At 60.6% G+C, this 60948-nt stretch overlaps 2 protein-coding genes across 3 annotated transcripts; both read right to left on the bottom strand.

Moving 5' to 3' along the window:
* Positions 1-6855: 6855 nt before the first annotated feature.
* Positions 6856-27232, bottom strand: TERT (telomerase reverse transcriptase; the record flags this gene model as incomplete). The annotated part of the gene is made up of 16 exons (XM_079702930.1): positions 6856-6959; positions 7458-7595; positions 8376-8500; positions 9095-9156; positions 9808-9934; positions 11386-11574; positions 13253-13324; positions 13741-13854; positions 14631-14716; positions 15221-15316; positions 18074-18232; positions 18850-19029; positions 19886-20066; positions 21484-21679; positions 25546-26908; positions 27014-27232. 16 exons carry the CDS (start codon positions 27230-27232, stop codon positions 6856-6858), a joined length of 3411 nt encoding a protein of 1136 aa, XP_079559056.1.
* Positions 27233-36306: 9074 nt separating this feature from the next.
* CLPTM1L (CLPTM1 like) lies at positions 36307-49090 on the bottom strand (the record flags this gene model as incomplete). Of its 2 annotated transcripts, none has more annotated exons than XM_079703246.1 (17): positions 36307-36805; positions 37310-37425; positions 38128-38172; positions 38254-38309; positions 38790-38824; positions 39313-39395; positions 40189-40239; positions 41207-41272; positions 42150-42253; positions 43142-43226; positions 43718-43812; positions 44022-44139; positions 44426-44504; positions 45614-45762; positions 47245-47434; positions 48441-48541; positions 48929-49090. In XM_079703246.1, 17 exons carry the CDS (start codon positions 49088-49090, stop codon positions 36721-36723), a joined length of 1620 nt encoding a protein of 539 aa, XP_079559372.1. In that variant the 3' UTR covers positions 36307-36720. The 2 variants fall into 2 exon arrangements, with proteins under 2 accessions (XP_079559372.1, XP_079559373.1); XM_079703247.1 differs by having other exon boundaries at positions 45614-45759.
* Positions 49091-60948: the final 11858 nt, after the last annotated feature.

Here is a 60948-nt window from a genome sequence, read left to right as displayed (position 1 = left end):
TCCCTACCCCTCACAGAGCCGGAGTTCCCTGCCCCCAAGGCTGAATCCACAGGTCCTGCCGTTCCCTGGGCCAGGCTGACCTGCCCCTCTGGCCTTCCCCACACATTGACCTGGGGGTTGAGTCCTCATCAAGACCCCAGAAGTTTGCCTGGTCCGGGGGCCACTCAGGAAGATGCGGGGCAAAGGTCAGAGTGGAGGTGGGGCACCCCCATGGGCCACATCTTTGTGGCAGGACAAAGGCTCCTGGTCGGGCGGCTGGGGGATCTGAGCCCGTGGCAGATCTGAGTGTCTCTGTGGCAGGTTCTGTGACGACATAGCGTGGATGACCGGGCGGCGGCCCGGCCTCTACTGGCAGGTGACCTGGAAGGCTGTCAGCCCCCTGCTGCTGTTGACCAGCTTTGTGGCCTATGTTGCCCTCCTGGCCAGCTCACCCCTGGGCTACAAGGCCTGGAACCCCCAACACGTAGGTCTTTGGGTGGGGGGCCAGGAGCACTAGGGTCATCTCAGACCTGGCCCGGCCCTTCCCTGGTGCCTTTCGGGGCCCAGGGGACCTCACAGTGGACATTCGTGCCCTAAGGGCCACGTGGGCTGCTTTTGCTCTGAGACCCCAGATCCCCAGATCCCCGATGTCCCCTGGGGCAACGGTGCCGATTCCAGCAGCCCCGGTGACCTTGGGCAAGGGCCTCAGTCAGTGGCAGAAGGACAGGAGCAGTTTCCAGACTCCGGCGACTTCACGGGTCCCTGAAGCCCCTCCCACAGGGACGTGGCTTCAAGCCACACTTCCCCAGTGCCGTGGGGACGGGCTCTGCAAACGCCCAGCCGGGTCCCAGACTAGAAACCGCCACTGAGCCAGTCCGAGCGTGGGCGCGTGGCCCCGACTCGAGCCAGCTCTTGGCCCCAGGCTGTGCTCTGAGCCGCATGGGTCCCGCCAAACTGCCGGCTGTTTGGTGGCTCAGAGCTGCCCCTGACCTGGAGTGTTGAAGCAGCTGCTTCCAAATTCTCCCCAGAAAGGAGCTGCCCCAGAGGACCAGGCAGGCACAGGAGGAATGGTGCCATCTTTCTCAAAGAGCTTCTCGTGACTGTGGTCCTATTAGATTCGCCACAGAGCCTCAGCTCGGGTGGCGGTGCTGCCCCCCTTATGGAGGGAGCATAGAGTCTGACGATGCCCAGCGGATCAGGCCAAGGCAGCCCCGAGGCCCCGCGGCCCCTCGGGGTGTGCGGAGTGGCTCTCTCCAGAACCCAACGCCCCAGATCCCAGGCCTGTCTCTCAGAGCCAAAACCCTACGAGGGGTTCAGCCAAGCCCTGGAGCTTCAGCTGCCTGAGTCCCCACTGGCCCGGGGAGCGGCCCCTGGCCGTGTGCCTTTTCCATCCACCCACCCTGGGTGCTTCGTCTCGGGAAGAGATGGGGTGAAGCTGCCCCACACAACTCATGGCCCCTGTGGTTGAGCGTCCGCCTTGCTCCGTCCGGGAGTGGAGGTGGGGGGGACCTGTCCCCTGCCCAATGCCCACCTCGAGGCCTTGTGTCCTGCAGCTCAGTTCCCCTCGGGGCAGGAGAAGCCCCGCCCAGGCTGGGTGTGGGCCACCTGCGTGCTCCTGTCCTTCCGGCCTGAACTGAGGGTCCTGGTGGTCGCGCTGGCCCCGATGCTCACCCGGCGCAGACAGAAGCGGCAGGACAGGCATCCGAAGCTGCAGGGCGGGGGGAGGCCGGCCGAGGGTGGGGCGGGGGGCGGGGAGGGCCCTGTCTGTGCCAGAGTGCGACCACGCCAGCACACACTCGCCTGACTCGAGGCCCATGGTCATCTTTCCCGACACCGTCGCGCCCTCCAGACCAGCTCACGGCACAGCCCAGGTCCGACATCGCAGTCCACGCACTTCCCCAGATGGGGGGCAGCCCACTGTCTGCCTCCTGGGCCCTGCGGTGGGTGGCCAGGCACTGTCCCCGGCAATTCCATGGGCAAACAACGGGGGTGCCGACAGCCAGGCCAGCGGTAGGGGGGCATCTGGGAAGGCCCAGCCACACCCCACAGCCGAGGGGTCTCGTGCCACGCGAGTTTGGGAACCTGCAGGCAGGGCCGGTCTCCAAGGAAAAGCAGACTGCGTTCTCTGCCACGAGGCCCCGCCCCATAGAAGCCCCCCCTTTTTTTTTTTTCCGGTACACGGGCCTCTCCCTGTTGTGGCCTCTCCCGTTGCGGAGCACAGGCTCCGGACACGCAGGCTCGGCGGCCATGGCTCACGGGCCTAGCCGCTCCGCGGCATGTGGGATCTTCCCGGACCGGGGCACGAACCCGTGTTCCCTGCGTCGGCAGGCGGACTCTCAACCACTGCGCCACCAGGGAAGCCCAGAAGCCCCTTTCTTTACCTAGAGCCCTGGGGTCATGGGGAGGGTCTGGTGTGGCTGCACGTGATGGGGAATCTCGGGGGTGTGGGTCCGTCTTGACTGATGCTCGGGCTGCCCAATGCAGAGAATCGTCACAGAAGCATGGCCCATCCCGCTCTCAAAGGCCAGGGAGCTGTGGCGAGAAGGCCAGCGGGGAGGCCGGCTCTTCCCAGGCTTGGCTCAGAAGCACTGCCTTTTATTCTTCTGAGACTTTCTCAGTCAAATGTGTCAGGAATGAGCAAAAAGGCCGATTATCACGCGGGTTTCGACTGTCTCCAGGGGAAGGCCCTCCTCCCTCACGCCCAGCCCTTCCTTCAGCCAAGACCCACCCATTCTTGAGCCCACTCACCTCCACCCGCCCTCCTCTGCTCTGGCCCTCCTCCGACAGCCAGAGGTCAGCTCTAAGGCGCTGGGCACTGGATACACGGGCTTGCTTCCACCCCCAGCCCCACGGCCTCACTCAAGGAGACCATGTGTGTCCTTGGTGTCATGCTGGGAACACTTCCCGCTAAGCTCCAGTCCCAGGCTGGGCAAACGCTGTCCATGGTGCTGAACCAACCCCAGCTGACAAGGACCAGGTGAGGACCAGGCATGCGTGAGGGGGCCCTCGGCAGCCCAGACCCCAGGAAACAGAAGCACGTGTGCTACCGCCCACCTAAGAGGAGCTGAGTATTAAAGCGGGGTTAACCCCAGAGTGCCCCCAAAGTGAGTCCTAAGCCGCACGGGGAGCCCGGGGCCCGCATGTTGCCCACTCCGTGCCACACTCTATGACTCGTGGCCCCTTCCCCCATCAAAAAGCCAACACAGCCGTGAGTCTTCTTCAGCCTCCCTCCTCCACGTTCAGGGGCCCTGGGCTTCCAGTGGGTCCACCCAGGGGATCCGGGATCACGTCCCGCCTTCAGGTTAGCTGATTAGTTACAAACTCCACCTGCACCTGTAATGCCCCTTTGCCACGTCCGGTGATGTGCATCCTGGGGTTAGGATGTGGCGTCTTTGGGGGTCATTATTCTCCCACTGGCGCCTGGGGGACTCTGAGCTGCCAGGTGTGGGAAGCGCTCTGCTCACAGGTGAGTGTCCCACGGCTGGGCGCCAGCACACACCAGGGCTGTGGCGGTGGGGGGAGCGGAGCCGTGGGGCCGAGGGCCCCCCGGGCCTCGTCTGTGCCCTGCTTTCACTCCTGCCCCTCGTGCCTTGCTCACCTTGGCTTCTCTGGCTGCGCACACATCTGGGGGCACGTGAGTCAGAGGCTCCTTCACCTGCAGTTCAGACCTAGGGAAGCCCAAGAAACTAGATGTTTTTTCTTTGCTTCTCAGAATTTTATTATTTTCATGTTTCACCCTGAGGAGACTTGGTAGTCTGCATGGTGATTTTAAAAAATAGATAAATCAGAGTGAGGTCTTACTCACTTGAGCCTGACCAGAGCATACGCCCTTTCCAAGAGTTTTACACTTTAGTAAAAATACAAGTGACTGGGCTTCCCTGGTGGCTCAGTGGTTGAGAGTCCGCCTGCCGATGCAGGGGACACGGGTTCGTGCCCCGGTCCGGGAGGATCCCACATGCCGCGGAGCGGCTGGGCCCATGAGCCATGGCCACTGAGCCTGCGCGTCTGGAGCCTGTGCTCAGCAACGGGAGAGGCCACAACAGTGAGAGGCCCACGTACCACAAAAAAAAAAAAAATAAAAAAATACAAGTGACTGAGTAAATTGGGACAAATTGCATTTAGTAGACAAACAAGGTTCCAGAGGCATGTAGAGGTCAGGAAACTGAGCAATGACTGACCTGTTTCTGGAAATGCCGGAAACAGGTCCAGGGGCGCTGGGAGCCTGTGGTGGCCGGTGGCGGGTCAGTGGGGTGCAGCTGTGGGGTCCAGGTCACCTCCCCCTGCATGGAGCACTCTCCGCTTTGGGCAGCAGGTCAGTCCTTCCCAGCAGGGGCACCGCCAGGCCGGCAGCAGGTGGGCGGGGTCAGTCCCGCACTGCTCATTTATGATGCGCTTGCGGACTTGGCTCCATCATAAATGCTCGGTCACTCGGACGCTGCAGCAGGGGCAGTAAACAGGCAACAGCCATAAACCCCGGCAGGCGCCCTGCACTCACGCTCAGCTGATCTGGGCTGCGTCAGCACCGACGCCGTCCAAGGTACACTTGACGGCACCTGCCACATCATGTGGACCCATCAGGGACATCCCGGAAGGAAGCCTTGGGAACTGCTCAAGGTCATCAAAATGCTGCTTTCCAGCCTCCGTGTCGTCCCCGGGCACAGGGCAGACAGCCGACCCCCAGGTCACCCCCTGAGCTGCCCCTCCTGCTCTGTGTGCCCTGCAGGGCTCTGAAGGGCACAGCCTCAGCGCAGACGAAGCAGCGCAGGCCTGGGCGATGGCTTCTCCGGGTGGAGGCGCCTCACAGGGACCGGAGGCCGGGCTGGGCGTGGAGGCGGGGACCCGACCAGGGACACAGAGGGACTCTGACGGGCTGCTGCGAGGAGGGCCTGCTCTCACAAAGCCCCCCGGCACCTCAGTCCCTCTTGGTGTCGGCTGAGCCGTGTCCCTGCAACCTCGCCCATACCCACCTCCTGAGCCCTGACCCTGACGCTGGACCCAGCCAGCCTCTGTCAGCTCCATCCCGGGGGGTCACTGCATGGAAGACAGCCCCAAGACCAGCCTCCAACTTCCCTGCCCCCCAGCAGCAGCACCACCACCTGGAAATAGTTTGATTCACATTCCCAGACCTGCTGGGCCGGAAACGTGTCTGTGTGTGTGGGTGGCATCTGTATGGTCCACCCCCCCAGGGGACCACGGAGGCAGCATCTGTGTGGTCCACCCCCCCAGGGGACCACGGGTGGCATCTGTGTGGTTCAACCCCCCACCAGCGAGCCCAGGTTGAAATCTGCCCCTTGCCTCCAAGCCCCCAGGCTCCCTGGACAAGCTCTGGGGCACTTGGCCACGGCCCGGTCAGGGGCTGACCACCATTCTCCCCGGGTCCTCCACACGGCCCCCCGAAGCACGATCCTTGACCCTGAGCAGAGCCCCATATGCCCCGGCAGTGCAGGGAGGCCCCCGTGCATGAGGAAGACCCCCGTAGAGATCTTATCCTCGGGGACCCAAGCAGCTCCCCTCTGAAGAGCCCCCCATTTCCGGGAGGCCCTGTTCCCAGGCCTGTCCTCTCCTCCGCAGGCGCTCTGCCTGAGTCCAGCTAAGTGGATGTGACAGCATGTGACCAAAGGAGCCCCACAGCGGTCAGCACGCACGTCACCCAGATGACAGAGGGGGGGCAGACGGGGTGGACAGCCAGGGACTGCCTGCCTGAGCATGTCCACCTGCCCAGGTCCCGCACACGGGGACAGGTGAGCAGACAAGCACTCTGGGGGAGGGACGGGGCCGGACTCGGACCCCCGTGTGCGTGGCCCTCGCTGCCCACGCCACAGAGCCCTCTGGGAAGAGGAGAATCCCACGGTCCCCTGAGAAGGTAACGGGCAGAGGAGAAACGTGCTCAGGAGGAATCCTGACGTCCTGGACCTCAGAACCTTCCTGCCCGTCCTCCCCCACGTGTCCACGGAGCTCGGCCAGAGCTGGCTGCAGGCAGTGGGGGGTGCTGGGCCGGGTCCCGTGGGAGCGCCCTCTCTGAGCCACCCGCCCCTCCCTCCACATCCCCACCCCAGGAACCCCCGTCCGACCCCCGCCAGGCCGAGGACCCACGTGGATCTCGCACCCCAACAGGCGCACGTGTTTATAATTACAGAACGCAGCGCTCGCTAGTACGCGTTTTAATACAAACCCTGAGAGAACAGCTGTAAGCTGTGAAAACAACCAGCAAAGGCTCCTTTCACTGGGGTGACAGGGCAGGGGGTAGGAGGCGGTGCAGGAGTGCCATCAGGACGACCCGGGCCATGTGCTGAGAGGGGACCAGCGGGGAGGGTCCAGAGATGCGGGTGCGGGCGGGTGCAGAGCTTAAGGACAGGCGGGGTCAGAAGCAGGGGCGGGGCCGGGTGGAACCGGGCCTCCAACAGCTGATTGGGCCCTTCGCTTCTGCGGAAAGCGCCACGGGGTGTGAACCGTGGTCGCAGCCGGCAGAGGCGCCCGGGGCAGGCACTGCTCCCGAGGTGGGTGTGAACGGCTGAGCTGGGCACTGACTGCACAGGTCAGCCCCACGTGCTGCCCCGCGCCCTCGGGGACACATGTGCCATCACTCCAGACCGGGGCAGCCCCTGCAGCGAGGGGAAGGGAGTGACAAAGGGCCCCCCGCCCCGTCCAGACGCCTGACGCCCGATGCCCGGCTCCCCCACCTGCCTCTTCCCCATGGTCAGCAGCTGGAGAACGGACCCCGTCACGGGAAGGCCACAGCGCCTGGGCGCTGCTTCCCTGAGGCCTTGGGGGCTGACCCCTCCCGGGGTCTCGGGGGAGGGTGCAGGCCTCGCCGGGGAGCTGGCCCCCTCCCACAGGGCCCCAGAGCCCAGCCCAGGCTGTGAGCAGGGCTGGCCGTCAGTCCAAGATGGTCTTAAAGTCTGCGGTCAGGGCCGGGTCGGCTGCTGCCTCCAGGGCGGCCAGAGTGGCCCTCGGGAGCCGCCGGCCCAGTCGGGCTCTGGCTGCAAGGCAGTGACTGAAGTCAGACCACCAAACCCCCCACCCACGCCCCAGAGAAACCAGAGACCGCCCTTCCCCAGGGCCCGGGGCACTGCTGAGACCAGCAGGCACTTACACCGCCAAGCACCCTGTGTGCAGGCAGGCTTGGGGTGGGCACCTCAGGAGGGGGCAAGCACCCCACCCCTGCCGGGAGCACGGGGACCGTCAGGCAGAGGCCCGAGGGGGACCTGGGTCGGGGGTGAGAGGAAGGACACGCAGGTGGGGGGCTGCAGGGGACACGGAGGACGAGGACCTGGGGGCGTTGGAGAGGTGGCGAGACCCGGGTGGTCAGGCCAGGCCCCTGGATGAGGGAGGGGGCCTGTAACCCCCGGGGCACCCGCACCCCTCACCTGGGGGCTCCGAGACCTGCCCATCTGCCCCTCAGACACGGAGGGGCCCCAACACCGGAGGGCAGGGCCTGCACCTCGCAAAGGGGCACCGGGCACTCCACCCGCGCCTACCTGTCCGCAGTGCCCCCAAAAGACAGCTGTAGGTGACACGGTGACGAGCCAGCTTGAGCAGAAAGGCGTGCAGGCAGAGCCACTGCGCGGCCTCAGAAGGAAACAGGCCGGAGGCACCCTTGGCCCCCAGTGACATCCCTGGGGGACACGAGGAGAGGCTGAGGCCCCGCTGGCCCCGCCCCAGTGTTCCTCCCCGGGGATACCAGGGGCCCCAGACGTTGCCCTCCTGCCGGGGGTCCCTCCAGGCTGACGGCATGAGTGGGGTCTTGGGGGTGGTGGTGGGGAAACCGGCCACTTCATTTCAGGGGCCACCCCGACATGAGCACCAAGGAATTCTGAAAACTGAGACGTTTTCTTCAACTTCTCCAAGAAACCTCCACAAACAGGCGTGACGAAGATCAAAGTCTGTTACACCCAGGACCTCAGAGACACTCACGGCCTGAACCTCAGACAGATCAGAAACGCCCAGGACAAGGCCAGAGGTGCAGACACAGGGACTCCAGCGGGAGCGTTCAGGTGGGGACGCCCCGGAGGGGACCAAGCCAAGGGGCAGTGAACCCAAAGCAGGCGGGCGCGCGGCTGGCGTGGGTGCCCCTCACTGGCTCCTCCCTGAGGTGGGCAGGGGTGTCCCAGGGCCTCCTGCGGACCCTGGCCTGGCCTGACACAAGCGCCCAGAGCCCCAGGGGAGGAGGGCCACCAGCCGGCCCCCAAGCGCCACGTCACTCTGCAGTCACGGGGCGGAGGGCGGCGGGCTGCTGGCAAGTTAAAGGCGCCCCGACGCCCCGTCTCCGCTGTGGCTGCTGGAGGGGCAGGTGCTGCAGTGGCCGCAGGGCACGAGGGACCCGGGACGGGCACAGGACGGAGGGCATGGGGGCGACCCCTCGGCCCGCCAGCCCTGCCCTGGTCGCCTGCGCACACCTGCGTTCCTGGCTCTCAGGAGGCCGTGGCAGCGGGACGAGGTGTCAGAGATGACCCGGAGGAAAAACGAGGGGTTCCTCCCGACTGGCTGGTTAAACGGGAGCTGCAGCACACACGCGTGGAACCTGGGGATGTCAGCTCCGTCAGGGCCCAGCCTCCCCAGGCTGCCGGGGCAGAGCGCCCTGGAGACCACGGGCGGCGAGCCTGGCTCTGGGTCCCCGAGGCCAGCCGGCACGGTTAATGAAGGATGGGGTCCACCTCCCCAGGATGGACAAGCACCGGACTCCACGGTCACCTGCCCGGCCCTGGTTCTCGGAGGGGGGCCGCAGAGCCACCCAAGGGCAGGGAACGTTCCGGAAGAGTGGCTGGACTGATCGGGAGCTGCATCCCGCCGTCCCTTCTGGGGGCACCTGAGGGTTCGGGACCACAGACGCTCCTGTGCACTGATCGGCCCTCTGCTCTCCTATCCGCCCCGCCCCGCGGGTACCCTCCTCCCGCCAGCCCCTCCCGCCGCAGGGACTCGGGCCACCCCGGGCCGCTCTGGCCTCCCAGCACCATCTGGTGCCCGGGAGCAGCACCTCCAGAGCTGACAAGGGCTCTGCGGAGAGGCGGTGTCTGCCGCTGAGACGCAGACGCTGCTTCCTCACGGACCCGGGGGCAGCGCGCTCCCCAGGGCGAGGCCGTCACCTCCCTCGTGGGGCGGCCACCCGTGGACCCACCTGTAGGCCTGCAGCAGGAATATCTTGTAAACATTTGTGAAAACTGTCTCAAGACTGTTCACCTGGAGTCATAAGGAAAAAGAAACGTTGGCGATACCGCTGGTGTTTCAGTTTGTCTTTTGCTTTATTGCCCCATCAAACAGAAAGAGAAAAAGGACCATCTCGGTAAGAATCCATCAGTCTCTCCCGTGAAACCCGCCAGGTCCTCACTGGGGCCCCTCAGCAGCTGCGGTGGAGTCAGGCCTGCGGGGAGGACAAGGGGGAGAGCCCAGCCTGGCTGGACGACGGCCTGGGCCCCGCGGCTCCAGCGCTGAGGCCACAGCGGTCCTGGGCCCTACAGCCTGTGAGGAGGGGCCCGGGTGAAGATGGCGGGGCAGCCACGCGGCAGGGTGAGGGCCGGGGGCCCTGGACACACACATGCACACTCACCCACACAGTGCACACCTGCACACACAGGCACATGCACAGGCACGCATACCCACACACGCTACACACCTGCACGTACTCGCAGGCACACACTCATTCACACACACGTACACGTGAGGGTGCACACGTATGTGATGCCTGAAGCGCTTCCACACACGTGCACGTGCCCGCACACAAGTACAAACACACACAACCCCCCAGGATCTACGAAGCGCGCACAAGCCCTCGGTGATGCCAGCTGCCCTCTGCGCTCTGCAGCCCCAGCCGCCCATGGGCAGCCCGCACACCTGCAGGTCCAGGAAGAGCCCATGGCACTTCAGCCGCAAGACCGCCAGGAGTTTGCGCCGCATGTTCCTCCCAGCCTGGAAGCCCTGGTTGAAGGTGAGACTCGCTCTGATCGAGGTCCCGGCGTAACTGTGAGACAGCGTGGGGTTCCAGGAAACACGTGTGTCCACTTCACACTCCGACCGCCACACACGTCCAGCCCATCAGCTGCGCTGGGCCGGAACGGGCGCCTGCCCCCCAAATGGTCACGGCTTCACGGGGAGCCAGACAACCTGGTGGACAGTTCACGACTGACCGGTGTGGTCGGTGCCCGGCCGTGGGAGGGGGCGGGGGGAGCAGCAGACGGACGCGTGGACCTGCGCCTGGAAAGCGCCGGCACCTGTGTCTTCCCGGGAGACCCCAGGAGGAGGACCCAGGGCAGCCCTGAGGGCCCCAGCGGCACCGAGTACCAGCGCAGGACGGGCACGCCCATCCGCCACCGTCTTGACACCTGCGCTTTTCACTCATGAAAGAGCACAGGTTCCTGCGTCCACGTGCATCGCGAGGCCCTCTGCGCAGAGCCTGAGGTTGGGCTGCGTGCTCTCAGGCTCAGTGTGGGGGAGGTGGGGGGACGGGCTCTCAGGGGTCGAACTGCATCCCCCAAACTCACAGGTTGAAGCCCTGACCCCCGAGACCGTCTGGGGATAAGGCCTTTAAGACGGTGATTAAGGCAAAATGGAATCATAAAGGTGGGGCCCTAATCCCATGGGACTGGTGTCCCAAGAAGAGACACTGAGGTGCTGAACACAGAGGGTGACCGTGTGAGGCCTCGGGGAGCAGACGCGCCCACACGCACACACAGGAGAGGCCCCGGGAGAAAACGGCCTGCGACCCCTGAACCTCAGCTTCCAGCCTCCAGGACCAAGAGAACGGAAATGTCCGTGGTGTTTCTTGCGGCAGTCTGAGCCGACCGAGGCAGGGACCCACGACACTGTGACCAGAGCAGGCCACACGCACGCAGCCCCGCTCCCCGACGGGCCGGAGGTGACCACGAATCCTGGCGCCCAGTGAGGCCACGGGGACCCTTGTCGGGCAGGTCCTGGAAGCTCTGGTTCAGATCCACACGCTTCCCGGAGGAACACGTGGTGCCCCCGCGTCTGCCACGCGATTTCCTTTTATCAAAAATGCCCAGAAGGGACTTCCCTGGTGGTCCAGTGGTAAAGAATCTGCCTTCCAATGCAGGGGACGCGGGTTCGATCCCTGGTTGGGGAACTAAGATCCCACATGCTGCGGGGCAACTAAGCCCATGTGCCACAACTACTGAGCTCGTGCGCCTCGACGAGAGAGCCCGCATGCTGCAAACTACGGAGCCCATGCGCCCTGAAGCCCGTACGCCACAACTAGAGAAGTGTGCACGCCGCAACAAAAGATCCCGCGTGCCGCAACCAAGACCCGACGCAGCCAAAAAAACCAAAAAACCAAAACGCCCAGAAAACGGCTCCCCAAAAGGGTCCATCCCCTAGTGCCCACCGCTGACCCCCTGGGGCTTCGGGCCCTGCCATGCGGGAGGACGCATGGAGCTGCGCAGCGGCGGTGCTCACCTGGAGTGGTCGCAGCGCACCTCCAGGGTGCGGGTGTCCAGCAGCAAGCCGCACCAGGGGAACAGGCAGTGCGCCGGCAGCTGCAGGGGGGCCGTGCCGCCCAGGCCACCGTCGTCCACGGGAAAGTTCACCACCGTCTTCTGCAGGTTCGCCAGGCAGCCATACTCAGGCACGCCGTGGACCAGGGTCCTGCATCAGGGGGGCCACGTCAGCCACCGGGCAGAGGGGATGCCACCCGCAGGTCTCGGAGGCATGGGTCAACGTCACCTAACAGCCCAGCGAGGCGGGCGGGGACTGGAGGGCTGGGACCACGGGCCCGCGAGGAAGGCCGGACACAGCCCTGCTCTGGCCTCCAGGCTTCTGGGCAAACAAGTGCCAGCGATTAGAGGCCAGGGTGGACAGGCCAGCAGGGCAGAGGCAGGCAGCGGGGAAGGGGAGCACAGAAGCCCCAGGGGCCAGTCCTGAAGGACGAGGGCCTGCCGGGATGGCCCTCCAGGTAAGACAGGTGGGCGACTGAGCTGACGAGGCAGCTGGGACCCGGGAGACACGGGGCTCGGAGGGCAGGCAGAGTCCAAGGGACGGGTCCTCTCTGTGACGGCCAGCCGATGTGTCCACCGGGCAAGGCTGCGGTCCCCAGGTGTGCACACTCGAGTCTGCGTAAGACCAGGGGGTCTGTAGGTGGGGCTGACACCTGCAACCAGCCGGCTTTAAAGGAGGCCACTTCGCGGAGTGGGGTGGGCTCACCCATCGGGGAAGGGCCCTGAGCGCCAAACGGGGGTGTCCTGACTGTGGGGGTCGCCCACAGACTGCAGCCCCAGCACCTGCCCGGCCAGCCCCACCATCACGCGAGCCAGCTCCTTGCGGCAAGTCTCCTGGACGTCTGCCTGTCTGCTGCGCCCCCTGGTGGGACCCAACGGACACGCTCAGAGCTACCTCCCGGCGCAGCCCAAGGACCACAGGGCAGCACCGCTCCCAGAACTTCCCGTGACGGAGGCGACGACCTCTGCGCTGTCCCCTCCGGTGGCCACTGGACACGTGTGGCCACTGAGCTCTCCAACTGTGGCCGGTGCCCACGCGGACCCGCAGGCACCACTGGATTTAACTGACAGGTTTACATTTGCAGTGTCCTGTGCTGGGGCTGCCACAGGGAGCCCTAGAGCATCACAGCGGGCTGACTCTACAGGCTTCAAGCCTGGGGTATCCCGCAGGCAGACACAGGATACGCGGGTGCTGTCCAGGTGGGTTTCTCCAAAGGCAGCCCAGCGACCAAAGTGACCAAAGTGTCAGGCAGGGATGCCTTGAGGGCTCAGTTTTGAACTTTCTTCTCCCTTGGGAAACCACGCTTTGAAACAAGCCCTCAGACTCCCGGGATGGATGGGGCACTGCAGCCGCAGCCCAAAGGGTCCCAGGTGCCAGGTTTGCTTTGGGCACCAAACCCATGCAATCCCCACGCCTGGTAACCCCTCCTTCTTGACACGTCTGAATTCCCCGCTCTCACAAACATTCTCCGCGGGGAAGCCGCAGGTGAGCCGTGCAGGCCTTTTTCTCTTCCGTCCCCCGTGGTGCGCAGCGCACAGCCTCTGCCCCGTCCGCGACCAGCGCATCACGGGCACGGAACCTCCAAGGAGCCTCTGCGGACCCGACCCTGTTGCCTGAGCTCCTGCGGTGGCACCTGCGTCCTGACGGCCACGCCAGCGACAGGAGGAAGCGACGGCGCTCTGGGCTCTCAGAGCCGCGGGGCCGCGCCGCATGACACTCTCCAGGGACGCGGAGATGTGGCGGGGGGGCACGGGCGTTCGCACACAGGTCCCACCGTCGTACGTGGGCCAAAATGCGCCTGCAGAGACACACACGTGGGGGCCCTTACCTGAGAAAGGCTCTGGCTTGTGTCAGGTGAGGGGTGACCAGCAGGAAGTCGTCGACGAAGCGCAGGAGCACCCTGGACACGGATTGACCCCGAGATGAGGGGAGACCCTGAACATACTGCTTTACGCCCACAGGCAACGTCCTCCCACGGGAGCCAACGCTGAAAAATTTAACGTCTGCGTTCACGTGGACACGGATAAAGTGACCTTCTCCAAAGAATCTAACCAAAGACTTTGGTTTCTGTGGGATTCGGCTCCAGCTGGGGATGCCGAGCAGGGGCCCCACGATTGGGCCAGAAGCACACGAGCTTGGCGCTGGTCCGAAGCCCCGGCCACAAAGAAAGCCACGTTTACTCCCCGCCGGAGGCCTGCTGACCACCTCCTGTGCGCCATTACGAGAAGAAAGGGTGAGGCCCCGTCTACATCCAGGACCAAAAATACAAACAGGCCCCAAGCAAGGCAACATCCGCCAACACAGAGGGGTCCATACCCATCCCGCTGGATTCCGGGGAAGAGCTCGTTCTCCATGTCTCCGTAGCAGAAGCTGCAGAGCAGGGTGGACAGAATGGAGCCCTGGGGGACCCCCTGACACTGGACGTACGACCTGGAGGGCAGGATGTGGTTGGAAGGTGGGCCAGCCATGGTGGGCCTCACGCTCATGTCGTAAACGCATGCACAGACGTGGAGCACAGACATACATGAACACGTGTGCCCACGCCACACCCGCCTGGGGGAACATGAATCAGGATTTGTCACGCTCCCCTGTGAGGCCCTGCCACGCCTCGGTCACACGTGGCACGACCCCTCTCCACGAAGGTCACAGCGGGTGGTGGTGCCCCTGGGGAGGAGACAGGGGCCACAGGCGTGGCCTTTCCCGTGGAGAAAGTCCTCTTCCCACCTGGTGCCATTTACATGCACGTGCAGACGTGTTCCCTTTGTCAAAATTCGCCCTGTTGTGCAGTTGGCACGTGTGCCTCCCCAGGGTGTACGTGTTTTTTTAATATTTTAACGTGATTATCTTTCAGTAAGTGCTGTAATTACTGAGAATATAACAATAATGAAAACACATTTAACTAGAAGGTTTCCTGAGCGTGGCCCACGGTTAAGGACCTCTGAGGAGGCCCCACGGTCCAGGCCGACCTGTGACGGCTGCGGCCGTGAGCCCGAAGCCCCAGGGCCACTGCACTACTCGGTCACACACGGGGTCTCGCTCAGGCACTCGCCCAGGCCGGTTTGGCTCCACACACATTAAAAAAATTATCCGCCGGCTTCTGAACGCCAGCGCTTCCCGCGGCCGTGGGAGTCCTGCTCTGTCACCCGGCCGCATGGCCAGTGCCTGTCCGGGGGCGGATGAGGGGCAGCTGGGGGGCCCGGACTCACCTGCCGCCGATCCTGACCACGTGGTTGTGGACCAGGTGTAGGAAGAGCTTGAAGAGGCTGTCGCCGGCCTCGTTCAGGGAGCAGCTCTGCGAAGACAGGCAGGCGTTCACCAGCGTGGACGCCGCCCTGGGCGAGCCAGCGGGCCAGCTGGACGGCTCGCGGTGGGGGCCCCGGACCCAAAGGAAGGCGTCTGGTGTCTGGGAGCCTCACATCGTGGCAGGGTCGCTCCGAGACTATTGTGCACAAAGCACGGGGACCGCGAGGGCCGACCCATTGCTGGCAAACCTGGCTTGGGGACAGTCCGCTCACACAAGGAAACAGGTCACTCGATGGGCTAGCTCGAGGCGGGTCTACGGGGCAAACCCCCTCTGTCCTCCTAGTGGAAGGGGACTTGCCTTCGTGTGACCTCGAGACCGAAACTGAGAGCGAAGATGTACAGCAAATCTCAGCAGAGCTGCGGGCAGGCGGCAGAGGGCGCGTGAGGCCCAGAAAGAGGGAAAACGTGGCCTAAGGCGGTGCAAGTCTCTGCCAGCCACAGAGGGTGTCCACAGCTGCCCCGGACCCAGCAGTGAGCAAGCGCCCACACTGACCTGCTCGATGACCACGGCGTCCCTCAGCGAGCCCGTTGCCTGCAGGTGCTCCACGAACTGTCTCATGTAAGGCTGGAGGTCCGTGAAGGTGGACACCTGCTGGCCGAGAAGGCGGGGTGAAGTGGGTGGACGCCCCCCTCCCCAAGTCCCGACAGCAAGGGCACACTCAGAACGGGGAACAGAGCCTGAGAGGCCCCGCCCTACAGCTTCTGTGGTGCCCCCGCCCTGGCCGCTACGACCAGGGATGAGATGCAGAGCACGGCCACCTGGGGACACTGGGGAGGCGGGACGCAGGTGGGCTGGGGTCTCAGCCCTCGGGGTGCATCCCACCTTCACCCCGACTTCTCCCCAAGGCCTGTATCCACCGTGGGAGGTGGAGCTCGAGCAGAAAGTGGGGGCTCTGAGGCTGAAGATGTTGGGGTTCAGAGCCACGAAGCAGCTGGGACTGAGGGGCAGTTCCCGGGGGAGGGGCTGCAGAGAAAGCACCCGCAGCAGCAGGCGCCCCCAGAGCCATGCCGAGTGGGTCTGAGGGAGCCCAGCCCCTCTGAGGGGACCACACTGGGGAAGGGCCAAGTGAGGGAGACCAGGCACCACACTGTCTAGAATGGACCCCAGCAGGACTAAGGTCACGGTTCCACCACTGCCAGGAAAATACCATCCACTCTGGAGGAAAGCTCGCAAAACCCTTACGTTAAAATCCCTATTTACAAAGTCTGGCACACCGGGAAAAAATTCCAAAAGCTATAGAACAGGCCTGTGTGACCAAAACCACCCACAAATCAGCAGAAACAGACACGACAGAAACCTGCCTGCAGGCGAGCTGATATGGAGTTTCTGGAATTTTAAAATCACTGAAGATAACGCTGCTAACAAAATAAAGATGGAGGATGTAACCAGAGTCCTAGAATCTGTGAGAAAATTCACGTGGATTTCTAAAACTGAAAAATAGGCTGGCTAAAATTAAGAATTTCATAAACGGGTGTAAAATCAGGGACAGAAACGAGTAGGCGAGTGAACCAGAAGACGGGTCTATAAACGCCCAGATTCGAGCAGACGGAACACGTTAAAGCAGCAGCGCAAAAATGAACTCAAAACAGACCCTGGACTGAACGCCGCAGCTCTAACGAGGAACATTCTAAAGGAGCATTAAGGTCAGGTAGCCGGGTAGTTAGGCTGCTCAAGCACAACACGGCTTCAGCCCCAAACTGCGGATAAGCTGGATCCATCAAAACAAAAGCATCTGTCTGTGGAGACTCCACTCGCTAAAGAAAAGGCGAGACCGGCCGAGAAGGCGCCTGGGAGCCCACAGCGGCCCAAGGACTTGTCCCCAGAACGTGGGAAGATCCCCTAAGATGGACGGCCAAGGAGACAGCCTGGCAGCACCAGGGAGATGGGGTGGGCGCCCCATGAGAGGACACAACCACGTGACTGGTACACAAGGTGCCTAGAACCGGATCTCCCCAGACCGAGTCCCACAGACAGGACTGCGCTGCCCCACCGGGCGGCCAGGCTGCAAGCTGCAGCCCTGGTCTTTCGGTACCGCCCATACCGCCGCCAGGGCCCCCTGCAGCGCCTGCAGCCGCGCTGGAACCTCTGGGGCAATGTCTCCTAAAACTACACAAGCCTGGAATCCGCCCACGGCAACGAGGGCTTTGTTCGGACGGAACACGGAGAGGCTGCTCTGGGCGGCTGGACCCCAGACGCGGCGGAAAACGGACAGGAGGGCAGAGTTTCCCTGATTTCACATTACAGAGTTAGAGACAGGCGAGCACGTCGCCGTGCTCGGGGTAGGAGAGGTGGGCTCCCGGGGGTGGGAGGGAGTCCCACGGGCGCTGCTGTTCTGGACTGTGAAGCGGAGGAGACTCCATCCCTGTCCACAAACCCAAGATCCCTGCGTTGCACACTCAGGACTCGCAAACCATGCTCACCAGCGCCTTGTGCTGAGGTCTTCACACGCGCCTTTTCCAAGAACTTCTGGGGGAACTCACCCCCCCACCCCGCCTCCAGTACACACGCTGTTTCAGCCGGGGTGGGGTGGGGAGGTGGTCCAAAAGCCTTCCCGACAAGCGCTAGGAAACCCCCCACCCTGATGGCCTCGGGGTCAACCGAATGCCCTTGTCCCCTCCCAGCCCTGCCTGTGCCGGAGGCTGCGGCGAGGGGCTGCCCTTCCACCCTCGCCCCACTGCGCACACACGGACAGCAGCGCGGCCCAGGAGTCCCGGGCGAGGCGCCCGGTGGCACCTCCCCTCCCATGGAGCACACGCGGCCCTGCGGCGTGGCCGCTGGGACACCACGGAAACACGCGTGGCTCTGCTGCCACCAGGGTCCCTCCCCTCTGCTCAGCCCGGTGTGCAGTCGGGGCCGCGCGGCTGTGAAGGGGCAGCGGGAGGACAGGACCCGACGGGAACACCAGGAGTGAGCACGACGACCGCGCGTGCGCATGCGCGCGGGGGTGGGGAAGGAGGGCCCGCCGCGCACGCCCACCACCACCACCACCAGCACCACCACCGGCACCACCACCACCAGCACCACCACCACCACCAGCACCACCACCAGTACCACCACCACCACCACCACCACCACCACCAGCAACACCACCAGCACCACCACCAGCACCAGCACCACCACCAGCACCAGCACCACCACCACCACCACCAGCAACACCACCAGCACCACCACCACCACCAGCAACACCACCAGCACCAGCACCACCACCACCACCAGCACCGCCACCACCACGGCGCATGCGCCTCCCATAGACCGCGCCCCCCGCAGACCACGCCCCCTCCACCCAACGCACGCCTCCCGCAGAGCGCGCTCCCCAGCACCAAACACACCCCCGGTGGGGCTTACGTGTCTCTTGAAGGACTTCCGCACGTGTCCGCGGGCAGTCCTCTGGACCACGGCATACTGGCGCACGCAGTACGAGTTCTCATGGGGCCGGATCACGTTGGCCATCACCTCCGCCAGCCTGTCCTGGGGGAGCGCGTCATACGCCCCCGCCACGTCCACCTACGTGGGAACCGAAGTGCCTGAGGACGCGCTCACCTGGGCCCCGAGTTCCTGGTCCTGCTGGTTCTGACCTGCGGTCAGCAAACCCTGGGGTGAATCGTACACCAGGGGGCTGGGGAGACCCTGCACCCCCCTCACACTGTCCCGTCCCCGTCCCCCACGGGCCTCTCGCTGAGACACCCACTTCCCCCGGACTCTAAGCACCCTCAGGGCGGGTCTTCGCCCCTCTCTCTGAGCTGCAAGCTGGTGACCAGGAGGCCCCTGGCGGATGACCAGGGTACCAGGGCACCCGGCGCTGGGGTCTGAGCAGGTGTTTCCTTCCCTGAAGGGGATCCCGAGGGCAGGAGCTCCCGTGGAGTTGGGGTGCAGTCACGGAGTCCACTCCAGAGGGGAAGGCACAAAGCCTCTGCCCCTGGGAGCCAGACACCCCCAAATGGAGACGGGGTCCCCTGCCCTCCCGCTCACAGGAGAATCTGTGGGACATGGACGCGGCTCCACCAAGGGGTGACTCGTTCCGGCAAACACGGGACTGCAAAAGGCTGGCCACTCCCCACACCGGCGGGGGCCTGATGCGAGGGGTCACCTGCACGGCCGGGGGGTGGGAATCGGGCGCCCACCTTGACGAAGTAGAGTGGGGGCACCGGGCCCCGGGCCCGCAGGGGCAGCACAAAGGCCTGCCAGGCCCTGTAAATGTCGTCCATGCCCAGCACGGAGGCCCCCAGGAGGCCGGGGCGCCTCAGCCGCTCGTAGTTCAGCACAGCAAACAGGGTCTTGACCTGGGAGGTAAGATGCTGGACCTGCAGGCCCAGCCCAGGACGGCCAGTGTCACCAGAGGGGCCCCAGACCAAGGGGATGTGGGGTCAGACGGCCCCCAGGGACGAGAGGCAGGCCCCCGCTCTGTGCCGCCGCCGCCGCCATCCCCGCCTCCCTCCGACCGCAGAAGGGCCAGATGGCTGCCCCCCGCCACGCCCACCCCAGACCCCAGGGTCTCCCCAGGGACCCGTCCTGGGATCACGGACACCACGTGTGGAAAAATGCAACTAGCTACACCCTTGGTCCCCTCTACTTACCCGGTCCCCCCACCCAGCGAAGAGGGGTGCCGCCTCCTGGGGGACCCCAGCCCCAGCGGAGACGGGGGCACCACCTCCTGGGGGACCCCAGCCCACTGGGCGAGCACTTTGTCTTCGCTCATGGCCCAAACCCCCATCAGCAGCGCGACAGCTTCTCTTTCTCACTAACGGTGGAATCACCCCCGAATCACCCCCAAGTCCTACAGGGAGGCGCATGGAAGGGGTCAGAGCTGCTGGTGAGGCAGGGGTGCTGTGGCGGGGAGAGCAGTCACGGGGGCGCTAACCACGGGGGTGACGTCCTCCGGGGGTCCTCGGGACCCTGGCAGGCTGGTGACAGCTATCGCGTGGCCCCTCTGCCCCGGAGGATTCCAGGGGCCAGGGGCGCAGGGGGTTCCTGGAGCCCATCCAGCACCTCACAGGACTGGCCTTCCCAGGAGCTCCTTCTCTGGGCCCGGGAACCCCCATCCACGGCACCCCACCATTCCACGGCCTCACTGGGGCTGCCGGCCCCCCGAGACTCTGACTACACCCACCAGGCCTGGGGTTCAAATGCACTTTGCCTAAAAGTGGCACAAGCGGTGACCTTCCTGTCTCTGTGTGGCTTCCCGGCTCCCACGGCGTCGCCCATGTTCACGATGGGCCGCAGCCCGCTGGGCTTGGGGACGAAGCGGAGCCTGGACGTCGGCAGAGCCAGCTTGGCCTCCTGGCGTCGCCTGACCTCTGCCTCGGATAGTTCTCGGAGCTGCACGCGCTCTAAGTGTTGTCTGAAACAGAGGTGCCCGTGGGAAGCCGGGGCGGGCAAGCATGGCAGCCACCGGCGCCCATGGAGTCGGCAGAACCCATGCCCAGCACCCCAGACTTGCGGGGTGGCCGGGCATCTGCTGGAGGCCCCTCCTTGGCAGGGCCAGGACACCCGGTTCCCGGTGGACAGAGCCCTGGCTGGTGCAGGCCAGGACCCGTGGGCCAGAGAGCCCACCCTCCTCTACACAGAATGGGCAGGGAGTGCTCGGCGTAGCCCCCCTGAAGAACAGAATTGTCTCCCTATGGGCCTGCCAGCTCATTGTTACCTGTGACCTTCAGCCTTTACCCCAAAACCACCCACAGGGAAGGGCCTGGGTGGCCCCTGCCTCCTGACCGCTGGGGTGAGGATGCTCCCTGGGCTGGTGGCCCCAGGAGTGAAGCGTGGGGCACAGCCCATCATGGGATTCAAACACCCATCAGGCAGGGGTTGGGCCCCATGGGCCCCACAAGGAGAGCCTAAACAGCCGCTTTGGATCACACAGCGTGAAATACCTAAATGGGGCGCCTTCACTCAAGACCACGATAAAGGCGTCCAGAGCCTCCCCCACCAGACACAGGAGGACATGGGCCCCAGCACGTGCACTCAGGGACCCCGGCCCGGCTCCCTCCACAGACGTAACGCAGGGCACGGCTCTGGCGCAAATGCACAGCTGAGCCCTCACACTGGGTGCCTTGGCCAGGCCCAGCCCGTGTCTTTCGGGCTGTCACCCCATCCATGCTGGCTGGATCCCAATCCAGCTGACACCTGCCCAGTCTTTCAAAATGGACATAAGACAGGGCTTCCCTGGTGGTGCAGTGGTTAAGAGTTCGCCTGCCAGTGCAGGGGACACGGGTTCGTGCCCCGGTCCGGGAAGATCCCACATGCCGCGGAGCGGCTGGGCCCGTGAGCCATGGCCGCTGAGCCTGCGCGTCCGGAGCCTGTGCTCCGCAACGGGAGAGGCCACAACAGTGAGAGGCCCGCGTACCACAAAAAAAAAAAAAAAAAAAAAAAAAGACATAAGACAGTCAGTGAGCAACTGAGACAAATCTCATGGCCACCCCACGGCCATTCAGCCCCGAGGAGGCCTGCTTCACGGCAACGCCTCTGCCCTAGACGCGCCCCACTGCATGGCGTCAAATAGGCGGGTTTGTCATCTCGTGTCATCCTATCTGTTCCGTGCGGATTAAACAGCACCAGGCCCACGTGCCAGGGGGAAGTAAGCAGCCCGCCCGTACTGTTTCAGTCCAGACAGACTCCTAGACCCCACAGACCATCCAGCCCAAGCCCCCGGCTTTCAGCTAAGAAGGGGCTTGCAGGAGTCCGTGACGAGGGCGGGGTCCCTGGGGGAGCTGGGGGAGGAGCCCGGGGCAGGGAGAGGCCGTGGCTCCCGATGGCCGTACCTGATGCCGACGCTCTGTAGCTGGCTCCAGATGCGCTTCCGGAAGAAGAAGAGCCGGTTCTTCTGGAACGTGGTCTCCGTGACATAGAAGAATGCCTTGAGCAGCTCGACCACGTACGCACCCATCAGCCAGCACAGGAACCTGGCCAGGACGGCCTCGCGCAGACGGTGCTCGGCGGCCGGGATGCAGCGAGCCCCTGGGAGGAGAGAGGCCGGTGCTCACCCCACGTGCTGCCTGAGTGGCCCCTCGGGCCTGGACAGCTGCACATGCGGCCCACGTGCCGTGACTCGGAGCCTCGGGCAGAGGAGAACGCGGGTATCTCAGCAACGACGCCTCCCCCATTGCACGTTAAAGTGATGATGTTGGATCACTGGGCTTTGATAAAAAATGTCTTTAAGTTAGTTTCACCTTTCCTTCTTTACTTTCTTATTGGGGCTACGGAAAACCTGAAATGTTGTATGTAGCTCACGTTATGTTTCTACTGGGCAGTGATGACGTGGAACATCTGTCCCCTCTACACACAGGCTGGAGGAAGCAGACACTGCTCTCCACACGGGGGACGGGCGGTTGAGGCTGGTGTGCAGTCTCAGGCCTCGTGCCTGGGTGGCAAGAGCCAGAAACGCCTGGAGTTTTCCAGGCTGAACGCCGCGGGCGAGCAGACGTGGCCACACGCCGCGGGGCTCCGGACCCAGCCACGGGCCAAGGTGAGCGCTCTCCCCTGCAGTCCTCTGCATTTTATTCTGTGCACTCGGACACATCTCCAGCAGAGGTGCATCTCGAGAGCCATCACCAGGCTGCCAGGGGGGCCTCAGTGCAGGCAGAGCCAGGGCTTTACCACCCGTAACTGGCATGAAAGAAACACAGAGGAGAAGAAAGGGGCCCCAGAGGCAGGTCTGGGTCAGGACAATGAACAGTGAGCAAGGAGAAGAGAAGGGGGGATGAAGCTACATAAACATCGACTGTAGAAACAGTACCAGCAGCATCTAACTTGGGACACAACTGGGTTAGTGGAGGGAACAGCTCAAGTGTGATCCGGTTCCAACACGCAAGTCCCTTACACGGTTCCCAAGGTAACCAACCACCCAGAGAGAGTAAGTGGAGAATACAAAGCTAACGCTGGAAGCAAAACCAACGCACGCACATGCACGTGAGAATATGCACATCAGGAAACAAGGAATAACAACACGGAAGAGGGAGACAAATTGCAAGGTGAAAAAATGCATCCACACTCGCCTATCATCACAGAAAATGAAAAAAAATTACTCCAGGTAAGTGGTAAAGACTGTCAGAATGGATTGAAAATAAACGTAAAACGTCAGCTCAGGGCTCCCCTGGTGGCGCAGCGGTTGAGAGTCCGCCTGCCGATGCAGGGGACACGGGTTCGTGCCCCGGTCTGGGAAGATCCCACGTGCCGCGGAGCGGCTGGGCCCGTGAGCCATGGCCGCTGAGCCTGCACGTCCGGAGCCTGTGCTCCGCAGCGGGAGAGGCCACAACAGTGAGAGGCCCGCGTACCGCAAACAAAACAAAACAAAACAAAACACATCAGCTCAGTGCTGTTGTTAAGACACTTAAACCCCATATCCTCATAGGATATGAACAGGTTGAAGATAAAAAATAATGAAAAACGACACAAGCGGGAAGTACTAACCAACGGGAAAGCAGGTAAACACACTTTATGGTAAAAAGAGCCACTAAACATTCATGAGGAAGATTAAGTCTAAAATGTGCCTGCAGCTAACATACCCATCGTTCAGATCATGGGGCAAGAAGGAAAGGACACACCCACCCCCTGGGGCCGTGCACCCTCAGCATCGCAGCATCTGGAAGGACACACGTTTTGCATGGCACCTGACATGGTGACCACAGCACCAAGCCCGGCCTGCAAACACACGGGAACCATTAGTGCAAACGCCACACACGAGACCAAGCCAGTCTCCACGGGCTCCAGGCCACCGCGGTCCTACGGACCCGCACATGGCTGAGTCAGAAATCAACAGTAAAAGGCAATTTAAAACTGCCACACATTCGGAAAATAAAAAGTAATCGTCCAAAATAACTCCAAGATCAATGGAGAAATCGCAGTAGAAACAGAGAACACCGAAAAGCGGCTGATATAAACACGGGGCAGCTACTGCGGGGCTGGGGAACCGCACAGCCCGGGAGGGAGTCGGAGGGGCGGCAGCCGACTGAGGAGGAGAGAGGTGGGGAAATGAAGAGAGGCCGACGCGCCGCTGAGACGTCAGAGCCACGCCTCAGGTCCATGGGGCTCAGGGGCGGGAGCGGGGAGCGCTCCCACCTGCAGCTCAGGAAAAGCAACCATGGTCGGATGTAGGCGGACAGGACGGGCCAGCCAGCGGCTAAGGCAGAGAGCAGGAATCCTTCTGGTGACGTCTCTAGTGACACGTGGCTCCAGATGTGGACAGCCCAGTTGTCTGGCCTCCGGGGCTGGGGATCAGGGAGCTGACAGGGATCAGTGGGCAGCATGGCAGGCAGGACAATGGCCTGTGCTGTGGACGGAGTGCCTGGCCGGCAAGGAGGAAGGGGCAGCATTCCGGCAGGAGAGGGTGGAAGAGGTGACCTCGGAGAGCCGGACAGCCGCGGCTCAGAGCAGCATTCATTCAGCCAGCGGGCAGAAGGCGTGGCCGAGGCCATGGAAAGGAGCAAATGGCCAGGGGCACAGCTCAGGTGAGCAAGGTTCCGGGAGGTCCAGGGACTGGGGCCCAGTCGCCTGGGAAAACACCACCTCCTCAGTGCCTGCAGCTCGAGGGGCACGGGGACCCATCTGAAATCGGGGCCAGAGCACAGAACTCAGATCCTCCTTCCACAAAGCGGGCTGGGGCCCCACGAGCACAGAGGCGTCAGGTGAGGGCCTGGTCTCCTGAGCCCGCCTCCTGGAGACTCATCCACGGTGTCCCACGTGCAGGGAGCTGCTGGTCAGGGGGTGTAAACGTCACGCCAGATGCAAAGTTTCTGGAGATCTGCTGTAGGACACCGAGCGTACACTGCGCAGTAACGCGCTGTCCACTTCAGCGTTGCTTAAGAGGGTAGGTCTCATGTTACGTCCCCACAATTAAAAAAATTTTTTTTAAACCAAGTTGCTGAAGGTCACCCTGACTGTCCGCGTCACCTGCCCCTGGGTCTCTTGGGGAGCCAGAAAGGGCGTGCCCCGGCTGCACCTGAGGCCACCACAGTCGCGATCTTCGGGGACCCCACCCCGGGGACTGTCACACGCACGGGAGAGGCGGGGGGCAAACCTGGCTCTCACAGACGACTTCCTTCTAGAAGTCCTGACCATCTCAGGAGCGTGGGGTGGTCAAACACAGGGAGAGCAGGGAGGGTGCTGGGCCTTTCACTCCTGGCTCCGCCCTGCCACGGAGGGTGCTGACCGAGGCGGGGCTGACAGTGGCTGGGCCGGAGGAAGCCCAATATCAAACCCAGAACACCACAGTGGGAGGGACACCGCAGGCTCAGCTTCACAGAAAAAATCCTGCCAGCACCCACCGCGGCTGCCCACTGCCCGGAGACAGCGGACGGCGTCCTGATGCTCCCCTTTGACCCCTGGTGACGCTGGGGCCTTGTTCAAGGACACGGTCTTTTCACTTTCCCGCCTGCCTGGCCCCAGCCTAGCGGAGGCACGATTAGAACTCACATCCGGACCCGCGTGTGGGCTGACCAGATCCAGCGGGGAACCCTGGAGCCTCACCTCCCAACCCCATAAACGGGGTTCTGGGCCCAGCCCCCATTTCTATCAGCGGGGCACCACGCCAAGGCGATAAACCTTGACATCAAAAAGGGTTATGAATGACCCGCAGACACGCTCACCGACCTCCTGTTGACCCCCGTCTGTTGGTGCAGCCCTAGACCACGTGTCCCGCCTGCTCACCGCCCCTCCCCGGCGCCCAGAACCTGCCTGAGCCCATGAACACGTCGGGAGATTTATGCACACCGGATGGGGGAGGGGGACAGAGGGGGCCGCCCGACAGCCACCAAGGAGCCCCGCCCCCCGAGCGCGGTACGGAGAAGGCCCTGCCGCACTCGAGGTCCTGAGGTCGGGCTCCTCACCTGGGCTCCCGCGCAGCCAGGCGCAGTCCTGCACCTTCATCTTCCAGGTCAGCTCCTGCGGCGAGAGCTTGCCGTGCTTCCCCAGAGAGAGGAGCTTCTTCACGTTCCTCAAGAAGCGGCGCTGGTTGTGCCGGGAGCCCCAGAGGCCGGCGGGCACCAGCCGGCGAAGGCAGGCCCGCAGGAGGCCGTACACCTGCCAGGGGCTGCTGTGCTGGCGCAGCAGCTGGACCAGGCGGCGCGAGCCCTCGTCCCCCTCGGGGGTAGCGGCCGGCCTCCCCCCGGGGCGGGCGCCCACTCCAGGGCTCTCCTGATCGCCTGGCCCCGCCGGGGTGGCGGAGGCCGGCAGTGGGCAGTGCGCCCTGAGGAGTGCGCCGTAGGGGCACCGCGCGTGGTTCTCAAGCAGCTCCCGAAACAGGGGCCTCATCCGCCAGTAGCGCGCGGGCAGGCGGCGCATCCTGCGGGGAACCCCTGGTGGCCGGGGCTTAGAGCCCAGAAAGATGGTCTCCACGAGTCTCTGGGCCCCCGCCAGGCTGGGAGGCAGGGAACAGAGCAGGAAGGAGCGGCGCAGCCGTTCTTTGCTACCCGAGCAGTAGAGGAACTGCTTGGTCTCAGCCCACGCTCCGGGACCGGGCTCGCCCTGCGGATGTGACGGCCGCCAGGATGGGGAGCGAACACCCCTCTCGCCGCCCCCCAGCGGGAAGGGGCGACGGGTCCTGGGCACGTTGCCCTCCCGAGACTTGGCTTCCGCAGCGGCTCTGGTGGGTGTCATCACGCGGGGGTCGCTGTCGCTCCGCCCAGGCGCCCTGCCCAGGTGGGCCCCGGGCGCCTGCCCTTCGGTACCCTGCTCGGGCTCCAGGCCATGCCTGGGCTTCTTGGCTGGAGGCGGACGGCCCCCCGCGCCGCCCCGACGCCGCCTCGCGCCCTTGGCCGGCAGCTCCCGGGGTCCCCCCGCCTCCCCGTCGCCGCCATTCCCGGCCTGGCGCGTGAGTCCGAGGCCAATCCGGGTTCCGCCCGCGATTCGCGTGGGCCGCGCCGCGGCGGCGGTGCAGAGGTCATAGAGCGGCGGCCCGCACACCTGGTAGGCGCAGCTGGGGGGCACCAGCAGGTAGAGTGCGCAGCGCGCCAGCAGGTGGGTGAGCACGTCATCGCCCACGCGGCGCAGCAGCAGCCCCCACGCGCCGCTGCCGCGCAGCGTGTCCGTCACCGTGTTGGGCAGGTAGCTGCGCACGCTGGTCGTGAAGGCCACGGGCGGCCCGCCGCGGGCCCCGTCCAGCAGCGCGAAGCCGAAGGCCAGCACGTTCCTCGCGCCGCGCTCACAGAGCCTCTGCACGACCCTGGCCACCAGCTCCTTCAGGCAGGACACCTGCCGGGGAGGGCTCCTGAGTCGCTGGGGACGCAGGTACGTCCTTCCCCACCCCCTCCACCACCACCGCGGCGGGCCCGACCGGAGTCCCCGGAGGCAGCCCACCTGGCGGAAGGACGGGGCGGCAGGGGGCGGCTGCGCATCCCAGGGCACGCACACCAGGCACTGGGCCACGAGCGCGCGGAAGGCCACCGGGTCCCCGCGCCGCACGAGCCGCCGGTCCTCGGGCCCCAGGCGCCGCACGAAGGTGGCCAGCGGCAGGACCTGCCGGTAGCGGTCCCGCAGCAGGGCGCGCACCGACCGGCACCTGGGCGCGCGCGGCATCGTTGGAGCCAGGGTGGTCCGCGCGGAGGAAGGGGCGGGGTCGGGAGGAGGAAGGGGCGGGGTCGCGGGAGCCCCGCCGCCCCGCCCTTGGTTCACCCTGCGGGCCGCGGGTGTGGCCCCAGAGGTGTTTGCGCCCAGGTGCCACGAGAACCTGCTCCGACAGCGCAGCTGCTCCGGGCAGTGTCCCCACCCACACGCCGTGACCCCTCCCAGGGCGCAGGGGTCTTGCGAGGGTCGCACAGAGGAGAGGCTCTATGGTACCGAGGGAGGGGGCCATAACGTGGGGTCCCTGGGGGACCCGGTGCATTCTGCGCCCCCGCGGAGCGGGTCCTGCTGGTGTGTTACTTTCTCACGTGGGCCGTGACCGGGCAGTGAGGGATGCTTTGGGGTCCAGCAGGGGCTCATGGCAGCGAATGTGTAATGATGTGCAAAGAAGAGAATGGACCACCGCCCCTGCCCGGCGGGCCTGGGGAAACCAAGGCAGCAGGCGCACCCTGAACCTGGACCGGCACGCGGTGGGGCTCCTGGAGCTCTTTCCCGGCTCCGGCGGTGGGCAGTGGTCAGCCGGCAGCGGGCGGCGGGCAGTGGTCAGCCGGCAGCGGGCGGCGGGCAGTGGTCAGCCGGCAACAGCGGCACTTCCCCCACTGGCTTGGTCTCCCTGACCCCAGGCTGTAGTTTCTCTTTTTGAGTTCTTCTGTGATCCCCACCAAAAACAAAAATCCTCAAATCAGTTCCCTATTAATCACCCACCTGATGGGTTGGGCAAAGGAGGGGGAGAAGTGGAGCCGTAGGCTCCCTGGGGCACCACCTGCAGGCTCCTGGCACCTGCCCATGGCCTCCCTCCATACCCAGAGTTGCCGTTCCCTCCACAAGCACCAGGAGGAAGGTGAGGCTGGACAGGTCAAGGGCCTGCCCCCAGGCTCGCAGCCCTAGGGAGAGCAGGAGCCCCGCCTTCCAGCCCGGCCGCAGACCCTCCCCAGGCCTGGGGCACCGTTCTGACAACAACGGCTGGTCATGTGAGCCAGACAATTCAGAGCAGTCACCCTAATGACATTCCACCCAAAGCCAGATGCTGCAGATTGTTCAAGGTTGAGTCGTAAGAAATGGGAAGCTTCTGGGTCTTGGGAGGCTTGCGGGGATGATGCACCTGAGTTTGGCAAACACTGAGCGGCTGAACAAATGTTAACCTTTCACAACGTTAAGAAGCGTGGTCAGAAATTGCTTGTCTTCATGGCGTAAACAGGCTTCCGCTACCCCTCTGTCGACGACGCCGTCTCACATTCATCCCGCTTGCTCTGGTTTGCCCGGCTCGTAACCCTCGGGACTAAGGGTGGCTCTCCTGGAAGTCCACTGCGTGAGCGCCGCAAGGTCTCTGAGACTTGCTTGTTTCTGCCAGTAGAGGATTTGGGGCGGCTTTGGGGAATTTGTTCTTTTCCAACAACTAGAAACTGGAGAAACCAGCATGGAAAACAATTTTTTTAAAAAGAAGAAACAGAAGCAGTATGAATAATACCATGTTGAAGTGAGGAAACTTTTCCTAGAGAGAATGGAAATCGTTCATCTCCCGAATACCCTGTGCACTATTACACGCGCGGTTAATCTGTCTCTGGAAATCTAGGGGTTGTCTTAAGTCACTGCGCCATAAAACATGAAGATGTTCCCAGAAAAAATTTCATATTGTTGGCTTATGACAAAATACAGCAAAATCCGATTCTAGAACGTCTGGAAGGTAGTGGATGGGTTTCACACTTCATACCCGGAAATTTCTAAACAGTGGATTCCGTGCCAGGAGCCAAATACTGCCGTGTCGTTTGTCACTGAAGGGGGCAAACAGGGCCCCCCGCCCCCCACTTACACAGTAGCCCGACTGAGGTGTCCTACAGCGTGTGCACTGATTGGACAGCGGGGCTGCTCCTGGAGAGCTGGTGGGGGGCCTGCAGGGCTGGCAGTGGACCATCGCCCCCCGTCTGCGAGGAGTCACCGCAAGGCGTGAGAGGGAGAAGCCCAGCAACGGGAGGAAAGAGAGCCCCAGAGACTCCAACCAGTGGGCGTGACTGGAGCCCTGGCCAGTGTTGAAATAAACGATTAAGCCATCGGTTCCTGAGCAGGGCTGTCCGAGGGGCAGCGGTTGCTTCCTGTGTTCGCTGCCACTGGCCTCGGGACACCGCAGCCCCGCGGGCGCAGGAGGGCCGGCTCTGGAGGGCAGCCCAGGGAGGGGGACAGGCCACAGTGATGTGTCTGGCACCACCCGATGCCCACGGGCTGGCACACCTGATGCACGTGCCCGTCCCCCGACCCAGGTACCGTCGGATCTGCAGCCAAGACGTGGGACGGCACCACCAGGACCCAAAAGGGTCTCAGCTGAGGAGGTTGGCGGCTGAAACAGATGCAGTGCAATGTAGGGACACATGCAGACTTCTGAACACAACGGGGTAAAAACAAAGCAGGCCAGCAGCGCAGCCCCGAGCCCAGTGCTGGGGCCTGAGGACCAGATTCTGGGAGGGGAGAGAGAGAGAGAGAGAGAGAGAGGGAGAGAGAGAGGGAGGGAGAGAGGGAGAGAGAAGAACAGGGGGAGAGGAAGAGAGGGAGAGGAGGGTGGCCTGCGGACCCACCAAGCTCTCTGACCCCAACCTCTGCCTCTGTGGCTGCGTCCCCCTCCCTGACCCTGACAAGGAGCCTGCGACTGACTCAGGGTCCAGCTAGTCCAGGGCTGTGTCCCGGCCTCAAAGCCCCTAGGAAGGGGCATCCTTGAGCCATCCTTCTGCCTGCGACACTCAATGCAGCAGAGCGTGCAGCTGGTCAAGGGCAGCGGCTCCGCCTCTGGGCTCCTCTCCCAGCGCCCCTGGTGGCTAATCCCCTGTGACACAGTGGACACCAAGCCAGGACCGGGACACTGACCCCGGTGCAGCGTGTGGGTAGAAGTCGGTGTCATTTTGTCACCTGTGTAGACTCGCGTGCCCAGCACTGCCATCAGGATACAGGAGTGGCCCGCCACCTCCGGGCTGGGCCGCCGAGTTCCCCCTACACGCACACACGGACATCGTGACCCCTGGTGACCACTCGCCTACTCTGTGCTGAGCCGTGTCCTTTCAAGACACTTACATAAATGGAACCATATTACACGTCACCCCAAGGTGGCTTTTCCACTCGGCATAATTCCTGTGTGTGGCAGTCGTCTGCCCCTTTGATCCTGGAGCAGCGTTCCAGGCCTGGATGGGCAGCTAATGTAACCACGTGGCCTGTTGAGGGGCATTTGGGTTTTTCCCACTTTGGAACCATTACAAATACAGCTGCCATGAGTGACTGCAGACAGGGTGTTTGTTGTACGTAATGTACACAGTTACATGACTTTTCCTCGCTCGGGGACAAACGCCCAGGGGTCCGGTCGCTGGGTCACGTCATAAGTATATGTCTAGTTTTCTGTTTTGCATCCCAATCAGTGCCATATGAGAGGTCCCTCGCCTGCACTTGGTGGTGTCGCTGATTTTTCCCGCAGGGACAGACGGGTCCTGAGAGGCCTGGACTCCAGCAGCGCTAGAGACACCCGGGAGGGGGCGCTGATGCGACAGCAGGGCTGCGCGTGGGCCCAGGTGAGTCTGGCTCAGGGAACAGAGAAGACAAATGACGGGCAGGGCACTGTCCTTCCTGCTGGACACCAAGGGGCCGGGGGGCGGGGGGAGACATCGCCGAGGCAGCTTTAGGGACCGGCATTTAGGAGGTGTTCTCTGGAGAAGCAGAGGGCCAGGGGGGCCGGACCTCCTCTGGGCACCGGAGGGAGAGCCAAGGGGCCCGCTGGGAAGGGGACGGAGGAGAGGACAAGGAGGACGGTCCTGGCGGCAGGGACCATGCGGGCAGGAGGCGGCAGCCGTCCTGCCCTGAGCCACCCTGGGTGGAGCGCTGCCCTCCAGGACCTCGGCCTCCGTCCCGTCTCCCAGGTTCTCTGAATCCAAGGATCCCGTTGTTCCAACGTGCGGGCTCAGAGCCACCGTTTTATTATCTCATGGGGTTCATGGGTCAGGCGCCTGGGTGGGTCTCCGGGAGCCGACTCATGCATGCAGTGGGTGTTTTTATGCCCCTGTTTTGTGGAGGTTTGTCCTGCCTCAAGTTTACTGGAACGGTTGTTTAATTCTTAGAGGTAAAGATAAATAACATGAAGAACGGTCTTCGTTTTCGTGGCACTTTACACAGCGACTTCCCACACAGCAGGTCCTAGCGGCCCCGGAGGAGGCCGGCAGGTGTCCTCATCCCGCCCTGCAGGTCCGCGTGGCGGCTTCCTGAGGGCCCCCAAGACCGTGGGGCACAGCCAGGACGGCGTCCCGCCGCACAGCCAGCTGGCGCTGGGGCGACACAGCGTAGCCAGGAGAAGAGGCAGCAAGTTGGGTGGGGGACCCAGGGACACAGCCCACAGGCTCACTGCCTGCCCGGAGGGCGACTCCGGGGAATACAATCATCTTTCCCCGGTTTCTCAGTGGACGAGGCCTTTGATCTCCGCCGGCGGCAGCTGGGCCTCAGATCCGTCTGACCCGCTTCCACGCCTTTGTGTACTTTCTCTCACACCTTAAACCACCTCATGAAAACCAATAAAAAGTGCTTAGGACTAAAAATCCTTCCACATGGGGCATTTCGTCCTCGCACTTTGGCAAACACAGTTCAGCTCCTGTTATACACACACCTTTGGCTTTCTGCACACTTGAAAGTTATTTGATGAAATTTAAGGAAGCGGTAAGATAAAATTACCCACTTGGATGCTGAATGGTGGAATTTACTTACAGAATTAAGCCCTTTAATCGCTCCCGGCCCAGCCGTGTCCCAGTTCCCCAGTGGGCACGGCCCACAAAGTCCTGCAGCGGAGGGGGTCCTCACCAGGGTCACTGAGAAGCAGTGAGCCACGGGGTCACTCTGCCCCGCCCGTCACAAGAGCGAGGGGGGAGTGGGAGAAAAGGGGCCAGGGTCCGAGCTTCGCTGAGAGGAGTGGGCAGGGTCTTCCTCACAGACACACCGAGCCCCCGGTCAGGATGCAGGGCAGTGGTGCAGCTCGGGGGGGGGGGCGGGGTAGGCAGGGGGTGGCTGGGTTCTAGCTCCTTCCAGGCCGCCAGCCACCCTCCAGGAAGCGCCAGAATGATCTCAGAAAAGCCCGAGTGAGAGCGTGTCACAGCCACCAGAGCCTTCCACGGCTCCTGGAATAAAACCCAGACGCGTCACCCTGGACCCTGGGCTCACAGGGCCTCGGAGGGTCTCAAGGTGTTTCTGCCCACAGAGCCCGGGACCTGGCAGACGGGACACGAGCTCTAATGCTTCCTGGAAGGAATCACCCGTACATTTGGCCTCAGGATTCCCACAGATCAGTCTTAACCAAATATGAGCTCAGAACCAAAAACCCCTGGACACACAGGAGGACCGTGAGTGAGGGCAGATGGACCCCAACAAAAGCAAAGCAGCAGGATCAGGCCTGCAGACTCTGCAGCCACCGGAGGACATTCACCCCCAGTGCCGACCCGACCTCTATCCAAACCCAGAGGCGGGAAAGCAGGCAGAGGAGAAGACCCTTCAGACAAACCAGGAGGTTTAATAAGTAAAATTAAAATCAAATAGAACGTCCGGAACCATACAGATGACTGAATAATGAACAATTCAGTAAATGAACTAAGTACCAAGGTCGAGAAAATTAGCACCGTGGAAACACAGATCTCTCTGGAAACAACACTGCCTTCGGCACAGAGGGGCCAGGGAGCTGACAGCAAGGAGGGTGGACAGAACAGATCTCAGCCGAGAAGCAACGTGTGGAGGAGGCGCTTCTGGGAAAAGTGGCCGAGGCTCTCCCACTGTCGATGGTAGACTCGAGCACGCTGTTGGAATCAGTGCATCACACGTGGAAAGGGAGACGGCAAGGATGCCACACGTGGTGGAGCATCGCGGACTCAGACGGGAGAGGCCACAGCGGCTCTGCAAAGACTGCAGGCAGCGGGAGAAGCACCGCCATCCACCGGGAGCACCTTTCAGGAGAAGGGTGAAGTGAAGCCCTGTGTGCAGAAGAAACCTGGAAGGGTCTTAGCAGCAGCCGGATTCCTAAAGGATGTGCTGCAGGAAGGAAGGTCTGGTCTAAGAGACGTGGGCCAGGGAATGGGAGCACATGTGAGCGGAGGAGGCTTCACTCGTGAGGCTCGGGGAGAAACGGCCAGGACCCCGCGGGAGCGGCCCTGAGCTGGGCTCAGAGTGAAACGTCCTGAAACGTTCTTCCCGCGAGGCCTGTCTGGCCTGGATGAGCGGTGATGCTGCTTGGGCGTCAGGGGGCGTCCCATCCTGCTCAGACTTCTGGAAGACCATAGCACTGGCACCACTTCTTCCCTAAATGTCAGGTGGACGCGCCGAGAAGCCTCCTCGTTCTAAGGTTCTTTGTGGGAAAGGTTGAACTTGAAATTGAATTTTCAGAAGAGACAGGGCTATTCAGGTTTCTTCCTGTGAGAGCTTGGGTGGTTTGGGTCTCTCCAGGGATTTGTCCATTTGTCCATGTTTTTGGCTGTATCGGCACAAAGCTGCCCCGATATTCTTTACTATTCTTTAAACGTGTAGAATCTGGTGATGTGACCTCCCTCATAACTGATGCTGTGATTGCGTTTTCCCTCTTTTCCTCCTAATTAGTCTGGCTGGAGGTTTATTCATTTTATTGATCTTCTCAAAGAACAAGATTTCGAGCTGATTAATATTCCGTATTGTCTTTTCCTAAAGATTTTGTTTTTTTGATGTGGACCATTTTAAAAGTCTTTATTGGATTTGTTACAATATTGCTTCTGTTTCATGTTTTGATTGTTTGGCCCTGAGGCATGTGGGATCTTAGATCCCTGACCAGGGATCGAGCCCGCACCCCCTGCATTGGAAGGCGAAGTCTTAACCACTGGACCGCCGGGGAAGTCCCAGTATTGTCTTTTTCCTGTGTCACTGATTTCTGCTCTGATACATGTTATGTTCTCCTACTTCCTTTGGGTTTAATCTGCTCTTAGTTTCCTAAGGTGGAAGCTGAGGTTGCGGAAACCTTTTCCTGCTATAGGTTTTTAGTGCCCTAAACCCCTCTTATGCATGGCTTCAGCTGGGCTTCCATCTCCCCATCAAGTACCGCAAATGTGGATATTTCGTGTTTTCATTTTCATTCACTTCAAAATACTTTCTTATTTCCCTTTGGGTTTCTTCTTTGATTCATGGCTTATTTCAAAGTGGTGATATTTAATTTCCAAATATTTGGAGATTTTCCCAGATCTTTCTGTTATTGATTTCTGACTTAATTCTACTGGGGCTAAAGAACATAATTTGTATGACTTGAAGCATTTTAAATGTTGTTTAGGCTGGTTTTATGGCCCAGAATATTCTTTCTTGGTAAATGCTCTGTATGCTCTTGAAAAGAATGTGTACACTTCTGAAGTTGGGTGGAGTGTCTGTAAATAGGTCACGTAGAGTGAAAGTGTTCGTCTCCTCTGTTCTTACAGAGATTTCCTAATACTTGTTCTATCAATTACTGAGATGGCACTGAAATCTCTTAGAACTGTGGACTCCACTATTTCTCCTTGCATTTCTAAACATTTTTGCTTAATATATTTTCAAGCTCTGTTATTGGGTACATAAACACTTAGGGTCGTTTTGTCCTTTTGATGAACTGATACCTTTATTTTTATGAAAAGACTTTATTTCTTGGTGATATTATTTCTCTAAAATATACTTTTCCTGATGTTAACATGGTGGATCTTCTCTCGGTGTTTGATTTTAACCTGTCTGTGTTCTTGGGTCCTGCTTTTTTATTTGGTCTGCTAATCTCTGCCTTTTAGTTGGGGTGTCTAAACCATTTACATTTAATGTGATTATTAACAAGCTGGGTTTAAGTGTAGTTTTGCTACTGGTTTCAACTCATCCCAACTGTTCTCGCTCCCTTCCACATTGCCCTGCCTTCTCCTGCGCTGAGTGTTTCTGTTTTCCTTATTGGCTGTTTTGTTTCAGAGGCCACTTGTCTCTAACCCATCTCCATCCACCTGGAGTCCCATCACATCTTCACACCCAGTGCAAGAACCTCCCTGCGGGCCTTTGTGCTGTCACACATTTTACTGCTACGTGATATGAACCTCACAAAACATTGTTATTATTTTAGCTTTAAGTGGTTTGTTATTTTTTAGATCATTTAAATAAGAAAATAAGTCTGCACTTGCCCATGTGGTTGCTGTTTCCGGGGTTTCCCCTACTTTGTGCAGATCAGATTTGTACCTGCTGCCCTCATCCCTGATGGAAGAACTCCCTGTAACTTCTCACAGAGATTTGCTGTGATGAATTCTTCCAGCTTTTGGATGTCTGTAAATCCCATTTTAAAATGTATCCTGAGACATACCTTCAGTGGGTAAAGAATTCTAAGCCAGCAGCTTCTCTTCTAAAACATGGGTGGTGCATGCCGGCCGCTGACCTCTGGATGCAGTTCTGTCTGGCTTTGCGAGGACTCGTGGGAAGGACACACAGCCCTGACCGAGAGCCGCCTCCAGGCACCAGCCAGTGCCCAGCCGCCTCGGCTCCATGTTCTGCCCAGGGAGGGGCCCTTTGATGAACTTCTGGAGGCCACAGGCTGCCAGTGTAGACATCGCCGAGGAATGACCCCATCGATGAGGACGACTGGATTCAGAGCCAGGCACAGGGGCCGAGACGCTGACGTACGTACACGCCTCCCGTGTGTGCTCATGTGCCCGCACACGGTGAGGACTGGCTCCGCGGAGCTAACCTCACTGATCGTGACTCGACCCCGTCACCCTCCAGATCTCGCCCTTCCCTGTCCCGTCAGCGAAGACGCCTTCCTGCCCCGTTTCTCCCTCTGCGCTACCCAGGGCGTTTCTCTAACAAAACCCCATCCACCTGACCCCTCAGGACTGCGAGGACTTAGGCTTCAATACCAGACGCAGGCATTTTAAGAACAGTCCTGGCCCGAGGGATTCTTTAAATTTGCTCCTTTTAACAAACATAGAGAAAAACCACATCACACGTTCATTTCTGGGAATGGGGTAAATGCCAGCATCTGAAACCTTACATATTATACCAGATCAAAACAAGTGTTACAGCCAGAGAAATTTATTTTAAAATAGAAACATACATACATTAAGCCTTAAAATAGTCAAATTTTAAACAAAAAGGAGAAAAGCCATTTGATCCCAGAGTCTGCACGGAATGGATTCAAAGAGATGTCTGATATCCCCTCAAGGACTGTTCACAGACCCCGAGACGAACTCCCCCGGGTGGGGGCAGGGCAGTGACAGTGCAGCCCCCGCCAGCACCGGACGCTCCCGCAGCCATGGTGACCGGACAGACGTCCACGCGAGCAGCAGCGGCAGTGCTGCCAGCTCCCGTCGGACACAGCGTGACGGAACCCGGGGACGTGAGGGACATTCGGGGTTTTGGCAACGCAGGGGGCGTGATGTCAGGAAGTTCCACCAAAGCCTCCGCGAGGCTGTGAGCAGCCAGGGTCGGGCTCATTCTGCGTGGGGTTTCCGCTGGGGATTCCCCTCGTAGGACTCCCCGAACTCGTTCACTCTGCTCTTATCCACGGGATAAAGCCTGCAACGAGACCACGTGTGCGTCACGCCACCTGGTTTGGACAGACGCATGCGCGTGTCCTGGGTGCTCGACGGCCAAGACCCGGACGGCCGGTTCACCACGGGAGATGTGCGTGTGGGTTTGCCTCGTGCCCTCCCGACGTTCTTGTGATGGTCAGGCCAGAGCTCTGCTCTCGAGGCCGATGAGAGGACGAGGACAGTGATGCCCAAGGAGAGGCAGGGCTGGGACACGTCCACAGGGGACCTGACCCCGGGCCCCCGCTGTGCAGCACAGGGGCTGAGGCAGCTCCTCCGTCGGGCTCCGCTAAACAGCAGCTGCGAGCGACCCTCACGCCGCAGGAGAGCCGTGTGCTCGAGGGGCGATCAAATCAGACAGAAAGCAGCGCTCCGGCACCCAGGCGCCAGGCACCACCCGCCACCCGCCAATCTCTCCCCGCAGGACCAGGCGCGGGTCTGCGGCCCGAGCGAGTCCACTGGGGCAGCAGCGCCTCCGGCCGGCACTCACCATCGCTGGTAAAGGTACACGAGGAACACCACGTCGTCCCTGAAGCAGGCCAGCCGGTGGGAGGTGGGCATGGTGATGACGAAGGCGAACACGTCGTCGATGAACGTGTTGAAGGCCTGCGGGCGGGCGAGGCCGTGGGACCCGGACCACCCAGGCACGCGGTCACGTCCCTGCACTCGCGCCGCCCAGTGACCTCAGGGCCACCCCACGAAGCAGGAGCCAGCTGGGGGGGCGGGGGGGGGCTGACGCCCAGGGTACCCCCCTTGCACAGACCCCCAAGGCCCAGCGTCCCACCTGCTCTCCGCACGTGGGACCCAGGAGCACCACCTGGGAGCCTGGCTATCACGGTGCCGGCCTGCCCGAGAACGGCCAACCGGTTTCGAAGGCAGAAGGATGTTCTAACCATTCCCCCACCCCAATGCCGCTCGCGCTAGCTCACAGCCAACAGCACCGGAGGGCCGCGTGGTCCCCGCCTGTGTGTGTGGGACAGGCCATGATGCACCAAGACAGCCCTCGGCCAGCCCGGCCCCGGGAAACTGGACGCGCCGTCCGGGTGGACACGGACCCAGCACCCTAGACCCTGGCCACCGGGTCAAGGGCATCTGCCTGCTCTTTGATCCACGTTGGCGAGAAGCAGCACGGCTCTAACTCGGAGAACACCTGGTGCCGCTGTGACAGACAAGCCTGGCCTTTCAGAGTCGCCGCAGGGCACCCTATGTCTAAAGGAGCCCCCGACGCTCTTCCACAGAAGGGCCGCCTGATGCATGGCCCAGCCTGACGGCAAGTCCCTGAGGGCCCTGTGCAGGCGAGGCACTGACCTTGTAGGTGAAGGCCTTCCAGGGCAGGTGAGCCACCGACTTCATCTGCGGACAGGGAGACGGAGCACGTCAGGGGCGGCGCAGGGACGCGGGGGGGCGGCGCAGGGACGCGGGGACGCGTCTTACCTTGTAGTTCACGAAGAGCTGGGGCAACATGAAGAGGAAGCCAAAGGCGTAGACGCCTGAGGAGACGGACGCGCGTGGAGCCGGGCCGCGCTCGGGCCTGCGGCCGCCCCCCAGGCTTCAGGACCACCTGACCCCCCACGCCCGACAGCACCGTCCTGGGCTGAACCCCCTGCCTTCCGCCCGCGGGGCTGTGAGACAGCGCCCCTGCCCACACCCGGGGAACGCGGCGGCCCACGGTCAGGACGAGCCTAGTGGGTGGGCAATGCTCCCAGGACACAGGGCTGGGGGCCGGGGCTCCGGCGTGCCCTAAGACAGCGGGGTTCACTGCCCGCACCCAGCCATTCCGTGGAGAGCACACCGCCCATGGCCAGTCCCGCAGGCCCAGCAGGCAACACAGGGCCCAGCGAGGAGAACATGGGGCGGGGCAGGGCGGGGCCTGGCGGGGACCTCTCACCACTCACTCCGGGCCCCACAGCAGCGGGACAGAGTGACCCGCCGTAAACGCTGTGTCTCTGAGACGGGAGACCAGGACTCACCGTTGACGAAGCTGCTGACCAACCAGGAGTACCAGCTGGAAGGGAGGGGCGGGTGATGGCGGAGGCCGCGGGCCCCGGCGCTAGTCTCTGCTAACCGCCGAGCCCCACACACGCCCTCACACTCTGCAGCGCCAGCACCAGGGCTGGGCTCTGCTCTCCAGCCCCGGGACCCTGTGGGCTGGCCGGGGGCGACCTGCACGGGGAGCGGCTTCCCCGGAGCCCTCACCGAGGTGAGGACAGAGACTCGGCACCTACAGACTTTCCTTCACGACTTCCAGTGAGGTGGGAAACCATGGACGCCCGTGGACGCCTCGGCCCCTCTGGCTCCGGGCAGTGTGTTCCAGCCCGAGGCCTGCTCCCGTGAGTGTCCCCGACCCCGCGAGGACCAGAGAGGGCCGCGCAGAGCCAGCAGCGGCGGGCAGGCCCAGGACTGCGGCCAAGGGGCGTCCCAGTGCCGGCCCCGCTGCTGGCCCAGTCAGTGACCGTGGCCTCCAGCTGAAGCGTAGCAAAGGTGACGTCCTACCTCTTATATCTGACATTCAGCAGAGAATAGACGGCGCCCCCGATGCAGAGAGGGTAAAGGAGATACGACAAGTACTTCATGGCCTACGGGGAACAGAAAACGTCCAGTGAGAGTCCACCATCAAACCTGCGGAAACTTTCTTGATGGAACCCATAAACAAAAAGGGGAAAACACCCAGGACGTTTAGGGCAGCGACGCTAGTCTGTGTGGAGGACGCGTGTCAGTGGGCATTTGTGCAAACCCCACAGAACGTCCACCATGAAGACCGCACAGCAGAGAGAACAGCAACAATACCGGCCTGTGAAAAACAGCCAAACTGACAGACCGACGCATGGCAGAGAAATGACTAAACGTCTCGGAAAGAACCCCGCAGAAACGCTCCCAGAACCCCGGGTGCAGGGCTGCCTTCCAACCAACGCAGCGTTATCACCCTTAATTCTGACTTGAACTTTATCAAAAACCTAATAAAAACTGGGATGCAGTCGATGCCCATTAAACCAGAAAATAAAATCATCCCTGCTTGGGAAACGTGTATTAAATCAAACTGAAAACCACGGCTCCCCTCGGCAGGGGGAGTCCGATGGCCTAGGACGCAGAGCCTGTGGGGTCACCACGTCTCAGGGACAGAGGCTCAGCTCGTAGTCCCACAGCTGCCCACCGGGAATAAGACATCTCCCGGTGGTACAGGATGCAGCACGGGCGCCCGCAGGGGCTGGGAGACAGAGGAGCCCCCGGCCTCCCTCCCGGGTCAGAAACCCCAGGCAGGCAGGCAGGCTCCCTGGGGGTCTTGGCTCCAGGACACAGCTTCTCCATGGGGACGGTCACAGCCAGGACACCACCTCCAGGTAGGCATGCACGCCCCGGATCACCGCTCACCTGAGTGTCATACTCCTCCGTTTTCCTTTCAGATTCACTGTAAGTGCCGAACTGCAACGGAATTCAATACAACCACGTTAAATCGCGGGCCAGGCAGGCATCTGGGCTCAGCTCGGCTACCACGGAAGGAGGGACAGGGCTGCAGGCTGAGAGGCGGGAACCCTCAGCCCAGGCGTGGCAGCGCCCCCGCTTCAGAGCCGGGGGTGCAGCGGACCCGACGGCCCCAGCCCGCGAGCCACAGTGTGTGGGACGCGAGGCGGAAGCAGCCCGTGAGCCTGTGCGGCCCTCCTCGCGCTGCTTCCTGCTCCCAGTTCCACTGAGTTTTGCAGTGAAGACACTGCTCTTAAATCAAAGTGGATTCACTGGGCTGACTTAGATCAAGAGAAGCTGCGTCCCGTCTCCAAGTGACCTGCCCTTGACCTGGAAACCTGGAGTGTCATAAACCCCAAGGCCCGGAAAGCAGAGTGAGCTGCCCGACCATAAAGCTCACACTGACGCCCAGGCCCCCGCCCGAATCTGCCCAGGAGACTCCACACCAAAGGGCAGCTCTTTGGGAAGCGAGGAACTGTGCTGTCACGTGGCGGCATCACACCCCCGCGGGAGTGGGGAGTACCACCCCTGAGCCTGGCCGACCAGCGTCCTGTCTGGTCACGGAGGCGGAGGTGCTGCTCAGCGTGCTCGGTGCTGGGTCCACGGCTGGGGACCCCGGGTGCATCAGAGCCCCGGAGGCTCGTGGGGAGAGCTGCAGAGGTGCGGTGACCCGCCCACTCGCCCCGAGACGCCCCTGCATCTCCCTGCTGGTCTGCAGGTGACAAGCTGCTCTTGGGGTCGGAAGGTCAGCAATGTGACCACGTGACGATCACCTGCCCTCACGGTGACCTGCATCTCACCGGGACGCAGCTAGGAAACACATCAGCAGTCAGCCTGCACGAGCAGACCGGCCGAAACACGAAGAAGGTGGGCTGCGAGAGGCCGGAGGAGGTGACGGGTCCCCGGGAGGGTGCGGTTGGGTCCCTACCTGAAATGCGGGCCTCAGGCCTCTCCAGGTGACGGTCATCTTCAAGGCCTTTTTCACTTTCCACAGCTGAGAAGTTGGAAAGTCCACACTTCAGGCTCCAGGACCAGGAAAAAGCCAGGACCCGCTCCTCGGACGGCCACTGACCAGGGCACCGGCCGCTCAGGCCCCGCGCGCCCCAGCCCAGCCCGACCCTTCAGCTCCCCGCTGTTCCTCGCCTTGCCGGCGGGGACACCCCGGGACGGCCCCCAGTCTCCTGCCCACACCCACCCAGCCTGTGCGCCCACGTGGACCCGACCCCCTCCCTGGGACCACCGAGGTGGCGCCGGTCGGGCCGTCCCCCCGCCCAGCCCACCTGCACTGATGCCCCACCCCGCCTGTCCCCAGATTCACCCTGGCACCTTCTTTCTGCTCCCCGGGGGACCCCAAGCCCCACGCCCTGCTGTGGCTGGGTCTCTCCAGGACCCTCCCTAAGGTGGGACCGGCACCACGGCCATGAGGTCGGTTCCGCATGGTGACTGGTGCCCATAAGGGGGCTGCCGCCAGCACTTCCTTGATAGGCGGTGCCAGCGCAGCCCCCAACCCGACAGCCGTGTGAGCCGGTGCCCACTGGCGGGGGCCCTGGAATACGACCACAGCGGAGGGTCCCGGTCAGGGTGGTGCCGGAGGCCTGCCGCCCCTCCACTGCCCCTGCGTCACACGTTCTGCTTCGCACGGCATCCAGCGCAGCGAGAGCGGCACAGGCTTCAGCCACCGGGTCAACACATCCCACGGACGGAGGGGACAAGCTGAAGCTTCTGGGCCACGAGGAGAAGCCGCGCCCTCGCCCTGCTGCAGCGCCGGTGGCCACTCCTTCGGCAGTGACACGGGTCCCGACCGCGCCGAGCGCTTGGGCCCCGGAACCACAGGCACGGCGCTCCGACCAGCGCCCCGGCGGGCAGCTCACCTCGATGGCAGCTCCGATGCCCGCAGGAACCAGCACCAGCAGGCTCGTCCGCTCGTCCAGCAGGAACAGGAAGATGACCACGGTGCTGAAGCAGCGCCAGAGCACTGGGGAGAAACGGGCTGTGCTGAGGCCTGGGGAACGGCCCCCCCGCGCACCAGCACCCTAACCGCTTCTGCCCCTTTGTCCACTAAAAAGGACCTGCGGACCACAGGCGGCGGCGGGAAATGCGAAATGATTACAAACGGCTACGGACCCAACAGAAGGCAACCTCAGCAGGTGAACACGCGTAAGTTACACTTACAGACACAAAAGGCACACGAGGTGTGCTAAGAAGACTGGTTCCTGACAGGGATCCTGCACTCTAATCTCAGGCTTCCCTGCTTTCACACTGGCCCTGTGGAGCCTGCATCTGTCCTTTAAAAGCTGCACTTTGTCCTTTCGGGTTGTGCTTTAGGAGATGCCACAGCCGTGGAAACACTCCCTGTAGGGTGCTCCCCGCCAGGAGCTCATGCCACAGGCTGAAAAGGCCAGGGAAGGGGGCAGGAGGGCCCAGCGGGGGACCCGCCCCTCCGAGGGAGCCAGAGGTCACGACAGAAAACCCCGAGACGTGGACTCTGGACGCGGGGGCCGCCCCAGCATCCCAGACCACCCACGTGGGTGTCACTTCCGCAGGAGGAAAAGAACCGTCTCTTGCTGGAGACCCAGCTTGGGAGCCGAGCAAGACTGTGAGCCGACACGGACGGGCACTATGAACCAGCATCCGTGTCACCTGCCCTCCACGGTCCCAGGCTTCCGTGACGCTCGCCACGACTGCGGAGACGGCACCCTCCCGGGGCGCTACCACAGGGGATCGAAAAGCCCCTCCCGAACAAGAGCCATGTTGGCCACGGGTGATCGCAAGCTGTAGGTTTCAAAACGAGCTCTATCCCCTGCCTGCATCAGCCGGCGGTGGGAGAGGCCTGAGGACGGGGGCACGTTCTGAGGGCACCTACCTGCTTTGGTGGACATTCCGATCATGCTCTTCTTTTTCTTCCAGAAACTGATGTCATTTTTAAACGCTAGGAAATCAAAAAGCAGCTGGAAAGAAAACAGGACAGTGATGCGCCCCTCAAGCTGTGCAGACGAGCCCGGGCTCGACCTCAGATGCCGGCCTCTCAGTAACACCCGTGTCTCCCAGCACAGCTCCGGCGAGATCTGGCTTCACTGGCGGCCAGTTCCCAGGCCCTGGGAACCAGCTGGGTGCCCGTGCCTGGCGGCCTCGCCCCCGCCCCCTGCCCCCGAGCCCCCGGGCTGGCTTTCCCTGGCAGCCGCCAGCCGCTGTGTCTAACAGGGATTCCGCCGGCAGGGCTGATGCGTCACTCTCTGAACTGCCGCGCCATACCTCCCACAAGGAAATGCTTATTTTGCAAAGTCATTCGTTGATATCACTGGTTTTGGATTTGTTTTCAAAACAGCTTCCAAAGGCAGCAGACGAAGCCCCAGGTCCTTCAGCTGGTCAGTGCCCGAGGTGCAGACCCTCTCCTGAGCGGGGTGGGGGGCAGGCCCTGCTGAGGGCCGGGAGCACTCACGTGGAACGCGGCCACGAAGAAGGTCAGCGCTAAGAAGTACAAGTTGGTGTCGACGAAAATCCCTTTCACTTCGTCAGCGTCCTTCTCTGAAAACCCTGCAAAGGACCGAGACCCTGCGTGAACGGACGACGCCAACCCCCCACCAGAGCCCTGGCCGGGCTACACCTCATCAGCAGGAAGAGCTCCGCGGGCCAAACGTGCCCTTTCAAGGGGGACGATCTCACAGGCGGAATGGAAGCCGGGCTCCGGGGCTCCCGGGCTGGACTGACCCCCTGAACCCGGGGCGCCCGCCCAGCGGCCTCACCGAACTGCTGCAGCGAGAACACGGCGTCCTGCATGTGGATCCAGAAGCGCAGCCGCCCCAGTGAGATCTTGTCGTAGGACACGGTGAGGGGCAGCTCGGTGGTGGAGCGGTTGATGACCTGCGGGGAGGGCGCCGTGACAGCCCAGCCCCACGCGCGCTGCTCTGCCCGGACCCAAGGCCGCGTCTCCCCTGCCCTCTCCTCCTGTGGGGCCCCAGCTGTCCTCGCGGCCCCGGCAGGGCGCCTCCCCCAGGAAGCCCTGGCACCCTGACCTCCCGCCCACCACCCGGGCCCTGCGTGTCTCTCGCGACCACGGCCCCGGGCGCTGGCGCCTCCTGGGCAGGAGCTGGGGGCCCACCCGAGCGGCCGAGCCGCGCACAGGCCCGACGGAGCCCTGGCTACTCACCGTGAGGTCCTTGACCCGGCTGCTGAGCTGATCGATGAACAGGATGGGCAGGTAGTGCACCGTCTTCCCCAGCTGGATCCTGGGGGATCGGAGCCGTTTCAAGGCCGCAGCGAGCTCCCGGGCCCCCAGGACTGAAGGCGGCCCCAAGACGCTGGGTTACCTCGCAGGGCTGACCCCCCAGCGTCTTCAGTGGCTTCTGGTCGCAGGAGCCCCAGGACACGCCTCCCCAGGGCAGCAGGGGCGCCGTGAGCTACGTTCGTCCCCTGCACAGCTGCCACCAGGAGGAGGTGGGGACCAGGCGCGCAGCGGGACGCCACTCAGGACGCGAGGGGAAGCGAGGGGCCGCGTGTGCGCCGACACGGGGCAGCCCGCGGCGCGGTGAGAAGCCAGTACCCAACTACCCTCCACGTCTGGCTTTCACCCCATGACCCTTCTGTGCCTTTCACACTCTCAACCGTGTGAATGGATCACGCGTTCAGAAATTAGATTTTAGTTTTACAAAAGGGAAAACCTCATGACACCACCACAGGACCCACTGGAAACTGAAGAAGGAAACAATTCTCAGCAGAGCCATTTCTAGGTGCTATGTGACGACCCAGTGACAGGCTGTGATCTCACAGGGGGGCTCCCTGAAGTGTAGAGACACGGGATCATCTAGGTCAGTCAATTTTAACAGTCATGCTTACGATAGCAAGTGATGGGAACAGAACAACCCAACAATCCATTTTTAAGCAAAGGTAATCGAGTCAGAGCTAACAGGACGCAGACAGGACAAAACCTCCTGCGCCGGGTGCAGAGGGATAGGGTCTCATCAAGGCTCTCCACTTTCCCTTCCAGCTTTTGCCAAGAGCAAAGGGCAAGATGACTGCCTGTCGCGTCGTCGCTTCCCTTCCATATCCTGGCGGCAGCCGTGATGAGCAAGACCCCCAGGGAGGAGGCACAGGCTGGGGTGCTCCAGGAGGCCCCCAGGCCCCTCGTCACAGAGGAGGCTCAGGAATGTGGGTGCGGCCCGTCTGCTTTAGGACTCTGGCCGGCCACGATCCCTCCACCCCCCACCCACCAGGTCACCCCTTTGCTGTCCGCTCAGGGAGTGAATGAGCGATGTGCAAAGCTGGGCAGGTGAACGTGAACTACAGTGGCCTTCCCACTGTCTGGGCCTCAGCTCAGCGGCCAGACCACAGCACTTACATCTTCATGTACCGATGCACATCAGCGGGCAGGAAGGCCCCGTCAAAGACGAAGTCATCCACCATCACGTTCAGGGTCAGCCTTGGTCTCCAGTGAGACACGGGTTCGTCCAGGGCCCTTGTTGGCCTCTTCTCAGCCTCGATCTGCTGCTACACGTAAGGACTGACTTAGCAGGAAAAGACCAAGGCTGGGGCGGGAGGGGCCCGGGAGGGTCTGAGGCAGCAGGCTGCTGGCACTTTCATCTGGGAACAGCCCACGAGCACAACCGTAAGCAGGGCCAGCGGAGCATGGGAGGACCCACGGCTGCCAGCTCCCCGACTCTCAAACCCGCACTGCCTTCTCGCAACAGAAGCCCAAGGGTGTGCTGTTTCGCACCATGGGGTCCTGGATCTCACTGCCTCCTGTTTCGGGCCCTTGTCCGGAGCAGGGATCCCGAGAAGGACGAGCCTCCAGCACATTTGCAGGAGGTGCTGGAGCTGAGAGCCCCGCCCTCTGCAAGGAGGCTGAAGGGAGACGCTTCTAAACCAGCTCCACCCTGCTGTCTGGAAAGGGGCATGTCCATGTCTAGGGAACAAGCCTAAAGCTACTGAACTCAGAAACAAACTCTGCCCGGCAAGGAAATCTTGATTTCAGATCTGAGAAGCTCTGTGAACTGTGTCATTCTATTAATATTTATCTCCTCCCTAAAGCTACAATTTAGCACTAACAGTTACACTAAAAACAGCCTTCCAAGGAGTAGCGATAGCGAACGTTGATTCAGCACCTGTAAGTTCCCAGAGACTCCTTCCACCCTTCACACCACCGCCTGGCACCCCAGAAAGGCCCATGAGGCAGCGTCGTGCGGTCCCCAGAGAAACAGAAGTGAGGGGTCTTTCCAAGGACACACACGAGACAGCTGCAGACACATCCTGGACAGCTGCCGCCCCTGGCATGGGTGACTCCCCTTGCATTCGACGCGGACCCGAACACCAGGAGCCCTCCGTCCCACCCTCCACTGCGGTAACGACTGCGTGTGCGATCTCCAGCCTTTCCCTGTACGTACAGCTTTCTATGGGTGGACAAGATACAATTTGCACTCACACCTTTTTCATAATTTTGAGTTATATCCTTGGAATAAATATTCAAGCGTTGTCCTGTCCTACACACAGTGCAGTGTCTCCCAACTCTAAGCTCTGACTGCAGCTGAGCTCTGCAGAAGGGGCTGCCCTGGACCCACTGGGGTGCACACACGCTCCCTGGGGGCTGAGAGGTCCTGTGGCCCGAGAAGGAATCTGGGTAAAGAAAGTCATTGAACGGCTTCCCTGGCGATCCAGTGGTTAAGACTCCACGCTTCCACTACAAGGGGCACGGGTTCGACCCCTGGTTGGGGAACTAAGATCCCACATGCCACACGGAACAGCCAGAAAAAAGAAAAAACAAAAATCACTGAACTACTTAAACTGCACGTCACTAATTTGACGTAAATTTATCTGCAAACCCATGAGAAGTTACTGAGCTGAAAATGTATGTGACAGTAACACCTGATCGCTTCACTTCCCAGCAGTCTAGCGCCAGATGCAAACTGTACGTGCAGACACGTGTGTGTGAACTACAAGGGGGTCAGCAGGTTTCCTTCAGCCGGCACCACTCACCTGCGCGGCAGATTCCCCAGTGAGCAGGTTGACCTCTTCCGGTTTGGGGACCATGTAGGTGGTCAGCGGGCTCACCAGGTGCACCTGCTTCCCGTCGTGCCAGGGCAGGATGCCGGCGTGATGGACAAAGACGTAGGCATACAGCGTCCCGTTGTTCCTGGTTTTCTTTGGAACAGAAACATTGACCGTCCTGCAACAAAACAAGTGATGATTTCAACCATGTACGCATTATGTTGTGTGTGCACACAGAGTGGAGACTATGCAAATATTTCTATAAAAAATGTTGTTTCAAACCCAAACCAACTAATTTTAGCTGAGAAATACTAAAAACGAAACCCAGCTACCTGGATGTTACTGAAGTCCTGAGTGCGCACATTTATGGAACACACCCTGAAAGCACGGCAGCTGCCCAAAAGCTGAAAGGACTGCATTCCGGGCGCTGAGGTCACAGGCTAAGGGGGCCAACACCAAATGTGTGTGCCCCGCCCCCTGCCTCGCCCCCGTAGCAGCTCTCCGAGGGACGATGGGCGGGCGGCTAGAGAATGTGCGTCCTGCAAGACACCACGCACCCCGGGGCTCACTCTGACGCCTCCCAGACAGCCAAGAGGGAAGAAGAGAACTTGTGACAAACACATCATCTTTAAAATTAAACTTGCTGGAATGTAAGAAACTAGAACCATAGCTTAAATACAGCTTCAAACAGTCACTCTACAGATGTCAACGTTTATACTGCTTACTCTGTTGTAAACTTACATTTCACTTAATTATGATTTTCTGCTAAATTCTTCCCTCCGTCCCCTTCCCTTTTCCCTTCTAGACGACATAACTGAACCACTTCTGCCAGGAAAACACAAGTTGTTTTCTGTGGGAAACTGCGTGTGTAAGCTCTGAACGGATTATAGTCCCCACCATAATCCCCACTCCTCTGGAAGCTCCCCAGGGCCGCACCGTATCCCACAGCTGTCAGATGCTGGGTAAGCTACTTCCTAAAGGACAAACTCGGCGTCTGCTACTTTCAAGTGAAACAAAGTCTGCTTGTGTGCGTATCACACACGCCTGCAATGAAAACGCTCTACCGTGCCCGAGACGGCTGGTGACGCTGCTTCTCTGTGGTACCCCCCTCACGTGCAGAACGCTGACCTGTCAACAGTCTCAACGTCAATGATGCCTGCCTGTCACCCTGTCCACAACCATACCTTTCAAATTTGGACTCCACATCAAAATCCTCCACGTTCAAGACCAGGTCCACGTTGTTCTCGGCACCCAGGTTGGACCGTGTGGCGGTGTACACGCTGAGCTGGAAAAGACGTCAAGAAAGTCAGCTGGGCAAGGCCCCTGGCAGAAAGCACACAGAGGCCTGACCAGCCACACAGGGAAAGGTGCATCTTAACTCCCCAAGGGACACAACTCCGCCCGGTGACAGGAGGTTCCGGGACGCGCCTGCTGCAAAGGAACAACCTGTTAAAGTGTGTGGCTGGTTGATGAACAGGGCAGGGGTACAGGGACTCTGGGCGCCTTGCGATGGGGTGAAGAGGGGCACGGGGGCCAGCGTGCGGGGTCAGGAGCTTTAGGATTCGGGGGCGGGGAGGAGAGGACTCAGCTCAGACCCGGTCAGGTTCAGGTGCGAAGGGCCCGGCCCCGCCCAGCCCGAGATCAGAGGTCAGGTGCGAAGGCCCGCGCCCACCTGCAGCTTGGGCCTCCGCGCCAGGTAGGGCTGGATGCAGTTGCCGTCGCCGGCGCACGGGCGGGTGTAGACGATGCCATACATGACCCAGCAGGTGTGCACCACGTACACCACGAACACGCCCACGACCAGGCTGGTGAAGGAGCTGCGGCCGCTCCACATGGCGCCACCGCCGCCGCCCGGCCCGGTCCGCCTCGCAGCCGCGGGCCCCGCCGCCCGCCCGTCCGGCGCCCTGCCGGACGCTCCGGCCGCCGCCGCTCACAGGAGAGCCGCCGCGCGCCGCCGCCACCTCCGGGGAAAGAACGCGCTGTGCGCCGCGGGCCGCCAACCGCCCCGCATGCTCCCGCGCCCGCCGCCGCCGCCGCCGCCGCCGCCGACCTGTCGCTGCGGGATTCGCCGGTGCGCCGCTTCCGGGCCCGCGCCGCCCGCCGGAAGTGGGTGCGCCGCGCGGCCCCCTGGGAAGCGTAGTCCCGCCGCCGCCGCGCACGCGCGCACGCCTGCGTGAGTGGCGCAGCGCTGACGTCACCCGCCTGCGCCGTCCTCCCAGCGTACCCCGCGGGATCCGGGCGCCGGGAATTCGGCGGGTCCGGGGGCACCTATGGGGCGGGGCCGTCGGGAGGACCGGGGCGCAGGGCTCCCCAGCGCCGCCCCCACCGGAGAAGCGGGAGGGACCCTCGCCCCCGGGCCAAACGGCGGGGCGGCGTGTGAACGCGGAGGAGCCGGGCTGGAGACGCGGCGGGGGTGTGCGCTGTTCTCAGCCTTTCTGAGTCTGGCGTTATGTCAACGTGAAAAATGGAAGAGAAAAGAAATAGACTCACTAAAGTCAGCGACCCTTTCGTGTTGATTTCCGTTGTCTTTAAATATGAACCCCCAGAGGGGCGCCTTTGGAAAAAAAAAACAGCATTTCTAAATGAAAGGCCGAGGCCCTTGTCAACGAAAGTAATTGCTAAACAATCTATACTAATAATAGAAAAGTTTTATTTGAGCCAAGCTGAGGACTAGCCCAGAAGCCCGCTTACCAGGTTTCCCTGAGAAACTCTCCGGATAAGCATGATTTTCAGCACAGTTTTATATTTCGTCAGAACAAAGAACATTAAACAAATCAGAAATAACATTTCTTCAAGGTTTTAATAAAAAGAACAGGTCAGCACGTACACAGCGAATCAGTATGGCCTTGGCGCCTAGGGAGGGCTTCTTATCATCAAAGGAGGACCAGCACTGGCGTCCCAGGAAGAGCGCCATTTAATCTTTTCTTTTTAACACGGACATTCTTTACTTCTGGTCAATGTGTCCTTTTTTTTTTTTTCTAATAATTAAAGCAGATGTACAATGTATGTTTGATAGGCCACAAACAGGCTATTTTAGTTAGCATCAAATTCAAGTTAATTCATATATAAGCCAGAACGACTTCCCTATATCTCAATATGTGAAGTTTTTGTTTTTTTTTTAAATCACCCTCCAGTGCCTCTCAGGAGCCGAGGCTGCTGAGGGCTGGACCGGATCCTCAGTAGCTCCCCTTAGGGCCAGCCGCCCGCCCGCTAGAGGGAGAGCTCAGCTGGGGCTCCAGGGAGTGAGGGAACTCATTCCCCCTGTCCAGGCTTGATGGTGCTCATGTTTTCCTGTTGAAAGCTGCCCAGTTGGCCCCTGGAAGGGCACGTGCTCTTCCTGTTTGCATTAAAGAGTCCGTGGAATCAGGACCTTTGATTCATTGGAGCCTCCCATGCCCAGTGGCCGGCCCTCTGTGATGGAGAGTGCGCCATCCTCATTCGCGTTCACATCCACTTCTCTCCTCTTTTCCTTCTGCCTCACAATCAAAAACATTGCTAAGCATTTATAGAGACAGTAGATGCTGTTAAAGACCCAATAAATTGCTCGGGGCGTCAGAGGAGGGGGTGGGGGCTCGCTGAGTAGATGGGAGAGCGATTTGCTGCTGCAGAGACGGTGGAGGGATGGAGGCCTCCCAGGAGCAAGGCATCGGGGCGGAGTGCGGCGGTGGCTCTGGGTCACCCCCCTGGGATATGGGCCAGAGACTTAGGGGCATGGGAGGCTCTTCCCCGCCTCTTGCACCCTCATGTACCCGCCCTCCCCTGTAGCATCTTGTGGCCATGTTGGCTTCAGCCATCGGAGTAGCATGTAGCTGGACCCCCACCTCCACCTTCCCCTCCAGCCTGCTCCCCGTTCGGCACACCTGCCCTCCTGTTGGAAGCCCTTGGCTGACTCCTGTTACCCTGAGTATACAATCCACCCTCCTTAGCAGGCTTACCAGCCCTTTGCCCTCAGCTGTCACGCGCTGTGCTCCTGCCACGTTTGGGGAGCACCCACAGGGCTGGGCTGCTCCACACTCCGCGGCTTTGCCCTCTGTGCTCTGCTCTGTGCAGCGGAGGAAGGCATGCTCTAGGCCTCTTAGTCTGCAGGCAACAAAGGCCGGCTCCGGTGTTGTGAGCCTACGAGGGGATGGGTGGGGTACCCAGGGCAGGGCACCTCACGGCATCCAGAGGCCAGGATACAGCCGGGCTTCAGTGGGGGGCTCTGGGGTGCAGCTTCAGATCCCTCTCCCAGTCTCACAGACTGAGTTTTGATCCAGTTTGAACTCTGCTCCAGGTGCAGCTAGTTATTGTCCTGCAGGGAGGAGAGCTGTCCCGCAGAGCTGGGTGTCCCGCTGTTTGTGCGTCCAGGAGCTAGGAAAAGGCCTTGGTGTGTGGGAGCTTGGGGCCCACACAGCTTCCAGACTCCAGGTCACGCCCTGTGTCCGATGCCCAGCCCTCTCGGTGAGGATGTGGCTCCCACGGGGTTCTCTTTTCCACCCACAAAAAATACTCAGTGTTGGAAAGTTACTCATAACAGCGCTCCTGTTTCTGAGTGGCCCTCCTGGTGCTGGTTTGTAGGTGATATCTGGAGAACTTACTGTTGAGGGTGGGCATTTGGTTGGGGTCCCTCGAATGCTAATCAGTTTCCTCCAGAGTGAGGCTTGTTCTCAGGGCCCCTCAAATGTCATCCCCCGGGCGCTGTGTGAGATCAGAACTCCAGTGCTCACACACACACCACACAGGCCGTCACAGCCGGGTGTTCTGCGCTGTTTCCTCACGGGGTGGGGTCACCTGGAGAAAGGGGAAGCTGCTGCTGCGCCCAGGGCCACAGGGAGCGCCCCCACCGCCCAAGGCCTTTCTTTACTTCATTCATGATAATTCCCAAATCGAGCGGACTCCTGGTATGATCCCAAGTTTTTATCTTATTTTTTGGGCCCGAGAACTACTCACCACGCCCCTGAGGATGAATAACTATGGACAGCCCTGGATGGAGGCCACAGACCCAGGTTCCCAGGATAAGGGAGGGGGGCTGCCATCGGGGGGAGAAACCTCCTCCGTACCCCCTCACTTCCAGGTACGCCATCAAGTCCATTGTTATTTTTGCTTTAAACAGTCAACTATATTTTAAGTAAATTTAAAATGAGCAAAGATACATTTTGTTTCTGTACATACACCTGTGCTCTTGGCTCTTGTGTACGTACCCTGGCTTCTAGCTGGTGTTTATTCCTTTAGCCTCAGTAACTTCCGTTAGCATTTCTTGTTCTGCCAATCTGCTGGTGGTAAATTCTCTCAACTATTGCTTGTATGAGACTCTTTTTAATTTGCCTTCACTTTTTTGAAAGATTTTCACTAAGTGTATAATTCTAGGTTGATACGCATTTTTTCTTCCAACGTGTTAAAGAATATTGCTTTATTATCTTCCAGTTTGCATTGTTTCTGATGAGAAGTTAGCGGTTATAGCTATATTATCTTTGTTTCACTTTATGTAGGCTGTCTATTTTCTCTGGCTGCTTTTAGAATTTTTATAAAAAGTCACTGGTTTTTGGCAGTTTGCTGTAGCGGTTTCCCTTGTTTGTGCTGTGTGAGGCCTGTTGAACTTATTCAATTTGTGAGTTTCATCAAACTTTAAAATGCTGCAGCCAGGATTTCTTCAAATACTTTTTGTCTGCCTCTTTTTTGGGGTATGTATGTTGACGTGTATATTAGACAGCTTGCTCTCCCAATGTCAGTGAGGCTGTTTACTTTTTCAGCTTTTATCTCCTCTCCTTGCTTAGGTTTGAGTACTTTCTAAAGCTACGTATTCAAGCTCCCTGGTATATTTTTGCAGTTTCCAAACTGCTATTAAGCTTATCCTGTGAATTTTTCATTTTAGATGTTATATATTTCATCTCTAGAAGTTCCACTGAGTTTAAAAAAATTATTTGTTTTATTTATTTATTTTTGGCTGTGTTGGGTCTTTGTTGCTGTGCATGGGTTTTCTCTAGTTGCAGTGAGCGGGCTTCTCATTGTGTTGGCTTCTCTTGCTGTGGAGCACGGGCTCTAGGAGTGTGGGCTTCAGTAGTTGTGACACACGGGCTTCAGTAGTTGTGGCTCGCGAGCTCTGGAGCACAGGCTCAGTAGCTGTGGTGCACGGGCTTAGTTGCTCTGTGGCATGTGGGATCTTCCTGGACCAGGGATCGAACCCACGTCCCCTGCGTTGGCAGGCAGACTCTCAACCACTGCGCCACCAGGGAAGCCCCTCCATTGAGTCTTTTATTCTTTTTTTTTCCTGCATCTGGAGAAAACGCCCTATAGTAAATAATGGTATTCCTTGCATCTCTTTACAGCCACACATGTCTCTATTTTGTGGATGTACCACAGTTTATTTTATGGTCTCCATATTGAGAGACAACTGGGTTGTTTCCAGCCTTCAGTTATGAAGACTAGGGCTGTAATGCATACCCTTGAATACATAATTTCTCATAGTTTTTGACGGTGTGTCTGAGATAGGTTCTGAGAGGTGGAGGCGTGGATTCAGATGGTAGGTGCAGGGGTCCTCACCAGGTGCAGCCACGTTTCCTCCCCGGCTGGCACACTGCTCAGATCCTCCCACCAGTGTGAGCGTGCCTGCTTTCCTGGCGCTCTGCCTTCGGGGTCCAGTGTCAAACAGTCTGACAGGTGAGGTGCTGGTACATGGTGGGAGTTTGCATGGGTGTCCCTCTGAAGACGAGAGACACCTGGCCGTGTTGGAGCGGAGCTGTGGCTGTTCTGAGCCTCATTCTGTGCTGAACTTGGGGTGTTTCCTGAGCCCATTCATCTTGGCACATCGGAGGTGACTCTGCAGGCTTTATTTATCAGTAAAAATAAAACCCTGTGAAGAGAAACTGTGAGAAATGCAGTGGAGGTGCTGCTATGTGGAAACAGCGGGAACAGTTCGGAGGCACCGAATGGGGTGGGTGCCGGCCTCTGGGCCCCTTCTCCCCTGGGGTGGGTTGGCTTGTATTCCTAGGTGTGGTCACAGCTAGCGGAGTGAAGCTGGCCGTGACCAGTCAGTCCTGGACACTGGACTCAGCTTTCAGGTGAGACGTGTACCTCCTCCTAGAGTTACCTTTGGTGAAATTGGGATAATCCGCCTATTGGCGGAGAGTTGAGGAGAGCGGATGTTGGAAACCCGCGGCCCAGAGCCCAGCACGAAGGAGCAGCCAGGTCCTACTATGTTGTCCTGGCCGCCAGACCATCGTTTGTTGGACGGCTGCCCTGTGAGGCATTGGCCGGCCTGGAGGGAGGGTCAGAAGGGTCTGGCTCTGGGCCCGTGTGGGTTTGCCGTGGCGGCTTCAGCATCTGACATCCCTTGTCTGAGTTCTGGAGGCGGGGGGCCCAAGATCAAGGTCTCTTTGAGGGCCATCTCCTCACTGTGCCCTCATATCTGTCCCTGTCTGTGTCCTAATCTCTTTTTCTTACAATGACAGCGCTCGGATTGGATTAGCACCCTCCCTGGTGACCCCTTTCAGCTTGATTACCTCTTTAAAGACCTTATGTCTGAATTCAGTGACATTCTGGGGTCCTGGGGGTTTGGGCGTCAGCATGTAAGTTTGGAGGGGACAGTTCATCCCGTACAGCCCGTCCTCCAACTCCATGGCGAACCCTCCTGGAATGTCACCCAAATCTGCTGTTTTGAGGCTTAGAGGAGACGGCGAGGAGGAGTGTGGGGGCACGGGGAGGGAGGGGTGCAGACAAGCGGGTGAAGAGGCTCTCAGCCCCACAGGAATTGGACGCCCTCTGATCCTCTGACAGCTGGATTGGCCCTGGCCCCAGGGGACAGTCCCCACCCCAGGGGCAGCATGCGCCGTCCTTGCCCGAGCCGGGGGCTGGTGTGGGTCGTGTCCTGAGGGGCTCCGGAGGTAGACCCGTAGATCCCTCTGCCCGCAGTGAGGTGCTGGTGGTCCACCCCGGCTGTACCCTCATCGACGGACCAACTTTCCAGGAGGAAAACCAATGTGATGACAGGTTTCAGCCTTAGAGCACTCAGCCCTGTTATTGTCTCACAAAAAGCTGGGCTAGCCTTCCTGCAGAGCTTCTAATATGACTCCGTGTCAGTACTGGAAACGTGTTTTTGAATAAACAGTAGATTCTCTTCTCTGGAGCATGTGGGGAGCCAAACAGCTCCTGAAGGCCACAGACCTTCAGGAAATAGCTCTTCATGGCAGGAAGAGGCCAATCTGACACGGCCACGTCTGGAGCTCTGTCCTGCTTCCCTTGTGCTCTGATGTCTCTGTCTGAGCTCCAGCCCTGGGCCCTGACTGTTGCTGTAACTACGCCCTGGACTGAGAGAAAAATCGACAGCCCTGGATCTTCCACGTGGAGACCCCGCTGCGAGGGTGCGGATCCCTCCCAGGAGAGGGCACAGAGGCTCTGCACACCTGCCACAGGTGCAGCTGGCACCCACCACCGGGTGCGCACGGAGAGCCGGGGCTGAGTCCAGAGGGGCCGCCCCAGCGCAGGCGAGGGCCAGGCGGGAGCGGGGTGGGCACAGGGAGGCCGGGCCCCGTGCTCAGACCTGGACGGCCGGGGCCGGTCTCCTGGGGGCGGGTGGTGTCCCGCACGGTGTCCCCGCCCGGCCTCTCCCGCTGGCCTGTCTCGGGCCGGGCCTTGCGTACGGTGAGCTCGTTAGAGCTGTGAGCAGGGCTTTCTTCCAGGCTGGGCCGGTCAGCTCAGCATTCACAGCTCATCACAGAGTGAGCACAGCCCTCACTCCATGGACTTTGGGTCCCAAATGTCTCCGATGACGTCAGCTGCTCAGGCAAACCCCGTGCGGTTCACCGTGGTGGGGGGTCGGTCAGAAATGTTAAGTGCGAGCCCTCCGTACGGCGTCCAGACTTGGAGGACAGGAGACAATCTGCTCGTGAAATAACTACATTTCTGTCTGAACAGAGTGTGTCTGTGTGGTGCTGTCCCCGAGAGAGTCACCCCTGTCACACATCCACCCGAGCTGGTGCACAGCCGTGTGACTTCAGGTGGGCCCTGGGCCTCCAGAATCGCCCGTTCTGTCTGGGGTGCGGGGGTGAGGAGGGATACCGCGACTCAGGGAGCCGTCCTTGCTGTCTGCGGCCGTACATCTCCTGATGGGCTTCCGAGGCCACTCCCTTCAGCTGCTCCCAGCTGGACACGTCCCCAGGGAGCTCCAGGTCATGCTCCTCTGGCCACCAGGTCGTCTTGTTCTAAACTGTTAGCTTTCTTTTCCTTCACATCTTTGCTCAACGTCTCTCTTTCCAGCCTGAGTTAAGATCTGAGGTTTTCCAGTTCTTCACTGGTGGCCTCCAGTTTTCATGTCTCTGTTAATTTGATCTCGAGTTTACTTCCCTTTAAGCTGACTCAAGGCCCCTCCTTCTCTTGTGAAGCTAAGTGTCTCAGAATTTGCTGTCTTTTCTCCAGAAGAGCAGAAGCTCCATTGGCCAGTCCCTTGTCCCCACTTGAATTAACTAAAAATCTGACCGGGACCGTACACACCACCATCTCCATGGTGTAGCTTCTCCAGGACCAGCATGATGCGGACACTGAGGCTGTCAGCCGACGTCCATGGCCCGGCCTGTGCAGCGGAGGGTTTGCCCTGCCCAGGTGAGTTCTGGCCCTTTGCCCCCGACTCCAAGGCCCTGGAATGTCTGGCCTGATGAGAGCATCCTTGCTTCCCTGGCCACATGACTCAGGTCAGCCGTGCCATGTGGTCACACCAAATAAAACCCTGGACTCAAGGGCTCAGGCCAGGCTTCCTGGCCGTCAGCATCCTGGGTGTGTTGCCACCGTCCGGGACTCCTCGGAGGGAGGGTGCCCGGGCTCCCCCGGTCCCTGCCTTTGTGTCTCCCTCCTGCACACCCCTCCCCCGCCGGCTGGCTGTAATCTGGACGCTTGGCTGTCATAAGTCATAAGTCAGTTTTGCTGAGCTGGGTCCTAGTGAGTCAGTGAGCCACAGGGTGGTCTTGGGACCCTCGCACTGCACAGCCAGCAGCTGCAGAACATCGCCCGGCACCACCGGCGCCCGGACACAGAGCAGACCTGGGGTGGGGCCGGTGGGGGGGACTTGCAGCAAGATGGTGCCTCCTGCCTCCTTCCCTCCCTCCCCTCCCCCGCAGAGGGATGATGTCACATGACCTAGGGGCAGGGTGGCTGCGGGGGGCCAACCCACAGCTCAGGGTTCACCTGCAGAGAGAGGTGCTGAGAAGGACGGGGGGATGGCCTCAGGGGTCCCTGGGGAGACCCTCGCAGTCCCTCGGAGGGGGGCACAGCCCTGGCCATGGCTGCATCCTCCCGGGCCCCTGACGACGGTGGGTGTGCTGTCACCCGAGGCTGCCGCGCAGTCCCCGACATGCAAACCCGAAGGAGGAGGACACCTGCAGTGGCGAGCCCTGGGAACGGGGGAGCGGACAAGGAGGGGCGGGCGGTCCGCGGGGCAACTGCAGGTGCCACTTCGGGGTGGCGGGGTGCCGCCTTGGAGGGAGATGCAGAGGCCAAAGCTCTGGGGATCCGCTGAGCAGGGCTGCAGAGCACAGGGCGCCGAGGCCTCCGCGGAGGAGGGACCGCACATCCGCAGCAGGTGGAGAGGGCAGGGCGCCCTCCAGGACCCCGTTCTCACCAGGCACGGGGGCTCGGGGGCCCACGGTCTGAGGTGGCAATAGGAGCGGGCGGATGGGAGCTCCTCACGGGTTCGGGAGGTGGGTGACTTCGGGGGCACGGTTGCCGCCGGGTTTGGACGCGTTTGGAGGCTTGAGTGCGGTGTGGCTGGGCTGTCAGGGGAGGGAGGGCCGGCTGCGTGGAAGGAGGGGCTCAGGCCCAAAACGCGGGGTCTGCATCGGGGGAAGGGGGCGTGACACCAGCCCGACCGATGGCTGGGGTGGCAGTGATGGGATGAATGACTCCAGAGGACTGGAAGGACAGCCAGAGAGAGGAGGCCACGTGGGGCGAGGTGGGTGGAAGGTGACGGCTCCGGGGACAGGAGGTCGAGACCAAGCGTCTGGATGTGGAAGGTCCTGAGGCAGAGGGAGGAGAGCAGAGGGAAGAGGAGGACCCGGGGAGTCGGCAGAGAAGCCCGGCCGCTCGGCGCCGCGAGGAGACCACCGCCCTGGGGTGCAACGCGGCCAGGACCCCCGTCATCCCGCAGGGGACTGGGGGGGAGTCAGGGAGGGAGGGTCGGAGGCTGGCAGGGTGGGGGCTGGGATTATCTACTCAGGGGAAGGCAGGGTCCGTTCATCGCCCTTCAGGGTGGAAGCCCGCCTTGCTCAGCCATCCGGTCATCATCTTGGTGAGGAGAGGCCTGAGGAAGACAGACCCCAGGCAGGAATTAACACGTCCAGCCAGCTCTCTCCGCCTCTGTCCAGCGTCAAAGCCGGTGTTGGATGGGCAAGTTGGTGACGACCACGGCCTCTGACGGGGGCCGAGGGCTGAAGGAGGCAGCTGGGCCTCGCGCACAGGCAGCTGCTGGACGGTGGTGCCGCGTGGCCATGGGTCCAGGCAGCCAGTTACGTAGATTCCCCCACTGCCGTTGTCATTGTCCTCCCTCTGTCTTCACCTGTGACCCAGTGCCCCCTGCCGGGAGGGACCAGGCCCAAGGGTTGCTCTGGACACTGTGGGCCTTTGGCTGGTCGCCTTGTGCCTGGTCGTTAGGAGGCCCTGGCCCTGTGTGAGAGGTTTGCAAGGTCTTGCTGGACACCCGGTGGAAAGCTTGAGCCCAGATTCTCATTATTTACATATAAACACATAATTTTTGCGTGATTTTAACAAGTCTGATCTTTCTAGGAATTTGCAATAAGGTGGTCGGGGAGGATGGCGCTCGGCTCTGTGGAGAACAAGCAGGTAGTGGCCGTCACTCTGGACAACAGGGCACTCGTGTCACCTGCCCTCACCGTGGCTGCAGCCCCACAGCACCACGATGGGGACACTGGTTCTAATACCTTGCCTTCCAGGAGAGGCATCTGTGCATCTAGGTATCAAAGTACCTGTTGGCACGTGCAAACTTAGTCACCCCCTGCACCTTTATGACAGGCCGTTACATTAATTTTTCTGAAATGATACGTACAAGTAGGTAACACTGACCCTGACTTTCATTTCGGCAGAGCAAGAGGGGACGGGAAACTGTTTGTTATAAAAGGCAGGCACCAAGGTCAGCAAGACTGGGACTCACGGACAGCCAGTGAACATCCTCTACAACAGCCGAGGGAATTGTGACCACGGAACGTGTGCCACCCGAGGGGCGACAGCAGCCGAGGATGCCCTGGAGGCAACTCTCAGCGCCTTCTCGTGCCCAGGTGGATGGAGATGAGGGTTTTCGTCATTCATTCTTGAAAATTCTTCTATTGGTCTGAATATTTGAAATTTCAGTTTTTGGACAGCAGACCAGTGGACTAGGAGATATAGAATCAGATGCACATAGACATTTGGCCTATGGTAAAGGTGGGAGAAGATGGACTTTTGAAAACAATATTCTTGGAACAGGGCTTCCCTGGTGGCGCAGTGGTTGAGAGTCCGCCTGCCGATGCAGGGGACACGGGTTCGTGCCCTGGTCCGGGAAGATCCCACATGCCGCTGAGTGGCTAGGCCTGTGAGCCATGGCCGCTGAGCCTGTGCGTCCGGAGCCTGTGCTCCGCAACGGGAGAGGCCACAACAGTGAGAGGCCCGTGTACCACAAAAAAAAAAAAAAAAATTATTGGGACAACTGGGTAGCCATTAGACAAGGATAAAGCTGAATGCTTAGCTCATACTCTACACCAGAATAACCCCCGAAGGACCAGAGATATAAAGACAAAAAAATGAAATGTTAAGTTCTAGAGGAAAACACAGGGGAGAAAAGCCTTTCTAGTTACAGTTTACAATTCAGAAGAACAAATAAAAGATCAGTAAGTTTAACCATTTAAAATGAGATGTACCCAATCAAAATCCCAGCAAGTTATTGTAAGTGAATATCAAGAAAATGATTCTCAAATTAACATGGAGAGGAGGTAAAAGACCCAGAACAGCCAAGGCAACATTGAAGGAGAAGAACTGAGTTGGAGGACGGACGTCACCCGACTCCAGGACTTACTGTGAAGCTACAGAAACTGAGACAGTGTGGTGTTGGGGACAGAATAGACATATAGATCAACGGACAGAACAGAGCCCAGAAACAGACCCTATAAATGTGGTCACTGATCTTTGACAAAGGAGCAAAGACAACGCAACGGAGCAGAGACAGTCTCTTCAAAAAAGGGTACTGGAACAACTGACGTCCACACAGAAGATGAATCGAGACCTCACACCCATCACAAAAATCAACTCAAAATGGATCAGGGACCTAAAATGAAACTGCAAAACTATGAAACTCCCAGAGGATAAGACGGGAGAAACCTACATGACCTCAGGTTTGGAGATGAGTTTTTAGACACAACACCAAAAGTATGATCTATGAAAGAAAGAATTGACAAGTTGGGATTCGTTGAAACTAATGAAGTGTCTGTGAAAGCTAAGAGAATGAAAAGAGTTGCAGACGGGGAGGAAATATTTGCAAACACACATCTGATGAAGGACTAATTATCCAACAGATACAGAGAACTCCGTACACTCCGTAATGACGAAACCAGCAACCCCATTTAAAAAATTGGAAAAGATCTGAGTATACACCTTGCCAAAGAGGATACACAGATGGCAGATTCACATATGAAAAGCTGCTTCACATCCTATGTGCAAGTTAAAGCAACAGTGAGACACCAT

This window comes from Hyperoodon ampullatus, assembly GCF_949752795.1.
Source record: "Hyperoodon ampullatus genome assembly, chromosome: 4".
NCBI lineage: Eukaryota > Metazoa > Chordata > Mammalia > Artiodactyla > Ziphiidae > Hyperoodon > Hyperoodon ampullatus.
This window is presented reverse-complemented; position numbering and strand designations above follow the sequence as displayed.